The following is a 71,857-nucleotide window of genomic DNA, read 5'->3' on the forward strand; positions in this document are numbered from 1 at the left end:
CCAACCGGGGGAACGGCGGAAGGCCGGCAGCCTGTCTGCACTCCAGGACGGGAGGGATTTGGGCACGTGGAGGTGGGCCAGGACCTTCCAGTTAAGGCGGCAATGTGATACAAAGCTCGGAGGTGGGAAGGCACGGCCCGAGGTTCAGGCGCCTGATACTCCATTTTAATTGCACCGCGTTAGCAGCTGACCCCTCCCACCCAACATAACTGCATACTTAACCACGTACGGTCACCCAACAAGAAGGCTACCGTTTCACCATCCTTCCCCTCGTGCCTTCTGCCTGTCCAGGATCCAGTCCAGAATCCCGCATCTCGTTGTTACGTCCCCTTGGCATCCTCCAGGCTGTGATTTCCTTTGCTTCCTTGTTCTGTTTTATTTATTTTTATCACCTTGGTGCTTCTGAGGTACACTGGTAAGTTTGTAGACCGTAGTTAGGGTTTGTCTTTGTTTCCTCCTGGTTAGGCTGAGTTATGAATTCTGGGCACGAACGCCACGGAAGGGGTCCTTCCTTCTGGGCGCCCATTCAGGGGTGCAAGGCGCTGTGTCTTTTCCTGGAGACATCAACTTGGATCACCTGTTTAAGGTGGCACCTGCTAGGCTTCTCGACCGTCAGCTGCTCTGCTTTTCTCTCCGTAATTGGTGACACCTTCAGGAAGACACTTGGAGACGGTGCTTGTACCCTGCTTCTCCTCGAATGTTCCCCCACTGACTTTGACATCACTAAGCGGAAGTTGCCTGCAGCAGTTTTGCTGTGTTTGCATAGAGATGATTTTGTATTTGTCACTTCTTCTACATTTACTGATTGGAACTAACCTGTGAGGAAGAGCTGTCCTTTCTCCGTTTATGTATTTGTGCGATTATTTATATCAGTACGTATGCATAGATTTGTTTTATTCTGTGGGTTATGAGCCAAGACTGCTGTTATTTATTTTGTTGCTCAGGTTGCTCCAGCTTTGGCTGTGTCCCTGTTTTGAGCAGAAGTGGATCCTTACTTCTTAGTCTTATTTTACAAAACGAGGAGCGGGAGTCGAGAGAGGTGGGGTGATTTTCTCGTTCTCTCATGGCTGGAGAAGGTTGGATTTGCTTCAAGCAGGGTCCGGGTGTGGGGACAGCTGCCCGTTTTCTTGGCTTATTCTCACTTGTGTTCTGTATCTTGATCTCTGTTTCTGTATCATATACACATAAATCTACAAACACGTGTGTATCTATGTACACAATACAGATCTTAACGTAATGGTGATACTAATTATTAGATTTTCTCACAAACAGGAGACTAGGTAGGGTTCCCAGTAATGAAAAGTGTGTGGGCTTTGGCATCCGACTGACTTCTGCGGAAATCTTGGTCCATTTCCTTGGACAGGTTACTTTTTTCTCTGGCCTTTTTCCTGATCTTAATGTAGTCTAGCTGCACCTATTTTGTTTGGTTTTTATAGGAATCGAACATAACGAATGTTGAAAAGTGACTCTCAGAGCTTTATACATAGTAGACTCCCCATAATGTTGCTGTTTTTATTAAAATAGTTCATCACATTATTTCATGGAAAATCTTCCAGCCCGCAAATAGTTTTGTTTTTTTTCCTAGAAGGCAAGCTAATTTTACCTCTGAGTTTCTGGCTTGTTGCCTTTAGTATGAGCTTTCATAGACTTCGAGGAAGTCAGAGGGGGAGGCATGCAAATTCTTAAACACTGATGCGTCTGACAGCAACTATCGGGCAAGAAGTTCTCGGTATTTGTACTATAAAAAACACAGACTGAAATGATCACTTGTGTTTCTTGTTCATGCAAAACTGTTTAAAGAAATCAAGTGGGGGGGTCGAGCTTTACAATCTTGAACCTCTCGTGGGTGTCCGTAGAGCCTTGGGAGTGGATTTGGCAAAGCACTGCTGCCATCAGGGCTGCTAGCTCTGCGAGGTCCTTTCAGAACTCCCTCCTGAGCATGGCGGGTCTAGTATTAGAGCCCAATCCCTTCTCTGCCGTTCCGGGTTCCTGCGTGGAGGACTGAAGGTTGGTACCACCACCACCCAGAAGGGGTGCTTCTGAACGAGGGTTGTTGGCCGGTGTGGCGGGGCCTGGCGACCGTCCTTCCTGGCGTGAGCTCCAGGTTGCACGCACTGGGGCTGTGGGAGTCCACCTGGTGTGGAGAACTAAGCGCCATCTCCGTCGGGGTGCCCTGGACTTCCTGCGCCGCTCCGGAGCGGGTCGACCGCCCTGAGCTTTCCCTACGTCGAGTTTAGGTGTCTAGACTTGATAAGAATTTGAGAAGGCAGTAGGTGATGAGTAGATAAGGTCGTTATTTACCTGTTTTATAAGTATCAAAATTAGTCACTTGGTTTGTTTCATCTATTTTCTTTGTTTAAAGGAAATATTTTAACCTTTTAACAAAAAAGGCCAAAATAGAAGGCCTCTGATTTTTACTTAAAATTTTTAATGTAAAAATTGGAAAAGCAAAACTAGTTTCATTTAAAAGAGATATACTAATGCACCAACACAAAGCAATCCATAAGCTCAGTAGAATTTATGACTTGGGGGTATGACTTTAACTGACATAAGAATTTATATGACTCTTAAATGTTTAAAAATAGAATAATTCACTTGAAATAGTTCCTTTTAAAAAGCTACCCAGTCATTCAGAGATGAAAACATTATTTCATGTCATTTCTTAAAATAGGAATATGTTCTGCCATTTTATTCTTATTCATGTCAATCTGCCTCAGCAGGAAGAAACACAACTCTAAAAGAATTTGAAAAAGAAATAGCCCCTAAACCCAGGGTTGCTCATTCATGTATCAGAAATAAATGTCATGAATACTGCATGGCATTCTGTAATAACTAGTTAGAAATTAGATTTTCCTATTTTGCTAACTTCTAAGAGCAGGATGTGGCCTACTATTTGCCCCTTTTTCATGCAGTCCATTACAGCGAACTTCCAAAATTCGAAGGGAAAGCCTTCACGTTCTCCAGTGGGATGAGGATGTCCTCTCCTACCCCCGGCCAGTGTCACATATTGGTGCTCTGCTATGTGATGTCTTAGGCTTTTAAAAATATGTCATAAAATGATCCGTACTCAACCTTGCCTTCCCAAGTACATCTTTTGCCTTTTAACTTGTTCAACTTATTGGGCAAAGTGTTTTCGCGGATGGGCTAGCTAGTAAGTATGTGCCCATCAGGGTCGTTGTGCCCGAGGCACCCAGGAGCCTCAGCCCCCGCCCCGGGCTCCACCTCATTTAGGATTCTTGCTAAGGCACGGATTTCTCGGGCCGTCCAGAGTCACCGAGTCAGCCTCTTGGAGAGAGCCCTGGGCGGTTGTGCACCTGCTAACGTTTGGGGTCCCCTGGGAAGGAGGTGCTGGGCAGCTGCGTTTTAGGATGGAGCCCAGGAAGCCGACAAGGGCAGCCTTCTCGTTTGAAAGTGAAGAACCAAGGCGCACACTTTTCAAAGGCCTCCCAGCCTGAAATCCCAGGATAATCCTGGCCTTTGCATGAGCTCATAACGCTCGTTGGCCTCAGGCGTCTTCTGAGAATGTTCCCCTCTGGTCTTTTAAACTGGTTTTAGTGCTTCTATTGATAACAACAACAACAAAAAAAAAACCCAAAAAAACATGGATTAATTTCTTCATCAAATCCTTTTAGGATTTAGAACGTTTAACAGATATCAAAGATGTGTTCGGGTTGTCCTTCGTTTCTCCATGGTCTCAGAATTTCAAAGTCAATCTGATGTTGGCCAGTGTGGATGCTGGGGAGAGGGGGATAATCCATCAAATGGTAAAGTTTGGGCTGCAGAATTTCAAAACCTTAGAAGTTAGCATCAAGGCTTTTATTGCAACTTTGGGGGTGATATTAGTGAAGGAAAGCATTTTCTATCAAAATATAGACTTAAGGCAACATTAGTATTGGTTCAAGTTAAAGTCAATGTGCTTTTCATTAAGATAATTATTTTAGCAATAAAGTCACCATTAAAATTTCTCAAAGACAAAGTTTAGAAAAAGAATGAGCTTACAGATATTCTAATGATGACTTCCAAAACCAAGATATGACATTCCATCCCAAAATTTGTGTCTTTCTTGGAAAATAGCTTAGGGAAAGTAGTGAGTGTTTTTCATATTGCTGAATTAAAATCAAACTGCCTTACAAAAATTATATTTCTTTCTTTGTTATATTAAATCATAGTTTTTCGTCATAATCTGTGAGTGACTTGTGTACCTTAACTAAATCCTAACAAAATAATCCACAGAATGTTTATCAAAGAACAAAGTCAATGCCAAGCAAACAGTTTTTCGTGGAGATAAACATACTTATGAAAAATGTAGGGAAGTGGTTTGCAGCGTGTGAGATGCCGCTCTCTGCTAATCTCTCAGTGCCCCCTTCCTTTGAGAGCACGTACTCCTTGCTAATACCAAGGAGCTGGCAATTTCCTCCTCTTGCTGATTTACTCAGGCAGCAAGGGGGATTCACTCTAAGCCTCTCTTGAAGACCCTGTTTTTGTTTGTTTGTTTTCTGCAATAGTTAAATACAATTTAGTCAGAGGAAATTGTGCACTTAATTTTAATGCAGGAAGCAGACACCAAATTCTACTCACTAGAACAGGCGCGATTCTGGAGATGACTGTCAGATTAACAGTAATTGTCACCTAGGACGCGCTCCCTTTGTGGCGAAATGACTCAAGAAAACACAATTCTGTTCACTCACAAAGAGAATAATACAAAAGCTGATGCAAATTGTGTGGAAATTCATATTCTTCCACTGACACAGATTAAAAATGACAATAGGAAATGAAAAGCAGAATTGCAGTTTGGGCATAAATCTCTGAAAGGAATATGATGATTTTACTGCACAAATTTCTCCAAATTTCAGTATTATTTAATGCTACATATTAAATACTAAATATTTTGGTTACTATTTAGTAATACAGTATTACTATATTATTTCAGTACAATTAGGGCAGACAATTCAAATTATATACATGAAGGCCCTATTTGTTAAGCTAACTCTGCTTTTGCCTGACCCTTCAAAATTCAGAAACATCATGTTGATGCAAGAAACTAGCAGACAGCTTTGTTGATATTTATTTGAGGCATGTTTTTTCTTTACTTTCAAAAAAATCAGTCATCATCCAAAGCTGTTAAGGAAGGAGATGATAACATATAGATGATTATACTTCTGCAACTGGAAATGTTTGAACATATTCAGAGAATCTAAGTGGGATATTAAAAGAATATCTTGTTTTCTGTAACTCTTTTTTTTTTTGTCTGAGAGAAAGCTTTGCTGAAAAATGTATATGTATTTCTAGCTCACCTTTCATCTGAAGGTTTCATACCTCTAAATCACAGGATGTTATAAAGATGTATAATCAAAAAATGTTTTGTGCTACTGGGCACATTATGGATCTACAGCTTGTCTGCTCCAACAGGATTCTGGGAAACTCTGGGATTAAAAAATGGGCTATAAGGGAAGGTTTGGGAATGAGAAGGAGTCAAATATGCAACTCACTATATTTTTGAATTCCAACAAGGTTTTGATCTCCTTGACCCTGAAAAGCCCGCAGGAAATTGAGCCTGTAATAGGCTCTAAGTTGAATGTTTGATATATCACTTTTAACTTGTGGCCCTTTGTGGAAAGAGACAAAACACTAAGCAAACATTAGCACAGTGCTCCAAAAGGAAGTTAAAAATGGACCACAGATGAGCTAATCAGCTGACCTCGTGTGATTTGATTACGTGTAGTTTCCCTTTGGTTGTTTCGCTGCCTGTAAATGCTTCTCCTTTGTATGTAATAATGGCTTGGCCCGGAATCGGTCAGGAGCTTAGTGTTTGGCTCTTAAGCTCCACATGGATGTGGCAAGTCCAGCTACTGCCCCTGTGGCTCTCTAGGGCCTGTGGTGTGGGCACCCCCAGACACCACCCCCAGTTGTGTTTAACCCATCCTTTCCTTCAGGAAACTTCTCAGGTTGTCTTTCAATTTCTCAGTGTTTTAAGGTAAAAAGGAGTGGTTATGGGGATTTTGTAAAAGAGTATTAATATGTGTTTTCATTTCTGTGATAGCAGAAAGACTTGAACATGTACTAGCTAGAAAGGGTTTTACATCAGACACTGACAATTTTAGCTGTCATTTGTGATCATGAGGAGTTTTTGGCATTTTTAAGTAGTATTACTTAATTATCACCAGTGAGTGACAAAAGGACAAAAACTGAGTGTCTAATTTGCTAGACTTCCAAAAGCAATATACCAGAAATGGGCTGGCTTTGAACAGTGGGACTATGTTAGCTTTCTAGCTTTCAGTTCTGAGGCCACGAGAATGTCCAAATCGAGGCATCATCAAGACAGCTCCTTCTTCCTGGAGGCCGGCGCCGGCGATCCTGGACTCTTTCCTCACATGGCCGGGCACGAGGAGGTCCGCTGGCTCTCCTTCCCTTCTGGGCTCCCTGGCTTCCACCTTCCTGTTCCGTGGCTTCTCTCTTTGTCTGAATTTCATTCTTATAATGGACTCTAGTAAGAGGATTAGGACCCACCCCAAAAGAGGTGGGCCACATTTAACTTAAAACCCTATCACTGAAAGCACCCACTTACCAGCAGTCCACACCACAGGAGTGGATTAACTCTGTCTTCTCAAAGAACCAACTTTTAGTTTTGTTGATTCTATTGTTTTTTTTTTCTCAATTCCATTTATTTATGCTTTGATCTGTATTATCTCTTTCCTTTGGCTTGGATTGAGATTAGTGTGCTGTTTTTTTCCCCCAGTTCCTCAGGTGTTCAGTTAGGTCTTCGAGTTTAGCTTTCTTCCTTTTTAATGTGAGCATTGAGGGCTATAAATTTACCTCTCAACAATGCCTTTGCTGTGTCCCATAGGTTTTGATGTGTTGTGTTCTTGTTCTCGTTTGTCTCAAGATATTTACTGAATTCCCAGCAATTTCTTCTTTGACCCACAGATTGTTTAAGAGTGTGTTGTTTAATCTCTATGTATTTGTGAATTTTCACTTTTTCTGGCTGTTTTTGATTTCTTGCTTTATTCCATTATGATCAGAGAAAGTATTTTGTATAATTTCAATTTTTAAAAATTTATTGAGGCCTGTCTTATAATTCAAAATGTAGTCTATCCTGGAGAAGGATCAATGAGAGCTCAAAAAGAATGTATTAATATGTCCTGCTGTTCATGGGTATAATGCTCTATAAATGCCTGTTAGGTCTAGTTCATTTATCATATTATTCAAGCTGTTTCATTATTGATATTCTGTCCAGATGTTCTATCCAATGATGAGAGTGGTGTATTGAACTATCCAACAGTTATTGTAGAGACATCTATTTCCCCCTTCAGTTTTTTCACAACAATCCATGAGCTTTGTTTTATTTTTTTATACTTCTTATGCCATGAGTTCACAGGAAGTAGATTCCAGTAGCTCACCGTCCTTTCCATTGCTTCTCTCGGTAGAGTAAGCTGGTGCTTCAGTTGGACCCAGGTACCTTTCTCTTTAGCTTACTTCTTTTTCTGATCCTTTTCTTTCACACATTTTAGGAAGATAACTCAGCTCTTAGAGTGCTTAATTTGCTCAATACGTACATTAATTCCCTTGGCAAGGCTCTTGCCTTTAACTTGATACCGATGGCACGCTGGGTAACATCGAAGACTCTTCCGGTTTTGCCGTGATAACACCGACAGCAGAGTGGGGACACTGTAGACCCCTTCAGTTTTACTGTGGTAACACTGACAGCAGCCTGGGGGCACTGTAGAATCTTCTGTTTTGCCGTGGTAATACCAACAGCATGGTGGGGACACTGTAGACTCTTCTGTTTTGCCATGGTAACACAGCATACTGGGTAAACTGTAGACTCTTCTGGTTTTGCCATGGTAACACCGACAGCAGGCTGGGGACACTGTAGACTCTTCCAGTTTTTCTGTGGTAACACAGCATGCTGGGAACACTGTAGACTCCTCAGTTTTGCCGTGGTAACATTTGTGCGTCTTCCTTTTTGAACAGCGCCCGTTCCCTTGATGCCCACGCCGTCACCATTCCTAAGGTTTCACATGCATGTGGTCAAAGGAACGGCTCCGTGTTTTCTAAAAGGCCTAGAAACATACAGTGGGTGCCTCTTCTCTTTCCCTTTGAGCTCGTCATTTTGGTGAATTACCGAAACGCCTCTCCCCAGTGACTCAGTCCTGTCTTATTTCTCGACTGTCCCCCCCAGGGCCACGGCATCGCAAGCTGATCCTCGGCCTCTGCCCCAGGCCTGGCCAGGCACACGCCATCCTGACCTGGCAGGCGGTGGCCCCTCTTGCACTTGCCAGTGGACTGCACATAGGACGCTCTCTCTAGGGCCCAGGGCACACCCTAGCGGTCAGAGTCGGGGCTCAAATCTCTTGGGCCAGGGGCACCAGGGGCACAAACAATGCCTGCCTGCAAGATCTCTCCCTTCAGTTTTGTCATTGTGGGCCTCAGGTTCCTTAGGCACTCAGGTCAGGTACATAAATGTTCATTATACTTATTCCTTCTTGGTCAATTGCCCCTTCTATTAATATATAATGACCATCTTCATCCTTTATAACAGTTTGGTATTTAAAATCCATTTTATCCGATATTAGTACCACTGCTCCAGATCTTTTTCTCGTTACTGTTTGTGTGGAATATCTTCTTCCAATCTTTCACATTTTTTTTTTCCTTTATTTTAAAGCTTTAGTATACGTAACTTACATAAAAAAGATAGGAGATTGCCTTATACCCCACCCTCTCACCCTCCCACACTTTCTCCCATTACCAACATCCTTCGTTAGAGTGGTACATTTGTTGCTCTTGATGAATACATATTGAAGCATTGCTACCAAATATGGTCTATACTTTACATTATAGTTTTATGGGTTTTGACAAAATGTATAATGGCTTGTATCCGTCATTGCAAGTTATTGCAATATCATGCAGAACAATTCCAATGTCCCCCAAATTGCCCCATGTTACACCTATTTGTCCTTCTCTCTCCCATCAAACCCCTGGTGACCACTCTCTTCATATCAATGTCCAAGTTCCTCCATTACTACTTTAGTCCATAGTTGCATTCCCCCCTTATGTTTGTTCATTCCTGTATCTTGAGGATTTTGGTGATGCCCACTCTGTTTCCAGTTGAGAGGGAGCTTAGATCCCATGGGGCAGATGGATGGAACTGTCTTGCGTACAGTTGTAGATGCTCTATTTTTGGGGATGGGTATTGTCCATCATCATCCTTTTGTTAATTGTCCTGGGTGAGTCCAATGAACTGGAGAGTAGGTGTTGACTGCAACTCTGCTGAGATTCACGTCTCCCCTGGCATATGAACAGCTGGAAGACTTAAGTCTCTGGGACATATATTTATAGGTGTAGTGCTAATTATAGGTTCAAATAAATGATATAGAAGAACCATATGTAGGAAACGATAAATGAGTATAGCTCTCATACACTGGGGGAGATGGGTTATCATAGATTCCAAGGTAAGGCCTACTGATGGGGTGCCGATTTTTCTTGGGTTGTCTGCCCTTCCTATATTGTCTGGAAGTCTCTAGAGCCCTCAGGAGCACCTCTGCTTGTGGCGTTGTTGACTGTGGAAATTAGTGAGATCCTCCTGTGATGTGCATTCATGGAATGACTTCCTGACTGACTTTGAAATCTCTAAGCTATAAGAACTCATTTGTATTCAATATTTTCCCCTTTTGGTCTAGATCTTTTTCCAAATGCATCACTAGTTGGCACTTGGTAATAATTCCTTAGTGCCAGGGAGGCCTGTCCCTGGGAGTCATGTCCACACTGGTGGGAAGGTAGTGCCTTTATATGCTGTTTGACTTACAGAGAGGCCACATTTGAGCAACAAGGAGGCTCTCAGGAGGCAACTCTTAGGCATTGTATAATATGAGGCTAAGTTTCAATTTCACATGAACAAGGTTCATAACAAACATCAGTATCAAGGGCCTGGTGTATTGGTCAGTCCTCTTTCACTAGGCACTGCCCATGTGCTGTAGGGATTCTTGCCACTCTAATAGAGAATGCAGCAGGCCTCCCCAGGATGCGAATTCAGTATCTTGGTTATTCTGTGAGGTTTCCAGCCACTGAGACAACACCCCATGATCACATGAACACATACATACTCCACAGAGGCATGCCCCAGGTGTACCCCTCCCCACACAGTCCCCCACCACTGATAACTCACAGCAGTGATCCTCCCCTGTCACAGTCCAACCTTTCACTTTCAACCTGGTTGTGTCCTTATGGCTGAGATGAGTCTCTTGTCGACAGCATATAGACAACTCACATTTTTTTGTTCCTTCTGTCAGTTAGTGTCTTTTGATTGGGGAATTCAATCCATTAACATTCAGATTTATTACTGTAAAAGAGTTACTTACTTTGTCCATTTTTTCCTTTGACTTTCCATTGTCATATCTTACTATGATCTGGCTTTTTGCCCTTTAATTTACCCTTCCTAATAATCATCATTTTAACCTCTTCTCCAAGTCTCTCACCCTTGTTTCTTCCTTTCAGGCTGCACACTCCCTTTAGCATCCCTTGTAATTCCAGTCTTTTGGTAACATTTTATCAATATTTGTTTATCTGTGAAGACTTTGAACTCACCCTCATTTTTGAAAGACTGTTTTGCTGAATACAGAATTCTTGGGTGGCAGTTTTTTTCTCTTTCATTACCTTAAATACATCATACCACTTTCTTCTTGCCTCCAAGGTTTCTGATAAGAAGTGAGCACTTAATCTGACTGAGTTTCCCTTCTATGTGATGCTTTGTTTTTCTCTTGCTTTTTCAGAATCCTCTCTTTATCCATGACATTTGTTATTCTGAATAATAGGTGTCTCAGAGTAGGTTTGTTTGCATTTATTCTGTTTGGTATGTAAGGTCATTCTAGGATATTTATATTTCTGTCTTTCATAAGGGTGGGGAAATTTTCAGCCATTATTTCCTCAGATAGTCTTTCTGCCCCTTTTCTGTTCTCTTCTCCTTCTGGGTCAACAATAATGTATGTTTGTACATTTTGCATTGTCCTTCAATCCTCTGAGTCCCTGTCCCATTTTTACTGTTGTTTTTTCTGTCCTCCTGTATTTCAAGTTCAGATGTTCTGTCCTCAGTATTATTGCTCTGTCATTCATTTTGCTGATTTGCTCTTTGGCCAATTCAAATCTCCAGTTATAGTTCTCTAATGTATTTTTACTCTCATCCATTGTGTCTTTCATTCCCATAAGCTCTGTTACTTTTCTTTGCAGGCTTTCAAATTGTTCTTTACATTCACAGTGTCTTCTTTCTATCCATTATCTCTTTAGTTATATTTTCCTTCAAATCTTTGAACTGATTCAGGAGATTTGTGTGATTATCACTGATTAGTTGTCTTATAGTCTGTATCTCACCAGGATATTTGGTTTGCTCCTTTGGCTGAACCATCTCTTCCTGTTTCTTTGTATGGCTTGTAAATTTTTGCTGGTGTCTAGGCATCTGAATATGTTGACTCTGATGGCCAGTTTCTCTCTCGGCTAGTGGTTTGTTTGTTTGTTTGTTTCATGGTTCTTCTTTGATTTTTGGTCCAACTTATTCTGAGTCTTTAAAATTGCCCAACTTAAGTTATCAAAATCCAGACAGTGACTCACTATGGAGCACAGATTTTCTCCCAAGGATTCAGGACAAGAGAAACTTAAAAGCAGTTTTTCTCCTTGCAGTTTCCTGGCCTGCCAGCAGATGGTGCTTGTTGGTGAACCTTTCCATGGAGGTGACTCTTCCAACTTTCGCTTGCCTGTTTCTGCCCTGGCCAGAGCCGAGATTCAAAGTGGGTTCTCCTGGCCAAACTCACTGAAGAGAAACCCCTCTGCCCTCTGCCACACCCTCCCTCCTCCCAAGGAGGAAGACGTCTGTTCCCCTCTAGGCTGGCTGCAGCGAGCCATGGGGTTTATCCAGGCTGTTTGCTTTGGGGGTGGGGGTAGGTGCTCTTCCCAGTTGCTGTGGGGGTTTAGTAACTCACACTTGTCATTTTGGATTCTGGGTCTCTCTGCTCTCGCCCTCCTGGGAGTTGTGCAGCACTGTCCTGGTCTGCTGACCCCAAAGCAGTTCCCTTAGACAGCTTTGTGCCCTTCTCTGTTACTTTTGTGAGAGAACTGAGTCTTGCCTACTCCAATGTCATCTTCCCAGAAGCCTCAGGAATGGATTAACCTTAAGAATATGCTTTTCTGGGGCACATACAGCTTCAGACCTTCACACTCCACCCTCTGGACCCCAAAAAGACATGTTCTTTCTATCTGCAAAATGCATTCATTCCATCACTGTATTTCAAAAGCCTTCAACCATTTCAGTAGCAATACTAAGTACAAAGTCTCACCAAAATTGGTTATGGGAATATTATTTGACTCCAGGATACAATGAAGCTAGTCGTAGGATAAACATTTCTATCCCCATACGGAGAAATTGGAAGGAAAACAGGGTCATGAGTCCCAAGCAATTCTGAAACCCTGCAGGGCACACTCCATTGGATTTCGAGATCTGAAAGTCATATGTAGCATGATGCCTTGTCCTTAAGGCCTGATGGAGCAGCAACCCTGCTCTTCCCAAGTGCTTGCACTGTGGTCCTGCTCTCCCCATACGCTGGGGTGAAGGCCCCAAAATCTTCAGGCTGGACCCTAGGCTCCACCCTCACCAACACTGGGGTCTCGCCCAGCCCCTCTGCAGTCCCCCGGGCATCTGAGAAACCTGGGGTGGCAGCACTTTTCCCAAATAATAGGGCAGAAGGCCCGCCCTCTCAAGCTCTGGGGCAGGCTTTTTCACGCACAGGTGGCCTTGCTCCCTTGGCTCGGGAGGATGTCTTCAGTTCAGGCCTCAGCTTCCATGGTGCTGCCCTCGAAGTCATCTTTCCTTCCGTCTGTCCCTATTCTGTCCTTTTCAGCCCAGGTTGGCAGTGGTGCAGTTCATACAGATCTCACAAAAAAACATGTTGGTTTTGCACGTAGTACATGGGGGTCCAAACCATCAGACAGGAGGACTTTGCACAGATCCTTTCTGGGTGATGCAGTTCCAGTCCTGACTGGTCCTGAAATGGCTGACTGCCACCGTGCTCAGTTAAATCCTTATCAAGCACTATTCTCTGGGCACACATTTTCTGGAAGCTCAGAATTTTCCAAACCATCAACTTCTGGTTTCCTTTGCCCAGGGATTCAGTCCTCAGCTTCTCCCTTTCCTCTCACATTTTACTTTAAACTGCAAGGAGAGACCAGGCTGCACTGTTGACATTTAGTTTAGAAATCTCAGCTAACAGTCCAAGCTCGTCCCTTTCAAATTCTACCTTCCACATGACATCAGAACACAGTTTTTCCAAGTTCTCTTTAAACAAGGGTCACCTTTCCTCCAGTTTGCAGTGGCGCAGTCATCATTTCTAAGGCCTCCTCAGAAGGGCCTTGAGTGTCCACGTTTCTACCAGCAGTCTCTTCAAAGCAGTCGAGGCCTTTCCGTCAAGTGTTTCACAGTTCTTCCCATCTCTCCTCGTTACCCACTTTAAAATTTTTTAAAAAACATTTTTGGTATTTACAGCAGCAGCACCCCACTCTCCTGGTACTAAAATCTGTTCTGGTTTTCTAGGCTCTTCAAAGCAGTATACCAGACATGGGTTGGCCTTTCATGGTGGGAATATATTCGCTTATAAGCTTATAGTTCCGAGGCTGTGAAAATGTTCACATCAAGGCATCATCAAGACAATTCCTTCTTCCTGAAGACGAGCGGCTGGCGATCCTGGACTCCTCTGTCATGTGACAAGGCACATGGTGGCGTCTGCTGGTCTCCCTCTTCTCTTTAGGGTTTCCCCGCTTCTTGCTTCATGGCGTTCTCTCTCTTTTTTGCCTGAATGTCGTTCTCTTGTGAAGCAATCCACCTCCTGAGTGAGGTGGGTCACATCTTAAGATCCTGCTCACCAGAAGATCCTACTTACCATGGTGAGTAGGATCTTAAGATGGATTAAATTTAAGAACATACTTTTCTGGGGGTACACACAGCCTCAAACCATTACACTGAGTAAATGCATAAATGATGGGTTTGGGACCCCACATACCTTAACAGTTGTTGCATTCCTGCCCATGGGTCTGGGCTTGCCAAACTTAAAGAATCTGCACTGTAGCAGCCAGCACCATGTATCCAACATGAGCAGTGGTTAAGGTTCACCAAACATCGCTACCTTTTTATTAAATTAATATCGTTAACTGGAATTTTACTGGCTTTGTTATTTTTAACCTGTCTATCTACCAGGGTTCCATAATCATATTTAACTCTGAGCATAAGGAAAGTTATTCCTACTTTTATGTGTATACATATCTAGATAATGTAATGGAATAATTTAGATTGGAAGTGGCACGATAACTTTCTCCTTGGGAAGGGTTTTGTCCTGGAGTGATAGTTACTGAATGGTGCTGTGCCCTCACTTTCTTATGATAAGCAGTAATGGCTCTGTATTATCTGTAGTTAAGAGAAACCACACTAAGAGAATGTGGTTTTAAAATCTTAACTGAAAAAAAAAATAGAAAGTGTGCTATTTTTGTTTCAGCATCGAGATTTGGACTGTAAAATTCAAGAATATAAAGAAGCTGGGAAAACCTTTCCACAAAATCCAATAATAGAATGGTTTATCCAGCTGTTACTGGGAGTGGACTATATGCATGAGAGGTATGTTCATTTGCAAATGGAATACAGGATAGTTTTAACAGTCAGGTTTGAACATGAAAATTGTGTCTGTGTGTGGAATAGAAAAAAAACAAGTCCAAAGGGTAAATGGCTATAGTTAAGCATTGCAATTTGTTTTCCATGAAGAAACTGTTGAATGACTGTACCCAGAGGATTTAGTATGCATAGCTTTTTTTTGTTGTTCTAGAAATCAAGTTGGCCTTGAATACAAGACAGAAACTTGTATTAAACACATTCCCTTATATCTGATCACATCCTGTGAATTATGAGTGATTTTCAGATAAACACATGCTATGAGTTTATTGTATCTTATAGCCTTTTGAGCAGTAAATACCTTAGCATGCTACAAATAAACTGCACAGTACCTTGACATGTTTCAGGTAAATTGAGTAATTGAGGCAGGAGATACTTTGGCCTCAGAGCTATTAAGTATTCAGACTAAAAGTCAATTTTGACATGAAATATCTGATAAAGTCAAAGCATGTTTTATGAGTTTCAATTGTCTGTACTTTGGATTTACAACCCCTGCCTGAAAGATGTATTTTAAAACTTTAAATTATTTTTCTATAGGTCAAAAGTAGGAAGTTTTAGATGTCAAATGTTTTACAGACCCTTAAAATGAGAGGAACATAATTGAAAAGATGAACATGCATTGACAAATCACAGCGAATATTATGAGGTGTCTGTGTTAACTTTCCCCTTGCGATGGGTGGAACACCTGGTCACATTCATGAACAAAAATGGTAATTTCTAGGGAAAATCAAGGTCTGAATGGCCATGCATGCCGGTTGGCCTAGATGTGTCATCTGTGGTTTCTGATATCATAAAAAGTAATTGGATTATTCTGTGCTTCACCGTGTATCTTCTAAAACACATGCTCGATGATACAGATAGCCACTGGTTTATTGACAGCTCAGAACAATCTTCTGAATGATGTCAAACTATTGGAAGAGATAATGATAAGAGAATATAATCTTTTAATAAGCTACCTAAAGCTGCAGAGTGTGAGAGTTCGATGTACACATAGTTATCTGGTATTTCCTTTCTTTTCTTTATTCCCTGGCATGTTGTTAGCTTATACACAAGGAAAACAGTACAAACAAGAATACATATAAAGAGGACAACTTTGGTCTTCTATGTGCAAAATATAAAACTGAAATCCAGTGGATTTAAGAGCCCAGATATTTTTGATACATTTGGTTCTGCTTAGTAATACCTAAAGGAAATGAGCTTAAAATAATTCTTCAAAGGGACAATTACCAGTAGATGGTTTAGAGGTTTGTGATTCTGTCTGAAATGCATTTTATTTAGAATAGCAGTCAAAACTTGGGTAATTTTTTTGCACTATCTTAATATTCAAAGGAAAGTCATTAAAAGGGGCTAACTTTGAATATTTGTGATATGTAAATCTGAAATACCATAATACTGTAGACACAGAAATTTCAGTACAGGCGGCGGACTTGGCCCAGTGGTTAGGGCGTCCGTCTACCATATGGGAGGTCCGCGGTTCAAACCCCAGGCCTCCTTGACCCGTGTGGAGCTGGCCCATGTGCAGTGCTGATGAGCGCAAGGAGTGCTGTGCCACGCGGGGGTGTCCCCCGCATAGGGGAGCCCCACACGCAAGGAGTGTGCCTGGTAAGGAGAGCCGCCTAGCGCGAAAGAAAGTGCAGCCTGCCGAGGAATGGTGCCGCACACACAGAGAGATGACGCAGCAAGATGACGCAACAAAAAGAAACACAGATTCCCATGCCGCTGACAAGAACAGAAGCGGACCAAAAAAAAAAAGACCCAGCAAATAGACACAGAGAACAGACAACCGGGGTCGGGGGGAAGGGGAGAGAAATAAACAAATAAATTTTAAAAACCTTTAAAAAAAAAAAAAAGAAATTTCAGTACAGTGTTCAAGTTCATTCATTCTTTGTGATAAATTAAAAATAAGTCCTAACCTCAAAGGACCATTAGTTAACCAGCACATATAAAACATGTACCCAAGTAATGATGAGCAGTGTAGCATGGTGGATGCATTGAATTCGGAGTCTACTTCAGCAGGCATTACTTACTAGTTTTATGATATTGGGCAAGTCGCTTGACCTTTCTGAGCCTTCTTCGTCTACAAGATAAGGATAATAATGGATTATTTCTGCTTACATTATAGGGCTGTAGAGAATATGAATTATAATAGTGAACTTGGAAGAAGTTAACAGTCTATGAAGTCCAATGCAAATGTTGGTGTTGATTATAATTCAGTGTAGAAATGAGGGCACAGCCACTGGAAAGAGCTAACAAAACGCTGACAATACCAAGTGTTAGCAGGAATGTAACACATTGCTGGTGGAGTGTAAATTGGTATGACCACTTTGGAAAAATGCTTGATAGTACCTCCTATACTAGGTGTGCAAATGCCCCAAGACCCCATAATTCCACTCCTAAGAGAAGAAATAAGTACTTGTGTCCACCAAAAGACCTACACAAAAATGTTCTAGGAGCCTTATTTGTAGTAGCCAAAAAACTGGACACTATCCATCTACAGTGGAAGGTTAAGTAAACTGTGTAGAGCTGTACAGTGGAATACCACTCTGGAACTTAAAAGGGCACACTGCTGTCAGCACAACCCAGACAGATCTCAGAGACATGATGCTAGGTGAAAGAAGCCAGACACACAAGACTGTATGCTAGATTATTCCGTTTAATCAAGTTCAAAACTGGGCAAAACGAGTCTATTGTGGTAGAAGTCAGAGGAGACTTTGAATGGAAGGGACAAAAGAAAGCTGGATGCTGGAAATGTTCTGTATCTTGATCTGGTGGAGATTTACAAAGTTAATATACATGTAAGACTTCATCAAGCTTGAATTTATGTACCTTACTCTATGTAAGTTAAACTTTTTAAAACAAGTGATAAATGTGCCAAGAGAAGTACAATTTAAGTATTATAGGTGAGCAGAAGAGGGATAATGTTCCCATTTTGGAGAATCAATGAAAACTTCTTGGAAGAAGTGATGTTTGATAAAAGGCAGGTTTTGAACATGGTAAAATGTAGGCCAGAGCTTTCCAGATCTAAGAAGCAGAGTAAGGAGAGAAAACGTGGCACTTTCAGCATGAGTGGTGAGTAGTCCAGTTGGGAAGGCTCTTGGAGTAGAGACCAAAGATGTGGGATTGGACCGTGGAGGGCTTTGTCTTGTAGATCAGACATTGGCACCAGGGGAGTTTGGGAGAAGAGCTATGATGTGACTAGAGCTTGCTTCAGAAGACTGTGAGATGACTTTCAGAGGGGAGAGGGGGCCTGTTGTCATGTCTGTGCTTGAGGTTGTGAGACCTGAGCCCAAGGAGCACGTGAGGAATCGTGGGAAGCTGAAATGACTGGACTTTGCAGGTCAGTGGAGCTGTGAGGCGCGGTAGGCAAGCGTGTCAGGGAAGTCTAGTGTGGCTGGCTGCCCCTCCTCGGGAGCCTCAAGTGCATCCTGTGCTAGACCTGGGTTTTCAGCCTGGGTGGACTGAACAGTCCTCTCGCAGATGAGAGACTTCTTCCACTTCCTCCTTGCTGTTCTGTGTGTACGTGGATATTCACTGGAGACCGTCTGACTCTGTAAGGCATGTTTTATGACATCCACCTCACACCCCCGGAGTTTAACTGTCCCTGGCAGGGAGGGAGCAAGTGCCTCCCCTGCAGCACCCAAGCACAAGAGGGGTGCTGCGTGGAGAACATCTCCCCGTGTTGACCACGGATTGAGACTCTTGGTTATGGGGAACCCACACCCCAAATGGAGCTGACCCTGCTCCGTCTCCTCTCTGTGTGATGAAAACGTCTTCCCATCAGAAGCCTGGGTGGGTCATGCTGTGGCTGGCAACCCCAATACCTGTGTCGGGGTTGGTTGACGTTTCTTTAAGTGTCTCTCTTTCTAACTGAAAATGTCAGACATGAGCCCACGACTGGGCGAGTGAACAGTTGGCAAGGCAGTTGAAATAGGGATGCTGAGTTTAATTGTGAATATGCTGGGTCTGAGAATCCAGTGGAGAACGTAAAGAGAGTCCCACAGGGAGTTAGAAATGAAGCTCCAAGGTTGGAAGCAGCAGGGCCTTCAAAATCAGAGCCTGACCCCAGGACTGGGGTACCAGTGATTTGTTTGAGAGGTGATCTCAGGAGGCAGGGGGTGAGGGGATTGAGTCGAGCGACCCGGGATGGATACTGGGCCAGTTGGTGGAGGCATGCGGAGGCAGCTTCTTCTCCAGTGATGTTTTAGGTTTGGGACACCTTTTTCTGTAGTCTTTTCAGGCCTTTTGAAAAATCCTTGTCCATATATTATTATTATTTTCTTACACTACTACAGCTTTTCTCTTGAAAGTTTTTCTTATATTTTGGGGGAATTTGGAGGGGAGAGAAGCAAGTGATCTCCATTTTCACCCAATCTCCAATGTAGGTTTAAGTGGAGAAATACTGTGTCTTCTTCCTGATCATAAATATATTTTTCACTCCTGTTGGTGTTCAGTTTTTAATTTAGTATAGGTCTTAAGACATGCTTCCTTCAGATAATAAGCTGATTTTAATTACCTGTTTACAATTTAAATCCAAAGGAATGTTGTATTGGCAAACAGCCTAAACACTCATAAATGATGATGTTAAAAGCTGAGGATCTTCACAATTAACTAAATATGACACTAAAACTTATTCCTGCTGAAGAGGATTATGCTGTGTTAAACGCCAATCTCAGTGTAGTAATCAGGATTCTCCAGGGAGCAGAGTCAACAGGAGGTATCTGTAAATAGTGTGATATTTGTAAGCGTCTCTCCCGTGACCGTGGGGACGCACCAGTCCAGGTTCCGCGGGCAGCCGCAGCCAGGGTCCCGATGAAAGTCCAGTGAAGGTCCTTGAAGAGTGTCCAAGGATGGGCTGGGAAATTCTGAGTGCTGGAATCACTTCCCTTTTAAGATTAAACTGATTGGATAACCGTCACTCATTGCTGACAGCACTCTCCCTGGTAGAGCGTAGCTGCAACCAGCCATCTGTGCAGTAAACTCACCGATGGCGAAAGCCCATGGATGTCTCTGTATTATAGTTAGCCCAGTGCTTGCTCGACCAACGACTGGGCCCCACGACCTGGCCGAGTCGACGCATCAGCCTACCCTCACGCTCAGCGTCTTACAACAGCGATCACTTCCTGCTCTGGTTGCACGCTGGCCGCTGTGGGCCTCCCGTAGACCTGCTCTGCGTGTCCACTCCTTCTGAAGCGGACAAGGAAGGAGCAGCTCTTATCTGGGGGAGGGAAAAGCAGGTGAGTTAGAAACATTCAACGGTTCTTACGGCTTCTGCTCAGACACAGCTGTCATCCTGTCTTACGTGCCGAGGCTGGGAGCGCCAGCAGGCTGCCCATCAGGGCAGGCACTGCCGGACAGGGGTAGGAAACTGGCCACAAGAACGCGGCCCGTCACAGAGTGCCACCAAGCTCCAAATTTAAACCTTTCTGACTATTGCCTGTAAAGACAGGGAGATAGGGCATTACTCCAGTTTTCTCCCTGCATGTGTACAGCAAGGGTTCTTAACCGCTTTGGTTTGCCCGTCAGGCGAAAACCACAGGCCCTTACGCAGTCCACCCTGTACTACTGCCTGCTATTTGATGAGCACGCCACACCCGCACCAACACGTCCGCACAAGAATAGTGTTTTGAATTTCAGTTCAAGCTCATGGACCCCTTGTTAAGAACCCCTGGTCTATGGTATATATTAAAATGTGTTTTGAAAATAACACAGATTGTGCTCACATAAGATAGGAAGACGATTATGTTGGAAACCACATATCTGAAGAGGTTGGGTTTGGCTTCTCCACTGCAAATACCTTTCAAATTATTTGAGGGCAGCAGCAGAGGAAATAAAGGTGACCAGGGAAGAACTACAAAGAATGAGGTTACAGAAGAAATGATTATTTTGCATACCCCTTGGAAACTTTCCTGTACTTATTTTAATTTGGGTGTATTTATATGTTTGTAATATTCTAAATCTACGGCATATGGCATAAGCACTTCTAAATAATGCGGCTAAAAGCTGAGAATATTCGCAGTTCTCTAGATGCCGCCTTAGAGGTAACACTCAAAGCCGTTCTGGTTGGGTGAGGGAGGAGCTCAGTTAGGCTAGAATTCTTCTCTGCCCAGAGCCCGCCTGCTCGTGCTCCGAGGCCTTTCTGGCTGTGAAGCTTTCACAGTGGAGAAGAGCACAGGCCGGGCACTGTCCCTAAGATGGCAACCCAGTCACCCGGTAGCTCGCACAGCTTCCCGGCCCGTGGTGAACGGTGTGGCGGAGTGGCTAAGTCAGACCCTGGAAGGTGGCGCGTGGAATTAATTTTTGACGTAGGAGGCTTTAGGTCAGAACGTGGGAGCCCAGGTCAGTGAATATGACGGGGGAGGAGGCACCCTACCAGGTTGGAAGGTAGCGCCCGTGGTGGTGCTGGACACTCTTGCTTTCTCCCATTCTCGCTTCTTGATTATATCCTGAGCATCTCTTTATGCAAGGAAGCCCCCACCAGGTCTTGTGGTCCTGAGGGCCCGTGACCCACATGGCAGAGAACAGCACTGAGGGCTGCCCGGCCCACACAGCACAAAGGGGGCAGCAGCTGTGCCAGCACCTTCCACAGGAAGAGTCTGATGTCCACCCCGGGACCCTGACCGATGAAGCGTGGACCTGTGGTGGGGAAGGGCGCTGAGGTTGCAGAAGCCGTCAGGATAAGGCCTGAAGGGGAAATGAGGATTAAATTGTCCATAACTTCTCTGCAGTATTTTGTCTGGTAGAGACCCGAGGTACAGCTGCTCTGTATTCAGATTGTCCTCCACCCACTGTGGGTCCTGGAGGCTGCAGAGAATGGCCTGAGGAAGATCTTAACCAGGTCTCCTAGCACTCTTGTAGGTCACGAAACAGAAAGGAGAGGGGTCCATCACTCCTACAGACGTGATGTGGAACATTGAAATAATAGATGGAGGTCTACTCTGAGATTCTTAGAAAAAGATTCTATGTAACTTACTCAGTTGCAAGCCATCTTGTTATTTCTCAGATTTTATTTTTATATACTTGAAAAGAATGGATATTTGCCAAGTATATGATTTAAGAGTGTTCTTTATAACAGTTTTGTTTCTTAAAAATATCATCTGACAATCTCTGTATTTTGATGACTATTCAGTTGGGATTAACAATATATTGAAGATATTTCTACCATCTTATTTTGTGCTTTCTATTTACTTTGCATTTTTTATACTTCTTTTTACCCTTTAATGACTTTTTTTTTGGATTGGTCTGGTTTTATGTTATTCCACTTTTTCTTCTATTAGTTTGCAAATGATACATTTCATTTCTGTTGACAGTGCTTACTCTTAAATTATTAAATGCATACTTGAGTTAATTTTCAAGTTAATATCTTTATCCTTCTCTTAAAATTACCTCCCTCCTCCTTTTATATGTTTGCTGTTCAGCATTTTAATGCTATCTTCTTGTTATACCCCTACAAATTAGTAATTATCTTTACTGCTATTGGTTTGTTAAGCCAGCACTTGTTCAGATTTCCTCACATTTACCTGTTTCTATAGTCACCGCTACTTTTTGCACCTCAGGCCTTCCTTTTGTGGCTATGTTCACTCTTCCTAAAATATATCCTTTTGAAGTTCCCTTGGTGAAGTTTTGTGAATGGTAAATGCTCTCATTTTTTGTGTGTGTTTGAAAAGTCTTTATTTTGTGCTCATTCTATAATAATTTAGCTGGGTATAAAATTCCTGTTGACAGACATCTGATCTAACACGTTGAAAATGTTATCCTGCTGCCTTCTGGACTCTTACTGAGAAGCCTGTTCTCCACCCCATCATCACGCTTCGTAAGGCAATCTCTTTTCTTTATGCTAGTTCTTAATACCTCATCTTTGTCCTTGTTTTTCTCCGGTATTAGAGAATTGTGTCAATTGTGGACTTTTCATTTATTCTTCCTGTGATTTATTTTGCTTCTGGATTTAAGAATTCCTGTCTTTCTAAATTCTGGAGATTCTCAGTCATTATCTTTTTGAATTTTGCCTCTTCCCTATTATCTTTTATCCTTTCAAAATGTCTATAGCTGTACATTTGGGTTTCTCATTCCATTCTCCATTTCTATGAACTCCTTCTAGTACTCCATTTTCACATATATTAGAACTTTTAAGCCATAATTCAGATCTTTTTCCAACTCTTTTCTATATTTTTGCACTTTTGTCCTTTTTGTGCTTTAGTGTATTTCCCACTAACCAACATTCCAGTTTCTAAGTCCTCTTTTCTGCTGTGTCGAATCTGCTTTCAAAAATATCTACTGAATTCTTAATTTTAGTAATTATTTTTTCATATCTAGAAATTTCATTTGATTCTTTTTTTTAATGTGTGTGCCCATGTGTAACCCCCATTGAAATTATCCATTGTGTCATTTATTTTTTATAACAATTACTTTTAATTCTTGTTCAATAATTCCAGTAGGTGCATTACCTGTGGATTTGCTTCTAAGTCTGTTTTTTACCTCTTGATTTTTAATGATTTTATCTTGCTTCTTCACATGCCTGGTAGTTTTTTATTACATGCTGGGCATTATATATAAAGAAGACAGAGACTTCGGATGATATTATCTTCCTCTGGAGAGGATTTAATTTTTTGTAGCTGACAAATACAGTAGGGGAAGGTCACCTTGATCCAGTCATGGACTGAAATAATTTAAGGCTGTGTTTCACACTTTGTGAAGATTGGTCTGTTTCCAGTTTGCCTTTATTTTTAAGGTTTTCAGGCTTTTCAGCTAGGCTTTAGTCCTTTACCAAGATTCCTCCTTCTTGGCGGGCCTTGAAAACCCAAGATTAACACCCCCTCTCCACCGCCCGCCCCCCCGGTTCTTTGAATGTACCGAAAACTCTACTTAGTATTTTTTTAGCTTCTTTTTTTTTAAATTAATTTTTAAATTTATTTCTTTCCCCTTCCTCCCCATCCCAGTTGTCTGTTCTCTGTGTCCATTTGTTGTGTGTTCGGTGTCCATTTGCTGTGTATTCTTTTTGTCCACTTCTGTTGTTGTCAGTGGCATGGGAATCTGTGTCTCTTTCTCTCCATATGTGCAGCACCGTTCCTGGGCAGGCTGCACTTTCTTTTGCACTGGGTGGCTCTCTGTACAGGGCACGCTCTTTGCACGTGGGGCTCCCCTACGCGGGGGACACCCCTGCGTGGCAGGGCACTCCTTGCACACATCAGCACTGCACATGGGCCAGCTCCACATGGGTCAAGGAGGCCTAGGGTTTGAACTGCGGACCTCCCATGTGGTAGACGGATGCCCTAACCACTGGGCCAAGTCCGCTTCCCCTATTTTTTAACTTCTTAATAGCTGCTTTCTACTTGGTTTCTTGCCCCACACCTTAGGTTCAGCAGGTGCCTCCAGGGCAAAAGCCATGCAGAATGTCAACCTCTTCCCTTTGGTTGTCTCTTCAGTGGGAAATGCCCCCCAGTTCCTGGCTGCACTAGTGGCCCTGACCTATCATTTTAGCCAATCCAAGCCCTGCAGAGCTGCGACAGAACTGCAGAGTAATCTGCATGGCCTTTATGACAGATGCCCCAGAGGAACTGGCACGGCTCAACTCCTGCATTCCCTTCTCTCCAGGATCCAGCCCTCAAGTCCTGACTGTCTTGGTTTGTCTTGGTGCAGCTCTGATATCTTCAAAGAGCTGTTTATAAAAAAATATTTTATCCTGGTTTTACACTGTTTAGACTTTACTGTGCTCTCTATAGAAGGTGCGAGAATTGGTATGATGTAATTTTACTCTGTCATAGTTGGAAGCTGAGGTCCTAACCTCAAGTTTTTAGTTGCAATAATCACATTCTCCCCATTAGAAGTACTGTTTTTTTGTTTCTCAAATCAGCATTGTTTTATTTTGGATAATATCCTGTTTACATCTCATGCTTTCTATTCCTTTCTTTATGATTTTAATAATTTAAAATATACTTAGTTTATAGTTTGACTCCTATTATAATTATCTGAAATTCTTGGGGGTCTAATTTCACTGTCTGTTATCTGCTGATTCTTAGTTTGCATCTACTACTGCCAGATACCCAGGGAGGGTATTACCAATTGAGGCCAGAATTTTATGTTAATTCCTTGGTTTGAGCTTCATGGAACCATAAAGCTCCTGTACATTTGAATCCCAAATGTGAGTGAGCACAGGGGTATGACTGCAAATTATGAAGGGAGGTTTTTTTTCCCTACTTGGTGATCAGAGCTATAAGAGGCTCATTCTTGCAGTTCTGCTTACTCCTGAGTGAATATTTCCTAGGCCATCGTTTCACTTAAGGTAAGACTCAAGTGTAGGATTTTGTGTGTGCGTATTATTCATTCCAGCTCTCCATACTGCACTTTCTCAGGGTTGCAGCCCTTGTTTCTGTGAGACCATTAAATCCAGCCCATGAGTTACTGAGACCAACAAAATTCCCCAGAGTAATTGAGAAATCGGCACCTTCTACCCACTCAGATTCTCAGCTTAATTTTTCTCTTTTTCTATAATCCTCAGGGAATTGACTCATTTTTTTGAGGGCCCAGTCTTAAAGATATTTGTATACTTTCTTCAGCATTTTTAGGTGTTTTTTAGGTAACAGTTTTCAAGTTGTCTAGTTTTCCATAATTCCTGAAATAGAAACCTTGACCCACATAATTTCTGTGCAAGGCTAGAGTAAGACTCAAAACATGTTATCTATTATTAAATATCACCACCAACATTATTATTTTCACCTGGACGATACAAGTAAATTATAAAGCTTTATGGAAACTAAAGCTACTGGATATGGTGTCATGCTACAGAAGCACAGTAAAGTCTGTCTACTGAAATACTAAAGACTCATCACCCTTCTTCCAAGTGCATGCTGCTCTCCCTTTAAAACCCTTATATGATTCCTTGTTCCCTCAGGAAAACTAGAAAACACTGTCACTTTGTAGTTTTTAAACATTGGAAGGTCTCTCTATGGGTATGTGTATTTATGTGTGAATCTCTTTATATATAATCATACCCATGAAATATATTTGAATTTAAAATTTTTATGTTTTTCAAGAAGTGGTAGATCCTTTTTTACCTTTTATAGGAGAATACTTCATCAAGACTTGAAATCAAAGAATATATTTCTGAAAAACAACCTACTTAAAATTGGTAAGATATTTTTTATAACTGACTCCAAAAACACGGCAGAGTGTATTCTAAATGTTACCAAAATAATGAACTGAATTACTTGGTATCTGGAAGTGTTAGAGTAGTCACTGACTGATTTGCAATTCTTATATTTTTGTTCTTACCAATTTGGACCCAACAAAAAATAATAATTTTGTTTCTGATGACCCAATATAATTGGAGGGATAAGATATTTACTGTATTGCTTGGTAGGTTCAATGACCATTTTTTGAGATCCTACTGTATCCAGGCACTTTCCAAGTGGTTAGCCTTGTTTACTGTTTTGATTAATTTCTACAGGTTTCCTGCTTATTTTATCACAAGCAATACTTCATTATCATAGATAATTAAAATACTTAATGACTTTACTGACTTTTAGTTCATCTTCACAACTGTACTTCCAGTCATAATGGTTAGTTACTAGATTGATTAATCTTTAAGTAGGATGTTTTTAGAGAGGGAAGGCATAAAAGCAACTTATTAGGCAAAAATAGAGACACTGATGGATTCAGATTTTTCTAGTGTGTCTTGAAAAGTCACAGGTCTTTATTTAAAACTTTTCTCTATTGTGCATTAAGAACAAACTCTCCCCCCTCAGGCAAAATTGAACATTATCATATTCAGCCCTTCCAGAATTGTTTTGTTTGCTGTTATTCAGACTTGAAATTGCTTTTTATTTCAGTTCACCTAGTTCTCATAATTCCAGAAATAAGAAGGTCTTAGTTTACATAATTCACTTAAATGACTCACAGCCTTCTTTTCCCTATAAGCCTTATAACTATTAAAAATGAAACTCTTCACCAGCATTGAGTAATTAAAATACATCACTTTTCTTTTGTTTCCCTTTAAAATGGTGGAGTCATGGCATATTAAAATGCTCAAATTAGACACTCACTCGGTTAATTGCTACTGCCTTTTCATTGTTTGAAAGTGCTCATTGGGAAGCAGATTTAGCTCAATGGATAGAGCATGTGCCTACCACATGGGAGATCCAGAGTTCAAACCCAGGGCCTCCTGACCCGTGTGGAACTGGCCCACCGCTGTGCTGATGTGCACAAGGAGTGCTGTGCCACGCAGGGGTGTCCCCGTGTAGGGGAGCCCCATGCACAAGGAGTGCACCCTGTAAGGAGAGCCACCCAGTGCACCCTGTAAGGAGAGCCCCCCAGTGTGAAAAAAAGCACAGCCTGCCCAGGAGTGCTGCACACACGGAGAGCTGACGCAGCAAGATGACACAACAAAAAGAGACAAAGATTCTGGTTGCCGTTGACAAGAATACAAGCGGACACAGAAGAACACACAGTGAATGGACAGAGAGAGCAGACAACAGGAGGAGGGGGGAAAGGGGAGAGGAATAAAAAAAAAATCTAAAAAAAAATAAAAAGAAAGTGCTCATTAAGCTCGTTATTATTTCCAGGGGATTTTGGAGTATCTTGACTCCTGATGGGACCCTGTGCCCTGGCCACAACGTTAACTGGAACGCCCCATTACATGAGCCCAGAGGCCCTGCAGCACCAGGGCTACGACACCAAGTTGGACATCTGGTAAGTGGGTGGTGGGCTAGTCCATGTGAGGAGGTACCTTTGGTCAGCGGGCAGTGCCCAGTTCATGTGACTTAGTCACCTCTGGTCAGCGGGCAGGGCTAGTCCATGTGAGTTAGTCACCTCTGGTAAGAGGGCAATGGCTAGTCTGTGCGACTTAGTCATCACCGGTAAGTGGGCAGTGACTAGTCCATGTGAGTTAGTCACCTCTGGTAAGAGGGCAGTGGCTAGTCCGTGTGACAATCATCTGCTGCCTTGAGACAATGATGTCTTGTGATTTTAGGCTCATTTACTTACTATCTTCACTTTATCCCTCTGACATCTGAGTGATTATGTAGCCATAGTAAATAAGTATTGGAAATTTGTCATATTCATGAAGTTGACAGAAATTCCCTTTATTCATAAATTAATCGATTGATTTAGATTTTTCTTCCTGAACCACAAGGGATAGTTCTTTATGTACCTTAAGCATTAAATTTTAATATGTTTCTACTAACCTTTGAAATAAAGCATTTTTAATCCTTAATACTATGCTTTATTTTATTTTAAAATTTATTTTTATCTTGTGGGAAATATACAGCTTTTTGGATTTCTTCTTTAAGAATTTTACTAAAGATATTGGCTTTAAGGATAAATTTAAATAAAATTTCTGGGCTTTCAGTGATAGATGCATCTGAGGTTTCTCGATTTCTGATCTTAGGCGCTAAATGCATTTCTCCTTCCTTATCACATAGAGCAGTGCCAAGCCTGTGCTCTTTTAACAGCAGTGGATCCTATTTGGGGAAAATTCATTTTCCTTTGAAGAGGAGTCTTGTGTAATTTTTGACTTATTAAGGGTTGAAAAGATAATGTAGCTGAGAGTTTGTTAATTAACTAAGTAATATTATATGCAAATCCACTTAAAGTGCTGAGCTTTCAAAGACAGGCAGAGCGGGAGGTATGCACGCCTCCTCCTCCTAAGAGGGCGCCTAGAAAGGACCTTCGCTGGGTCAGAGGGGCGAGCCCCGCAGGTCTGCGCTTGGCCCTGGGTCTCCACGAGGCGGGCCGTTGGCGTCGGTGCTGGCAGCTCCTCGCCTGTCCTCGGCCACTTGATTGTAACTCCCCATCCTCTCTGGTCTCTCAGCCTTGGGGCTTGTGCCCTGGGGCCTTTTCCAAGTCGTCTATCCAGCTCTCCTCTTCCCTCTATCGCTTCCCTCCTCCGAACACGCCCCGAAAAATAAGCAAGCAGTGGCACAGACCAAACAGAGAGCACCCACGTGTCTGCCCGCGTGAGCACCTGCTGTTTGCCCAGGACTGTGCAGGGTCCTTAGGATACGAAAGCCCCGTCTCCCCTTGAGACCAGTGCAGGGCTTTGTATTGAATTTTTTATGCATCTACCTTGGTTCACACGTGTATTTTTTTATCATGGACATTTAAAAACAGATTCAAATATATATTTCTTCGTTTTGAGATTACCTGGTTTCTCAAGGAGATGTTACATCATGTCATTTGAATTAAGAGTATGTTGAATTACGAAGCCCGTCTTTTACATTTCACAGAGCAAATGTCTCTGCTTGCCAAGTCAGATGGCTGTCTCCTAAACTGAGGCAGGAGAACCCCAGAGAAAGGAGAAAAGCACTGAGTCTTTGTCTCAGTTGTATTGATGTTCTTTCTTTCTTTTGAAAAAATTATTTCTAGAATTGCATAAAGAATTTTAGGAGAATCACTTTCTATAATGTTCTAGAATTACAAACGTGATGTCTGGCTAAGGCAAAACTTAAAACAACCCCAACCCCCAAATATAAAGATGTAGGAGAGTTTTAATATATCTCTCCAAGCATTAGGTCAGTTTCCCTTGCAAAGATTATTAACTATGCAGCAAGTACAAACTGAGCATTCATTATTATCCTGACTCCAAATAACTACTTTATTATGAATTTTGTAATTACCTTGGTTGTGTCTGAATTAATATGGCCTTATCTGGTAATGAAATTTTTATTGCCAAACCTAAAGTGGAAAGAATAACAAAGAACTATTAATTACAGTGAGAGATACATGTGTGTGATGAGTAATCTTTGGGAGACACTTAGGAAATTTAGATTGAACGGGGTTGAGGACCCTGCTCTGAATCTCAGCGTGTAGCATCTGTTTATTGTGGAATATTTTCTGAGGATTGAAACACTTACGAATAATTGACAGGTGTTTTGCTATTTATAATGCTTGAAGAAGAATCGGTCCCAGTTACTAATTATATTTTCATCTGTTCATGTTTGCCCATCTATAACCTTATCTTCCTTTCGCAATCTGTTAAGCCTTTCTGGATTCATTTATAGCAATCGAGAACAGGAAGTCCCTCTCCTTAAATGGGTTAGGTTCTAAAAGTATATTAATGGTTATTTCAAAAGTTATGATAAGTAGGTTCACTGAGAACAATGCCTTGAACAAAGGTGATTTGTATAAGCAATTGCTGAAAACTTTCTACCCCACAGGAAAACTATAATGAATTGGGTTCCTAGGCCAGCTCTTCAAACTGATTTAATCTATGAATAGTTAGAATTCGTTACTCTGGTAGGAGAAACAAATAAAGGACAATACAACTGGAATAATGTATAATTAAACAGAAAAGAGCCAGACTATATCCTGTCCTTATTTAGCTCGATGTGAGAGACAACCAGATGGCTTGGAACTGCTGGCCTCTCTTCCGTGGATGGTTTAGGGGAGGGGCTGGCAGTGGGACAGGGTCTCGTGGACCGCTTGGCCTCAGGGTTCTGTTCAAAGCTCTGGTGTGGAGGTGGGAGGGGTGCCTGGAAATGGAGCTCCCCCCCGACCTGGCATCCGGCTTCGTGGTGATTTGGGAGAAGTATCGGGCATGACCTAGCCATGGGCAGAGGAAAGCAGAGGACCAGCACCGCCTGGCTCCCGGCACCCAGGAGGAGTCCCCAGGGAGCCCCATGGTCAGAGGGGTGGGGGCACAGCCTGTTTGCTGTGGGAGGGAGCCCTGGCTGTTCTCCCCCCAGAGGTGAGCCAGGTGCAGTAGTCAGTGATAACAAGGTTTCCCATGACCAACGTGAAGTGCTTTATACACCTATCTAGATGTATTTATTGCAAAAAGTCATCTCACTACATACGACTTTATAACTTGCTTTTTCTTTCACTTAGGACAATGGAGCATTGTTCTGCAACAATAAATATACATCACGTATCACTTAAGCATTTGCATAATATTCCGTACCTGGTCACAATTTATTCAACCAAGCCCTTATTGTTTTGTTTGTTTTTGAAGATTCTCTGCCTTTCTCTGTCTTTTAGCACTTTCACTACCGATGTGTGTTTATCCTCTTGGAGTTAGTTGAGCTTCTTGGATGTGTAGATTAATGTAGTTCACTAAATTCGGGAAGTTTTCTGTCATTATTTCTTGGAGCATTTTTCCTCTGTATCTGTTTCTCCTCTCCTTCTGGAACTCTCATTACATATGTGTCAGTGTGCTTAATGGTGTTCCACGTTTCTCTGAGGCTCTGTTCATTTATCTTCATTTTTCTCTTCTTTCATCAGATTGTATAATCACTATTGATCTATCTTCAAATTTACTGATTCTTTCTTCTGCCGGCTTAGATCTGCTATTGAGCCCCTCTAGTGAATTTTTCATTTGTTAATGTCTTTTTCCACTCCAGACTTTCTATTTGGTGCTTTAAAGAAACAATTCCCATCTCTTTATTGGTAGTCTCTCTCTGATGAGACAGTTTCATCAAACCTTCCTTTCCTTCCGCAAGTGTGATTCCCTTTAGCTCTTTGCCATATTCACGGCGCTGCTCTGAAGTCTGTGAAATCCAAGGCCTGGTCCTCTCAGGGAGTTCTGCTGTCCACTCTTTTCCTGTGCGTGGGTCACGCTTTCCAGCGACTTTGCACAATGGAGCGGGCACAGTTTAGACAGTGCAGGGTGCAGCCCCGGGCCCCTTCCGCTGCCTTCCCGAGCCCTTGCTGTTCACTTCTCTTTTCATTTAGTGACTTGCTGGGCTCCTGCCGTGAACCCTTCACCTCCACCGAGGACGGCTCTGCCGCTGCTCCTCCGGTGTAGCTTTGGGCGAGTGGTCACCCACGCGCTGGTGGGGCAGGGCTCTCTGACCTTGTCCTCTGAGGCGGCCACAGCAGGCTTTTGCTCCCACAAGTGCCAGCGGGCCGCTGCACCGCTCCCAGCAGCACCCTGCGGCACGATGCCCCCGAGTCTCTCCTGATCAAACCAGAGCCCCTAGGAGACCAGTGTTGAGGACTGCTCTGACCCTGGGGGCGCCTCTCGGTGTGTCCTTCGCTGCATCTTTCTGGTAAACCAGCTGGTCTGGGGGTTCGCCCGTGGCTCTCTGGGAGCCCCAGTCTCCTCTGGGAGCCTGAATCGGTGGCACTTGGTCTGGACCCCTCCGCGCTGCTCTTTGCACAGGACTTCAGGGCTCTCTTCCTGTGGCCTCTTCCAGGGCAAACTCTGTGAGCTGCCGAGACTTTGGAGGCAGGGCTTCCCAGCGACGCTCCTGCTTCCTGCGCAGAGCGCTGGAGCGCATGGCAGCCTGAGGCCCCTCGGCCGCCTCTTCTGGCCTGGAGCCTCCGCCCTGCGCGTGAGCTGGGGCCTGGGAGCCCGGCCGGCATTCTCCTGCTGCGCCTGGGCAGACCTCCACCTGGCCACCCCCCCAGCACCTGGCATCGGTGTGGAGCGCTTGTTACAGGTTCTGAAAGCACACGGTCCGCCCATGACCACTGGCTGGTCCACAGCGTGTGCATGGTACATTTTCCCATACGCCCCCAATTATTAACTCTGTTGGCATTGTCCATTTGTTATCGTTCCTGAGAGAACGTTCTCATATTTGTCATGAGTCTCTCTCCCACCACGTGGCTCACTGCTGTACAGTCCCCTGCCTTGTACGGTCCATCCGAAGTGGACACTCAGGGGCTCTCTTTCATCAGAGTTGTGCAGTCATCACCTCGGTTCATTTTTGCATGTTTTTCTTAGTCCAAAAGAAAAAATCCCATACCCTGTATTATTGACCCTTAGCATTGACATAGCATTGACAGTGCACCCTTGGTGACATTGATGCAAGAATATACAATAGTCCTGTTAGCTCTAGCCCATCAGTTACATTAGGTACGTCTTTCCCATTCATCACCATATTCTTACCACCTTGTAATAGTGACATACATCTGTTCTAGCTCGTGGAAGTAGAGTCTTATATTCTTGTATTTGTATTATCAACCACAATCGCCATCCACAACCGAGGTCGCTGTGTTATACAGCCCCTAGGTTGTCTTCTAACTTCCTTTTTATTTTTTTTGAGGTACAGGGTCTGAGGATTGAACGAGGACCTTCAATGTGGGAAGCCAGCGCTCAACCACCGAGCTATTGTTTTTTGTTTTGTTTTGTTTTCAGGAGGCCCTGGAACCAAACCTGGGACCTCCCATGTGGGAAGCAGGTGCTCAAAGCTTGAGCCACATCTGCTCCCTCTAGCTTTCTTTTAATTGACATTTACCTCCCTAGACTATCCCTTTCAGCCCCAAGCATATAAATCAGCAGTTTTAGTTGTACTCCCTATAATGTGTTACCACCAACTCTATCCATTTCCACACATTAATAATCAACCTTATTAAAAATTCTACCTAGATTAAGTATCAGCTCCCCAGTCTCAACTCACATTCTATCTCCTAATAACCTCTACTCTAGAGTTTACCTCCATGAATTTACTCACTGTCTTTAGTTCATATTAGTGAGACCATACAGTATTTGTCCTTTTGTGTCTGGCTTGCTTCACCCGACATAATGTCCTCCAGGTTCATCCATGTTGTCGTACGCTGCACAACTTCATTTCTTCTTACAGCTGCGTAATATTCCATCGTATATATACACCACATTTTGTTCATTCATTGGTTGATGCACACTTGGGTTGTTTCATCTTTTAGGAATTGTGAATAACACTGATAGGAACATCAGTGTGCAAATGTCAACTCACGCCCCTGCTTTAGGTTCTTCTGAGTATATTTCTAGCAGAGGAATTGCTGGATCATACGGCAGTTCTGTATGTAGCTTCCTGAGGAACTGCCAAACTGTCTTCCACAGAGGCTGCACCGTTCTCCATTCCCACCAGCAGTGAAGGAGGGTTCCTGTTTCTCCACATCCTCTCCAGCACCTGCTGTTTTCTGATTTATTTTTTTAGGTACCAGGCACTGGGGATTGACCCAGGACCTCATATGTGGGAAGCTAGCGCTCAACCACTGAGCCACACTGGCACCCCTGAGCTGTTTTATTCGTTTGTTTGTTAGTTGTTTGTTCTGTTTTTAGGAGGTACTGGGGATTGAACCCAGGACCTTGTATGAGGGAAGCAGGTGCTCAACTGCTTGAGCTACATCTGCTCCTTCTGATTTTTTAAAATAATGGCCATTCTATAAGGTGTGAAATGATATCTCATTGTAGTTTTGTTTTGCATGTCCCTAATAGCTAGTGATGTTGAACATCTTTTCATGTGCTTTTTAACCATTTGTATTTCCTCTTTGGAAAAATGTCTCTTCAAGGTTTTGCCCATTTTTAAAATAGGGTTTCTTGTCCTTTTATTTTTGAGTTGCATGATCTCTTATATAACATGAAAATCAAACCCTTATTGGATATGTGGTTTCCAAACATTTTCTCCCATTGAGTAGGCTATCTTTTCACCTTCTTGACAAAGTCATTTGAAGTATAATATAAAAGCATTTAACTCTGAGGAGGTCCCATTTATCTATTTTTTCCTTATGTTGCTCATGCTTTAGGTATAAGGTTTAAGAAACCACCACCTACCACAAGGTCTTGAAGATGTTTCCCTACATTTTCTTCTAGGCGTTTTATGGTTCTAGCTTTTATGTTTAGGTCTTTGATTCATTTTGAGTTAACTTTTGTATAAGGAGTGCAATAGGGGTCCTCATTTTTTCTTTTTTATATGGATATCCAGTTCTTCCAGCAACAGTTGTTGAACAGACTGTTCTGACCTGCATGGGTGAGTTTGACATCCTTGTCAAAAATTATTTGACCATAGTGTATACTTTGGATGGATTGTACAAGGAATGGGACTGTATAACACAGTGACCTATGTGGTAGAAGATGGACTGTGGTTAAAATACAAATGTGAGAGTGTTCTCTCAGAAACTGTAGCAAATGTACAACACTAATACATGGTGTTAATAATAGGGGGTGTATGGAAAAAATATATCAGGTGCACGCTGTGGACCACAGATAGTGGCAAGAGTCTGATGATGTTCTTTCATAATCTGTTACAAATGTTCCACAACCAAGTAAGGTGTTGGTGGAGGGGAGGGGGGGCGTATGGGAATTCTGCATGTTATGCATGACTGTTTTGTAAGCTTGCAATTTCTCAAATAAAAAGCATATGCTTTAAAAAATCACTTGACCATAGATGTGAGGGTCTATTTCTGAACCCTCAATTTGACTTCATTGGTCAATATCTCTATCCTGATGCTAGTAACATGCTGTTATGACCACTGTAACTTTGTTCAACTTTGTTCTTAAGCTACTATTTCTCCCGGAATTCTCAGAATCAGCATTTTTACAAAATCCCTAGGTATGCACATCAAAGTTTAGGAAGCACTGCTACAGGTTCTGGGACATGGTAAACCTTGATAAATGACTGTTATATAATATTGCTTCTTAAGTATTGGTTTGCTTAGCGCAATGTCTCTTATTATATTTGGACTGAATTTATATTGATATTCAGTTCCACCAAAGGAAATACTTTTTTTAACTTAGGGTAAAATACACTAAAGCAAAATCCATTCTCTTGTATTAAGTTCCTACTACTCTCTATACGTATTCAACTGCTTAAATTACATGTACTCTTTTCCTAGGTAGGTTTATCAGGATGCTCCTCAATTGTGTCGAGTAAAAATATTATCTAGAAGATCAGTAAAACTTCTCCAAATAACCAGTGTCATGCATTGCTTTAGGGCAGGTCTCTTTGCAGGGTATGGACAGATTTCAAAGGGTCAGTTTAGCTGCCTTGAGACAAGACACAATGCCAGTTCCGTTTATCAGTCCTCTAGGCGGTTTGGGAGACGGCAAGTTATGGAGTTCCCATGCACCTGACCCCGTCTTTCCTCTCACAGTTCACGTTCACTCCCTCGGGGATGTGTTTGCTTACCTCTCCACAGCTGGCAGATTTTGGAAAGATAGGAATGCAAATCACAGACTCCTAAGGAGAACACCCCCTCCCCCTTTTCCTCTCATTGCTTTCATCTTGCCAGATTTAAGACCTGGGAGTCAAAAAAGAACATTCTTCAAAAAGAATGGAAGTTATCATCTTGAGGTGATGTAATTATTTCTGTGTAGAAATGTTTAGTTGGAAATTAGAGAAAATAAAAACCATAGGTACAGAGATAGTTACTATAATTAGATAGATAGATAGATAGGTAGATAGGTAGGTAGGTAGATAGGTAGATAGGTAGGTAGATAAAGATGGGAGTGATTTTTGAAACTTGTACCAGGATAACCAAAAGGGTCACGTTGTTGCCAGATTGCCTCATGTTTCAGTCACTGCAGATGTTGCACACAGGTGCCCTGGACCTCACTCAGCGGTTTGAACACTTAGGTCTCCTTGAGCTCAAGTGCAAGTGAGTATCAGTTGGCCACTGGGAAACAAATGGAAAGCAGCCTTGCTCTCAGGGGCTGAGAGGATCTCCAAAAGAGAGAGTAGTCCTGTGTCAAAATCAATTCATTATGGAGCCAGCCTCAAGATCTAGCTCTCCCATCATATGTTTAACCAGATAATTGCACATCCTTTTCAAAATTTAGAAAATGTATTGAATGTGGCTTAGGTGGAGTTATGTCTCCTTAAAACTAGGGTTTAACTTCATGATGGATTTACTGTGCTTAATAGACCTGTAGCCCCTTTCCTCTCCCAACAACAGAAAAACAAAATGGATGTTGTAAAAGGCAAACAAAGCAAAATTATGAAAAATAAAAAGCTTCTACCGAGCCAAACTTGCCCACGTTCCTTTCCTTTTGCCACAGAAGTTCTCGTTGTTCACGTGCCCTGTGTTTGCCGCGCCGGCTGCTCTGCACAGCTCATTGTCAGATGCCCCGGGGGTCTCTGGAGCAGATTATGTTCCGGTGGGATCTGAGTGGGCATGGGAAGCCAGGCTGCCCGAGAGCGCCTGTCCTTTGGGGGTAGCCAGGACTGCCAGCTCTCAGGGCCCTGAGCCAAAATGCTCATTGCTGGAGTGCTGAGAGGGGATGCCATGGAATTAGCATCTCTAAAGGAAGACAGCTGCAGGATCGCTCAATTAGGAACCTTGAACAATTTACCCAATCTTACGGTTTTCTCATCTGAAGTATGGGAATGACAGTAATAGTTCCTACCTCATTAGGAGTATTAGGAAGATGATTCAATGGATTAAAATGTCGGGCTCATAGTAAACATTATTAAACTTTTGCTACCATTATTATCATTTTTATTATTGGTGCAGATTAATCATCTGCTTCCAAGACGGCTCAGAACGTCCTGGAGCAGGGATTGTTGCCTCCACCCAGCCGGGCAGTCCTGTCCAGCCAGCAGAGGTTTCCTGACCTGGTTCTGCACTGGGCGCCCGGCAGGAGTCCTTTGAAGAGGGGGTGTGTGCTGCGCGGCTGAAGCCTCCACACCGGGGCTGTGAGGTCCGGCTCCTTTCCAGTGTCCAGATTACTACCCCAACAGGAGTTATGCATAAACAGGGCGAGGCCAGTGGGCCTTTTTAGCATTTTTATTTTTTTACATTTTTAAGAACATTGGTAGAGAACCGATGGCCAAACTCGAGCTGACCTAACATGGTACCTTTCCGGGCAAATCATTTCCCCTTGCTGAGTTTTGCTTTTCTCATTGATCAAATGAGAATTTGTAACAACTAACAAACCTTTACGGTCCCTAGAAGCTCTGTTATTCTGGGATTCCAATTAGGTTGCCCTTTGGAGAAATAAGTAAGTACGTGGGAAAAATCATAACACAGATATTTATGTGCATCCACATAGATAAAAATATTTAGTTCAATACAATGACTCAACTTTACTAGTAACATATAGCCCATCTCTTTCTTTTCCTTCATTCCTCCCTCCCTCCTTCCCTCTCTCTCTCTCTTTCTTTAAAGAAAACTTCTCAGTATCTCTTGATATTGTCTGTCTTTTTCATTTTGGTCAGTCTGCTGATTTGTACTGACACTGTGATGCGGTTTTATATTGCATTTCTCTGATGACTGGTAATGTTGAGTATCTTTTCATATGATTCCTGGCAATTTAGTATCTGTTCATTTTTGGGTTTCTCTGCTTTTTTTTTTTTGTTAATTTGTGGTAGTTTTTTTTTTTTTAACATATTCTGGATTTGAATGTCTAATATAGTCTCCCATTTTGTGTCTTCCTTTTTCATTCTCCTCGTAGTGTTTTTCATGAAAATAAGTTCATAATTTCAATGAAGCCCATCACTTTATTGTAATACCTTGTTTAAGAAATCTTTGCCTACCTCAAGATCAGGAAGTTAGTCTCCTGTTCTCTTTAAAAAGTTTTAGGGTTTTATCTTTCACAACCGTATACATCCACAATTGATTTTTTGTGTATGTGAGCTAGAAGTCCCAGTACACTGTATTCCACGTGACTATTCCAGTTGTCCAGCGTAAGTCCCTGGAGAGACCTCCTTCTCCCTGCTGCAGCGCAGCTTCCCTTTGCTTTAATCCATCATTGAACACGTGGGGCTCTGTCTTGGAGCCCCTATTCTGGTCTGTTGGTCTATTTTTTTCTTCTTTGCCAGTAACACACTGTCATATTACATAAGTAGTAAAACTTTATAATAAGTCTTGATATCTGGCAATACAGGACCTTCAGTTTTGCTTATCAACTAGCCTTGGCTATTCCTGTCCCTTTGCATTTTCATGTAAATTTTAGAATCAGCTTATCAATTACTACAAAAAAAAACCAGTCTGCTAGGATTTTGATAGGATTCTATTGGGTCATTCTGGGAAGAATTAACATCTTTATAATATTGACTCTTTCAATCCATGAACATGACTCCATCCTTCCCTTGTTTTCTAAATAGGTCTTCCTTAATTTTCCTAGCAATATATTATAATTTATAGTATAGAGTTTTGTACATCTTTCATTAAATTTATTCCTAGATATTTTGTGATATTAATGTAAATGACATTTCTTATTTCATTTTTTAATGTGTTGTTGCGGGCTTATGAAATGACCTCGGTATTCAGCAGTTAATACTTCTTAATTCTAATAGTTTGTAGATTCTTTTGGACTTTTTATGGGCACAATCATGTTACTGTGTTTAATGACAGTTTAATATCTTCTTTTCTAATCCAATCTTTTTTTTCTTTTTGCTTTTTCGGGCTTTCTTGCTCTGGGAAGCACCTTAAGTGCAGTGTAAAAAAGAAGTGGTGGAAGTATTTCTGATATGTTCCCAATTTCAGAAAAGAAAGTATAAACTTCCAATATTTCATCAATAAACATAATGTTTCTATGCATTTTTATAGATTTTTAAACAATCAGATCAAAGATTCCTTGCCTTTCCCATTCTCTCTCTCTTTTAATACAAATCGATTTTGAATTTTATCAAATGCCTTTTTTACATCTATCAAGATGAGATAACTTTTCTCTTTTTTAATATAATGGAGTATATCCCATTGATTTTCAAATATTAAATCAACCCTATATTCTTGAGATAAATTCTTTTTGGTCATAATGCCTTATCTTTTTAAAATATATCTTTAGATTCTGTTTGCTAATATGTGTGTATGCATGTGTATATTTGGATTGTTTAAATCTATGGCTTATGAAAATATTTGCCTATAATTAATATCCTTGTTATGTTTTAGTATTAAGGTTGTGATGGCTTTATAAAAAGAAAAATGATTAAGAATGTTATTGCTTATTCCTTATATTTGGCAGAATTGTCCAGTAAAACCTTTGGCCCTGGAGTGTTTTTTTGTGGGAAGCTTTATATAGAGAGATGTTTTTAAAATAACAGAATATCCCTGTTTAATGGTTAAAAACCATGTAGATTTTCTACATAGTTGTGTTTTTGGTCAGTTGTGTTTTTTATTTCATCCAAATTGTCAAATATATTGTAATAAAATGTTTATAATGTCATCTTAATACTTTCTAATATATGTGAAATCTGTAGTGTTTTACCCTTTTCCATTCCTGATATTGTTCATCTGTGTTTTTGTTTTTGCTTTTGTTTTCCCTCGGTCAGTCCTGCTAGAGATCCATTAAATATATTAGTCTTTACTGGTCTGATTTTTATTGTATATTTGCTTTCTATTTCATTAATTTCTTCTCCTTTTTATTTCCTATACTTTCTTTGTTTTGATTTGATGCTTCTTTTCTAGCTTCTCAAGATGACTTTGATCACTGATTTGTAGACTTCTCTTTTTTCTAATATATTAATTTAATGCTATCAGTTTCTCTATAAGTGCTATTTTAGCTGCATCCCATAAATGTTGATATTTGTAATTTTATTAGCATTCTTTTAATATCTGAATGTTTTTAATTTCTGTTGTGATTTCTTGTTTGACCCAGTTATTATGTAGATGTGTATTGTTTAATTTCCAAGCAGTTGGAAATTTTATAGATTTTTTTTCTCTCTTCTGTTAATGTTTAACTTAATTTTACTGTGGTCAGAGAATATGCTCTGAAGATTTGATCCTTGAAATCTGTTGAGGCTTGCTTTATGACACAGTATATGTCAATTTGGGTAAATGTTCCATGTGCACTCAAAATGAATTTGAATTCTATCATGGTTGGGTGCATTTAGGTCAATTTTTCAGTTATATCCATTTTTGTAATTGTGCAGTTTAGATTTTTCCTAGCCTTATCAATTTTTTGTCTGTTTCTTCAATCAGCAGACATTACTGAATGAGGTGTGTTAAACTTTCACTATGATTGTGAATTTGTCTGTTTTTCCTTTTACTTCTGTCAATTTTTTGCCTCATATATATATATTGAAACCATGTTATTCGGTATAAGCAGATTTAGAATTGTTATACATTCCTAATAGTTTTATTTCTTTATCAACCCACAGTCTTCATCATTTTTTAAAGTCTACTTTATCTGAGTATAGCTACACTCGCACTCTTCTCATAAGTGGTTGCATGGATATCTCTATCAACTTTTCTGTGTTCTTATATTTAAGGCTTGTTTTGAGAGCAGTGTATAATTTTTATCCTGTTTGTTACTCTTAATTAGAATATTGTCCATTTATATTTAATGTAATTAATCTATCTATCTCTCTATATATTTTTACTCATCATCTTATTCTTTGCTTTCTATGTGACCTACTTATTTTATATTCCTTTTTCTCTCCTTGTTTCCTTTGGACTAAATTTTTGTTATTTAAATTCTTCCCTCTATTGACTTTCAGTTATACATTATTTTGCTATTCTTTTGGTGATAATTCTAACAATTATAACACGCATCTTTAAATTATGTCTAATTCAAGTTATTACTTTAAGCACTTTCTCTGTAACTGCTATGACCTTAAAACACTTTAGCTCCAATTACTACCTTTATCTTTGGAAGTGTCATGAATTTTAATTCCATAAAATTTTTAAACTACACAAATATTTTTGTAGAGTCAATTTTTTTTTTTTTTTTTACATATTCACAAATTTATCCTTTCCAATACTCTCCATTCCTTCCTACATTCTCTCTTTCTGTCTGGGATTATATTTGAAAGTTATCCCTTTTAGGAATTTTTTTTTTTTTTAGTGCTTTCCTGCTGACAAATTCTCACAGATTTTATGTCTTTATTTCACCTTTATTTGAAGGAAATTTTTTCTGGGTATAATATTCTGAATATATACTACTGTACTAGATATCACTTAATAATCTTATAGATAAATGCAAAATTTCTTGAGCCTCAAGTAATTTTCTTAAGTCAAAATATTTACATTGATCTTGGTTTTCTAGTCAATATCGTCTAATTTCTTTTACTATTCCCCTTCTTTCTAGTATGCTATAATGAAAATAGTCCAAGATTTCAGGGAAAATGCCTTAATTCCAGAGTCAGTCCTGACATCTACCATCTGTGTGACCTTGTTCAAGTCATTTAACTTCTCTGAATCAGTTTCCTCATCTACATCATGGGGAGAATAGAGTATCAGCTCTATTTCATGGGGGAGTCATAAGACTAAGTTGAGATATAGGTGAAGATGCTTTGTAAAATGTAAAATACCAACCAATTGGAAAATTTTAGTTATTAGTATTAGCATTATTTGCTAGAACAGGAGCAATTTCTATGTAAATATTTAGCGTTCTCTTACAAATGCATCTTTTCATGAACACGTATAAAAGTTTAAAAAGATACTATTCGTGTATGTATTTATTTATATATACCTCTCCTTCACCAGAAGGCATTCAGGGCAGTGTTAAAAGTTAACACAACTTGTGCGAGGTGATCATACATGTATTTCTAAGCTTTCAAGCGGCGTGTGTGGAAAGGGAGACCTGGTTAGTGATGTAATTTATAGTGCCCATGAGATAAAAATAAACCCTTTTTTTTGGGAGTGTGGTTATTTCCTAATAATAAGATCAGGCAGGGATTTCCCCCTAGTTTTCTTTATGATGCAGACTTATCTAAAATATTTTTCTGCTGGTTTAGGGGTTACTGATTTGCACGGTTAATCCAAATCAGTGTTGAACCGATCTACAATTTTAATATTCTGTTTCATACTCCAGAGGAAAATTATACATTTTAATGTGAGCTGAAAGTAGCTGCTTTTCCACCATGCTTGAAAATATATTATATTCGAAAACTAATAAAGAATGTCAGTTTGTTTTTCAAAATGCTTGCATACTTATTAGAAGGAAGACTAGGCTGATAAATTAAAATTTTATTTTGCATTTATAACATTAACAAACCTGGCTTAGGGTGACAAGATTTATCTGCATTTTATTTTTCCTTCATAGAATTTCGTTGAAAAATTCCTTCCTACGTTGATCACATATTTAGAGTTCCTACTAAGTAAGGCATATTGCTAGCTACTGCTCTGTTTGACAAATGTGGTCATTCACATGTCCCTTTTGTGCTTTCTCCTTTCACTTTTAAAAAAATAAACATGCATGTAAGTGGAAAAAAACCAGTATAGAACTGAGGATTTAGGCAGCCCACTGAAGGGTCAGTTTGTGCCTCATAGCCAGTGCCCTACCACACCTGAGATTTTTTTTTGTCTTTATTTTTTTAATGTTACATTAAAAAAAATACGAGGTCCCCATATACCTCCCACCCCCCTCACCCCACTCCTCCCCCCATAGCAACAATCTCCTCCATCATCATGAGACATTCATTGCACTTGGTGAATACATCTCTGAGCACCGCTGCACCTCATGGTCAATGGTCCACACCTGAGATTTTGTGTGATGAACAAATTTAAAATAGGACCCTGATTCTTACTTAAATTCTTAACTTTGTCTTCAGGTCGCTGGCATGCATTTTATACGAGATGTGCTGCATGAAGCACGCATTCACCGGCTCTAGTTTCTTGTCCATTGTTTTAAAAATCGTTGAGGGCAGCACGCCCTCTCTCCCTGAGCCACACCTGAGAGAGCTGAGCGCTATCGTGGAAAAGTATGGGAAGAGCGTGCCGCACAGCAGTTTAGAGCCTCCTCCTGTTTCATCCATTTTAAAAATAACGTTCTCTTTAAACATTACAGCACGTTGAACAAGACTCCTTCACTGAGACCATCTGCTATAGAAATTTAAAAAATCCCCTACATCGACGAACGGCTACAGGCACTTAAAACCAGCAGGCTGACACATGTCAGCATTTACACACATTCTTGGACTTGAAGATTTGTTGTGGGAATAAGATGCATTAAGGAAGGAGAAACAAGACTAAAAAGAATCTGGGGGAAACATTAATCACGATAACGCTTTTTGCAAAGGAAGGTGGATGGATTCTGGTTCAATGGTGACACGAGATGTGAGATTTTGTGCCTAAATTCGACATCTATTCTTAGGGATCTTGATTTTCAGATCTTATCCTTCAACATTCTGTAAATGTGTCCCTGCTAGGACAAGAAGTGCCAGCAAGAATACTAAAATCGGGATTTGTTTTCCCACTCCTTTATTATATATCTCAGTAATACTTTTTACCGGTAAATGAGTTTATTTTGTTTTCTTGTCCATTAGAAATTTTTTTTTTACATTTTTAATTGTCTTTTTTAAAAAAATACATAGATCACAAAAAATGTTACATTAAAGAATATAAGAGGTTCCCATTTTATATAGAGAATCTGCCTTGGGTGGTTAGAAAGAAGCAAAAGGCCTTTCTTAAAGGGTTTTATTGTATTTCTTTAATTTTTTTTAACTCCTTAGCCCCATATGAGACAAATTCCTCAGGCAAATTTCCTGTAATGTTCTGAGCAGCTTTCAGCGGCACCACAAAGCGGTCGTTCACCCTCAGGAGTGCACCTGCGTGTTCCCGGGCGGGTCAGGAGGAAATCGGGGGAAACCAGGAGGACGCCCTCAAGTGCCAGGCCCAGCTCTGGGGTGTGACCGCGGAAGGACAGACGTGGTTCCTGCCCCACTGAGGCGTGAACGCTAGTGAGAGAGCTCAGGAACCGGAAAGAGTAAACGAGTAAAGCAATTACGAATTATCACAGCTCCAGAAAGTCAGCGGGGGGAGGGCGGGGTCCAGGCGTGGGTGACCGTCGACACAAGCGGGGGGCGCAGCGAGATGTGGAGGGGCCGTGAAGGGGCTGCCGGCCCAGCAGGGGCCGGCTTGAGGGGCCTGGGCCCAGCCGTGCCCCCCAGAGGTGGCCATGCAAGAGCCTTCTCCTGGGGGCCTGAGAGGAAGAGGGGAGACGCAGGGCGCGGCTGGGGCCGCAGGATGCCAGCTCCCCGGCAGGTGCAGCGGGCCCCAGCGCCCGAGCGCAGCCCTCGAAGGACCCCAGGTGCTGAGCGCAGGGGCCGTGGGCCGCTGGAGGCCTGGGTGCATCCAGAAGCACCGATGAGGCCCAGGGGTCCTCCCGGAGGCGGTGAGCCTGCGAGGCGAAGCTGTGCGCCCAGGGCTGGAGCCGCCCGTGTGCGGCCTTCGACTGTTGTTCATCGTGGCTTGGAGAATTAAGTTTTATTTTAAAAGTGATTTTGCATCACATTATGTGTCGTGGAGTGGGTGTAGCTCAGTGGCTGAGCATGCGCCTCACACGTACGAGGTCCTGGGTTCAATCCCGGCGGGTGTAGCTTGGCCACTGAGCTTTCCGGTGCCCCTCTAAGCTTGGAGCCTGAGGCTCTGGGGCCCTGGACACTGCCCGCCACAGACCCAGGGGTGGGAAAGGACTTGTGTGTTCCAGAGGGGACGGTAAAGGTGTGAGAGAGCAGGAGGGCGCGCTGCGGCCGGAGAAGGGCAGCAGGTGCCCTGGCATTGTCCAGGAGGCCGGGCGAGGGCAGCCGCCACGGCCCCGGGGTCAGCACCCTGGATCAAGAGGCACCTGGTAGCGTTAAGCCCCCCACCCTGGAGGGGCCCAGAAGGTCTGTCGTGATGCTTCTTTTCTCAGTCCCTGGTATGTAGGGATTCAGAAATGGCTCTGGAAGACAAGAATTTGAACTGACAGAAGGAGGCTGTTCACATAATTGATGCCGTGTAAGTAATTGCTTTGTTTTTAAAAAGCCTGTCGGGCCTAAACGTTAAATGCATTTGTCTTTAAAAATCTATTAGGGCTAAGCTGACTGCATGAGGTTTCCTAGAATTCACTTAGGCTTTACCGAGAAATTAAGGAACTTGAGTAATTTGGTGTTCCAGAGTCTTTGCCCCAGGCGGTAGCAAATTAAAGTCATAAAAGTTTAAACCAACGCGCCGCTTCCAGATCTGCAGGGTAGCGCTGCCGTTGCCGTGTAAGAACAGAGCGAAATTAATGTCCCAAACGTTTAGGGATATTTATGCTAATGAGCCTTCCATATTAAGCCTAAATGGTGTTCGAGTGTTGTTTGTTTAGTGTGTACCTGCAGAGGGTCTATTCAAAAGAGAACCCCTGGAGTCCTGGGACAAGCGAAAATAAGCCACACTTCTCTTTTTTGAGATATACGTCCTCTCACGTAAGAACTAGAGAATGTGTTTCACAAGGAACTATTATTATCATTTCTCTCCTACCTTATTCAGATGCCAGTGGTGTAATTTGCAAGAGCCCTTAGCGAACAGCGTGCCTCAGTAGTTAGGTTACTTCGGAACAGCCGTGTGTATCTGTGAAGGTCGCACATTGCACAAAGCCAAGGGCGCGATTTTGAAGACCGAGTCTGACTTTGCTGAAGAAACTCTGTTCTACAGAAGCCTGAGGAGCACGGCAGTTCCTCCACGAGCTCTGCAAGGCAGCAGGGTGGGAGCAGGAGTCCTCGGTGGGCTGAGGCCAAGGCCACACAGCCCCAGCGTGCTCCTCCCTTAGCACCTGTCCAGGGGGCTCTCAGCTATGCCGTATTTACTTCCCATCTTTGAGTTTAATAGAGGAAACCAGCCAGTTTGTCTCCTGGGAGATTTCTGCTTGCTCTTTAAAGTCAGCATAGTGGGAGGATGGCTCTGAATTTATATCACGAAACCTGGGGCAACATGTTAGAAATGGGTGCCAGCTGCAGCCTGCAGCAGCTCCGACCACCCACGGCATCTGTCTCCCCGTGGAAGCAGGGCCGCGTCGTTCACTTCTGGGTGGGTGATGCAGTCTCGGGGTGGAGCCTGCCTGGGGTCTCCTTTAGAGAGAATACGTGACCCTTGCCGCTTGGCTATGTGACTCTCCATCTTGCTTGCATATACTATACTTCTGTCTCTTTTAAGCTAATGGTTTGTTGCAGTTTAGAGAAACAAAATACACATCCCTGTCTTCCTTTGACTTAATTTGTTGCAAGCACAGTTGTTGGTTTCCCTTATAATTGGGTCAGTGACTGTCACCCAGGCATAGAATTGTTAATGCAACGCCAAGGCCCATATTTCAGTTCTAACATGGTGGCACTGGTCTTAGTCTCTTATGGCCATTTCACTTCTACAATATATACTCTTAATTTCCTAGAAATTATCTCTGTTTCTCTGTACTTCTGGAGGAAAAAGGTTACATGAATCAACAAAATGGAATGGTAAATTTTGTCCTCCTTCTTTTCATGCCCACCCAAGCCCTTTAGCCAAGTTTAGGAAAACAGTGCAGTGGCTTTTGGATGTCACTACCTGGATGTCACTACCACCCCTGCATACATGAGGTCGCTTGGTTGGAAGCAACCGACCTCCACCTCCAGGAAAGGCTTTTTCCCTGGCTGTGCTACTACATCCCCCTTATTTCCAATCCTTTTGTGAATGATGCCGCCGGCCCACAGCCCCACGCAAGCCCTCCACGGGCAGCTGGACCTCCGGCCACCTTCGATGGCCCAGGGCCTGGTGGAAGTCAGCCTCGAGGTGCCGGGAACTCCCCGCAGGCCAGGCCTGCGCCGACGGCCCTCAGATGCTGAGGACCCGCAGGAGACACCGGGGGCCAGGGAACCCGGGACTGCTGTGACATGGCCGTGGCCACTGCCGGAAGAGCTCGGGGGCTCAGGGCGGGCGTCTGGACCAGCCCAGGGCGCGAGCCCCCGACACACAGGCCTGCGTGGTGCTGGATCGCCGTTAAAACACTGGCCCCGCGAGGGGCAGACGTCCAGGTGTGCCGCCCATCTTTTCTGTAGGTTTCTATTCTCTCAAGAAAGACTAGAATTCCTTATTTTATTTTAAAACAGATGTGAAAGTAGTAAATTTCTTATTTTAAAAATAAGGGATTAATTCTAGCTATCATTTTGCACTGCAATTTTTTCACTGTTTACAAGTAATAGGGTACAAGAATCCAGTTGTTTGGAGGCTATTTCATATTATGAAATACTGATTTTGTGACGTTATTTTCAAGATCGATAACTTTGTCTTGATGGGATGTCACTGTCCTATAAAATAAGGGTGTCTCTACCTGAAAGTTGCATGTCCTTTGGAGGTGAGGCCAGGCCAGTGCTCTAGAGGGGAAAGCGGCCGTCGTGGAGGTGACAATATCCTCGTGGTGCTTCTTCAGGAGGACGCTGACGAGGGAGGCAACCTGCGCCACTGGCCCTAACCACAAGCTGACCTTCAGTGCATGGCTGATGGAACCACATTTCTTTAGCTGAAGAAGGAGCTTCTTAAAGAATGGTAAGGGCTGACATACTTTTGGTGAACACCACTATCCTGGTTTACGATAAGCTCGTTGCAGGGATGGATTCATGTGAACTCATGGCAGCTCTAGGGAGTAGGTGCTATTATCATTTATTGCCACAGAGAGTTTATATGCCCTAAAAGGGCACTCACTTGAAACCTGGGAGTGAGGATTTGAGCCCAGAGAGTGCTACAATCCTGTGTGGTTAATTACTGTGGCGTGTTGCTATAAAAATACCAACCGTTCTAAGTTGAGAATTTAAGACACACTCAATACAATTTAGCTGTAATAACACGATCGTTTCTCTAAAGTGCCACACAATGTGCATCCATTATCTCGGGTGATTTTCATGGATTCCAATTCTTAGCAGATGAGAAAACTGAGCTCCCAGGAGAGTCCCTAAACCTAACCCTGACCCTAGCCCTAACCCTAACCCTAGCCCTAACCCTAGCCCTAGCCCTAAACCTAACCCTAACCCTAGCCCTAGCCCTAAACCTAACCCTAACCCTAGCCCTAGCCCTAACCCTAACCCTAACCCTAGCCCTAGCCCTAGCCCTAGCCCTAACCCTAACCCTAACCCTAGCCCTAACCCTAACCCTAACCCTAACCCTAACCCTAGCCCTAGCCCTAACCCTAGCCCTAACCCTAACCCTAGCCCTTCCGAGGCTATGGTGCTGATGAGTGTGGAGGTGGGATTCCAAGCCTGCCTGGGGGGCTTCAGGCTTTGTGCTTATCCACATGGTGGAGTTATGCTGCCTGTCTATTTACTTATTGCCAAGTGCTCATTTCTCTTACATGATGAAAACCAGCAACAGGCAGTGAAATGAGCAGAAATTTGGAAAGTACATAATTTGTTTTTACAAAAATTTTAATTTGAAAAATATTGCCAATTAACTACAGTCCTGGTTGGCTCATTAGCCACCCAGAGTTTATTAGTTTTTGCCTGGCCTGTCTCGAGATGTTTTTCCTCTCTCATTAGTATAATGATACACTGTAAAATCTGTAAAATATCTATTTAATTTTTCTGAGCATGTTTGGGATGGGATATGTGTGGGGAATGTTTATTATTTATAGGCAAAAAAAGATCCACCTCCAGACCCTGCGGGCACTATCAGAGGTGCAGAAAATGACGCCAAGAGAGAGGACGCGGCTGCGGAAGCTCCAGGCGGCTGATGAGAAAGCGCGCAAACTCTAGTAGGCTGCCCCCTCTGCGCGCCCACCCAGGCTACTTCCCAGGGAGCCGAGAAACGCACAGCCCGACCCAACAGCCCCCATGAATGCGGCGTTGGCGCGTTCACCGTTGAGCCCCGTGGTCTGGCGTCAGCGCTGTGACCAGGCTTCAGTCCCGCGTGGGGGGAGGCTTGGCTGCTGGGGGTTCGTGGTGAGCCTCGTGGCTGCTGGTCCTTCTCTCCCCACCCTGGAGGGAGACGGACAGGGGCTTTGCGATTCCACTCTCACCTCAGCCAGGAGAACTGGCCCGTCCCAAAGGAGAATGTATTGGCAGGAAATTGTTGACTGGAAGGGGACTGGAAACAGCTCCGGTCTGTCCAGCCAGACCTTTTTGAAAAGTCTGTGCTCAGGCAATGCTGCTTCTGAGGGAGATCACTAGCAGAGCATTTATGTGGAAAAGGGGAATTCCAGAGAGCCGTAGTCTCTCAATTTCCCAAAATCTGATTTTTCACTTGGTAATTTTTCTAGTTTCCTCATTTTTCTTCTTCTCCCTTCCTCTGCCAACTTTTTGGTGTCTTAGAATCCCCAAAGAACTTGAGAGACAGAAAAGACCTAAAACTCAGATCTGCTCATTTTGTGACCTCGTTGCTGCATGAGCAGTGACTTAGAAGCAGATTGGGAATCATGATGAAGCAAGTGACACTGGAAGCCATTTCCCCTAACACAGGCTTTCTTTGATAAAGGTGGACAGAGTTTTCCTTCCAAGTGCCTCATGGGCAGTGGTGCTGGTCAACGTTTAACTACTGGCTCTGGGGTGGGGGAGCTGATTTGTTTGCTGGTTTCTGAGCTATCAGTGCTCTCACTGTGGCTGGTTTCAAGCTACCAGTGTGATTTCGTAGAATATGCATTGGACAGAGATGCGCACGGTCCCCTCTTGGGAGCCAGGGTTAGGCGATTTCAACTCCAACGAGTGTGGTTTTACTCAGAAAAAAGGCATTAATTCCTTGAGCCATTGCATCAATTTATGGTCTCCATTTTGTTCCATTCCTAAATCTGTTTCTAACATTTCTGAATCATTAAGATTTCCACGGTACCGTGATTCTTGTCATTGGTTGAGGGTAAAAGGAAAATTAAATCTTTGAAGTAAACAGATTAAAAAGACAATTTAATAACTTACATGTGCATAAATTATTGATCTGATTAAAACTATTTTCTTCTTTACACACAAAAGAAAGTCTTCCACATGACACTAATATTTTTCTTCTTAAAAGGCAATGGTTTTAAAATAAAGTTTGGTCCTGAGTTTATGAATGAATTGCTTTGGAATCAATTGTTTTTTATTGTTATTTTTAGGATTTGAGAGAGAGCATGTGTCTTACTCTAGAAAATGAATTGTGACAAGGATTTAATGTACACATTTTATAGAAAAGTAAAACTGACTACAGGGATGTTCAGTGACTTTAAAACTCTAAGATATGCACACAAGTTATCTCAATGCAGCTCTTTCTGTAGTTTAGTAGCAGGTCTGTTAAACTTAACTCTTGTAGTTAGGAAACAATCCTTTTAGAGCAAAACTCCCGTTCACAGCCACTCCCGTGTTCTCTTCCATGAGGTCTTCGCCATGTAGCTCTGTTTTCCCTGTTTGTGGCTTTGCTTATTCAGAAAACAGCTATTGCATTACTGTGTCAGGCATGGAGGCCGGACCCCTGTCATTACACTCACAGAACACACAAGGATTAGGAGTGCCTTCTGCTGCTGCATTTTAGGAGTTCAAGGACAAATGAGGAGCTAGAGCATCCGTGTGTGTGTGCTGTAAAAGAGTTAAGCAGGTCCTGCCCTGCAGGTACCTCGATGAGGGAGAGCCCCATCGGCATGGCTTGCCAACATTCCAGTCTGCCTGCTGAATGTGCATTACTTAACTGTGTAATATCGATATGGTTTTAGAAAATGGGAGTTAATTTTGTGTTCGCCTTGAATTTGCAGAAAGCTGGAAGAAGAAAAATATGAAGAGAACAACAAAGAATGCAAGAACTGCGATCTCAGAACTTTCAGCATCTAAGCGTGGATGTCCTCCATGTATGTACCCTCGTACTGTAAATTTTACATAAAACTTTTCTAGAACATTCTTCGGATTCTTGGGGCTAGATTTAGGGACAGGGATAGGATGGGGGGAAAATCATCCTGACCAACTTTGCCCAATTCCAGAGAGGATCTACTGAGGTTCATTCTAGACTTCAGGTCAACAAGAGTGAAGCTCTGATTCAAAGCACCTGTGCCTGGGGATGGATTAACTGATTCATCCAACAAACAGGGATTCCCTCCTGTGTGCAGTTGGCACTGAATGAATGACTGATGGGTTAATAGGACTACTTTGAGAACACTGTATGTATATCTAATTTTGAATTCCATTTGTAATATTGTTGCTTTACCTCTTTAGTCCATTGTCCTCTTTTTAACTGCCTGATTTTTTATTCTTTTTCTTTTCTGCCTTTCATCCATAACACCTGTGTACTGTATTAAACACTCCATTCAAACATTGAAGAACTACCGTCATCATCTAGTAACTTATAAATAGAGCTGCAGAGTCATATGAAATGGAACCCAAATTTATGTCCTTTGCATCCCAGATCCTTGAGTAGCAAATACCATTTTCTCTAATGGTTAAAAAATACCTCCTTGGGCCTTGGGGTGGGCTCTGGCATCTAAGTAGACTTTATCCCAGGGTCACATTCAGATAACATAGCTCGGCGCCTACCTCAGAGGTCTGGTAAAAGTCACTTTTATGGAGAACTCCTATCATCTCAAAATCTGGCGGATCATCCCTGGAGGTCCTGGCGTCTGAGCAAGAGCCCTTCCTTTAGCAGGAAGAACCGGGGCCCAGCAGCTGCGGGGATTATGCCCTGAAGCTTGGGGAGCCACTTCTTGTGTTGCTCAGTCATCAAGAGGGCTCCAAACCCTGGGGTGTGCGGGAGCCCCCCAAGCTGTCTTCAGCCAGCAGAGCTTAGGCACTCTTGTTTCCTGCCACCCTCTGAGAGTGGGAGAGCTGCCAGGAATCCGCCTTTCTCAATGTGATGGGCAGTGGGTGCTTTAGGATTCTGGAAATCCAAGGTTGGACTAGGTGGCCTGGTCCCCTCTCACCTGCAGAACCTCTCTCTGCCCGACTCTTAGCAGACAGTGTGGGGACGCTGGCTGCACGTGCTCAATCCCACCCCCCTTTCCACCCACCTGCCGCCCCTGTCAAGGGAAGCCTGAGGTGAACTGTGCTCCAGCCCTCGCCCCTTGAGGGGTGGGCTCTCTCCTGCCCAGGACCTTGGTGCTGAAAGGGCACACGATCAGACGCCGTCGGACCCCTGTCCTGAGGAGAGTCCCCATGCCGCCCAGGTAGAAGGCCCAGGTCTCCTGTAGGGTTGACGTACGTGCCCCGGTTTGGACGTGCTCTTCGTCTTGATTTCGTCCTGCTGGGTGTGGACCCATGGTAAATACGGCCCCGGCGACCTTACGTCAGCTGAAGTGCGGCCCAACTAAACCAGGCTGGACTGCAGCCCAGATGACGGGAGTCCTTTATAAACAGAGAACGTCAGAGAGAAGCCATGGGGAGCAGACGCGGGAAGTCAGCGGGGCCCCGAAGAGAAGGGAGAAGGCGCCGCCATGTGCGCTGCCATGGGACGGAAAAGCCAAGGACCGAGAGTTGTCGAGTCGGCCCCAGAGAGCCCCAGTCTCAGGGAGGAGGCATCGCCTTGCTGACGCCTTGACTTTGAGCTTTCCCAGCCTCGAATCCTGAGCCGTGAATTCCCATTGGTTAATCCAACCCATTGCATGTGTAGTATTTGTTTTGGCAGCTTGGAAATTAGAACAGTTTTTGGTACCAGAAGTGGGGTGCTGCTATGACAAATACCTAAAAATGTGGAAACAACTTTCAAATTGGGTAACGCATAAAGCCTGGAAGAACTGTGAGGCACAGGGCAGGAAAACCCCAGCTTGTTTTGAAGAGACTGCTGGTAGAAATACGGGCATTAAAGGTACTTCTGAGGAGGCCTTAGAAGGAAACGATAAATGTGCTGTTGGAAATTGGAGCAAAGGTGACCCTTGTTACGGAAAGGCAGATTCCTTGGAGAAATTGTGTTTTGATGTCAGATGGAAGGAGGAACTTCGAAGTGAGGGACTTGGATACTTAGCCGAGGAGATTTCCATGCTAAGTGTGGGAGGTGATTTCTCCTTGCAGTTTATGGTGAAATGCAAGAGGAAAGGGATACACTGAGAGCTGAACTTGTAAGCACAAAGAAACCAGCAATTGACCATTTGAAAAATTCTCAGCTTATCCAGATAGTGTTCCCTGAGACTAGGGCCAGAAGTGGCCCTTTGAGGCACTTCCCCGAGCTCCTGAAAGTTGGTCCCTGGAGGACAGGGCTCCTGGGGGACAGGGCTCCTAGGGGACAGGGCTCCTGGGGGACAGGGCTCCTGGAGGACAGGGCTCCTGGGGGACAGGGCTCCTGGAGGACAGGGCTCCTGGAGGACAGGGCTCCTGGGGGACAGGGCTCCTGGAGGACAGGGCTCCTGGAGGACAGGGCTCCTAGGGGACAGGGCTCCTGGAGGACAGGGCTCCTGGGGGACAGGGCTCCTGGAGGACAGGGCTCCTGGAGGACAGGGCTCCTAGGGGACAGGGCTCCTGGGGGACAGGGCTCCTAGGGGACAGGGCTCCTGGAGGACAGGGCTCCTGGGGGACAGGGCTCCTGGAGGACAGGGCTCCTGGGGGACAGGGCTCCTGGAGGACAGGGCTCCTGGGGGACAGGGCTCCTGGGGGACAGGGCTCCTGGGGGACAGGGCTCCTGGAGGACAGGGCTCCTGGGGGACAGGGCTCCTGGGGGACAGGGCTCCTGGAGGACAGGGCTCCTGGGGGACAGGGCTCCTGGGGGACAGGGCTCCTGGAGGACAGGGCTCCTGGGGGACAGGGCTCCTGGGGGACAGGGCTCCTGGAGGACAGGGCTCCTGGGGGACAGGGCTCCGTGCGAGGGTTTAGCTGAGCAGTGCACCGCTGCAGTGGGAGCGACGCATGGACGCAGTGGAAGTCGGCACTGGAAGTGCAGGTCTCCAGGAAGGATCTGAGAATGCTCTTTAGTGTCATGATTTGACCCCTTGAAATTGCACTCTAAGCCGACAAGGTTTTTGTAAAATTTGTATGAGCAGAGCCACTGCCAGCCTGGACAGAAAGGGACAGAAAGGGACAGACTGAATGAAGAACACCTGCAGGGGCAGAACCGTGGAGCCGAGGTCTGGACCAGAGAGCTCTCCTGGCCCGTGCAAAGGGCAGGTCTGCCCACGCTCTCTCAGGGGCAGGACTTGTGCCCTTTTATTCAGGGACGGTGCCACTGCCCAGTGCTCAGAGATGGTGGAGCCTGTGCCCCAGCATTTGCGGAGAGCCTGGCTGCTGCTCTGCTGCTCCAAGAAGCTGGGGCTGCATGGTGTGTTGGGGAGAGCCTGGCTGCTGCATGTGCACTTGGAAGCCTGGGCTGCACGGTGTGTTGGGGAGAGCCTGGCTGCTGCATGTGCACTTGGAAGCCTGGGCTGCACGGCGTGTTGGGGAGAGCCTGGTGGCTCCCCGCGCACTTGGAGCCTGAGCTGCCACTCCTCAGGCCCGAGGACGAGGACCAAGCCACAGCTGGCTCTGAGGCCTGGAGGTCTAAGGACCTTGCCCTGCTGGCTTTGGCTCCTCTGGGACCTGTGGCCCTTGTTTTCCTTCCACCCCTCCCTTCTAGAGAGGGAATGTTAATCCCATGTCTATCTCACCATTGTGTACTGGAAACAGACCACTTGTTCTCCGGGGTTTCATAGGTCCATTAGACAAAGGAATTTTGCCCCAGGATGGACCATATCCATAACTGATTTTGATGAGATATTGTACTTAGCATTGTTCAAAAGTGGCTTAGGCCTGGGGGATGTTTTGATGGAATAAATGTATTTTGCATGTGAGAAACGCATGACTTACAGGGTCGGAAGCGTGCACCATGATGGGCTGAAGGATGTACCCATCTGGACAGGTCTTGGTCCTGCTCTGCCTTCTGGTGGGTGGGGACCTCTGTAACAGCAGCTCCTGTAGATCGACTTCGGTTTCGGTGAGGCCCCTGCCCTGGGGGGGCTTTCCTGAGGACCACTGGGTGCTGCATCAGCAGAGGAGAGCCAGCAGAGGGGAGCAGGTGGAGCGCAGGGGCCGAGCGCCTGCTTCCCACGCGTGAGGCCCTGGGCTCAACCCCGGCCCCTCCTTAAAAGGCGCATCCAGACGGAAGGGAGAAGCCACAGGGGAGCAGTCAGAAGCCGGGAATCAGAGGAACTGGGAGGAGAAAGGCACCGCCTTGCCGGTGCCTCGGTGTCCGACTTCTCCTAACCTCAAAACCGCCGTCCAGTAAATTCCCCCGTTCCAGCCAACCCATTGTACCGTGCTTGATTAAGCAGCTGGGAAATGAAAATACATCTGAAAACTAAGCCCCCCCCCCGGCCACTTTCTAAGCCCCGGTTACCATTTGTGGAGGGCTCTCCTCGCCCAGTCCAGGCTGTTCTCCCGCTCAGGACTGAGAGCTGAAAATCCCCAGAGCTCCCTGAGCTGCCAAGGACAGGCCGTTTTCTCTGGGACACTCGGGGTCTTAGGAACTCTCTCTCCCCTGTAAGTCTGGAAACTGAGAAGGGCCGATATGGTAACGTTTTGCTTTATGAAACCTACATGACAGTCTTTATTTTTGAAATTGCCATATGGCAAATAAAAATGTAGTTTCAAGTTCAATCTTTGATATTAGTGTCTTATAATTTACTTAACTTCTTGGTTTTCTTTGACTCTCTATAGTAATCATTTTTCTGGGTTTTTAAAATTTCTTATATAACTATTGTAAGAGTGCTATAATGACAGCAAACAAAGCACGGGGCCCTTCTGTCCAGGCCCTTCCTTAGCTGATTCCCGACCCCGGGTTTCACAGAGAGTTTATTTGCTAGAGCAGCGAAGGAGGCCAGCGCCTCCCTGCACTGCAGGCCCCCGGATAGGTCTAGAGCAGCAAACAGACAGGGGCTTAGGCTCGGGGGTGGGGGACTGGCGCGGGTCCCTCACCAGTGAGCATCAGGGGCTGGACAGGGGTGTGGGCACACGACGGGTCAGTTATGAGGCTTTTTACAGATCTCAAACCCAGAGGGTTTCTGTTTGAACATAGACATGTCCAGGCACGAGGGCAAGGGCAACTTGAAATAATCATCCCAATAGCAGGTTTTCGTTAGAGATGACCTATTCGAAGGGTGAGGTCAGTCAAGCCAGTTTCAGTAATTTCAGACTTTAACCTTTGGCCAATTTAGAAAGTACTGGCGAGTAAAAAGGCATCTGTACAAGATTCAGTAATCATAACTGTTTAATTCTTAACCCTCGGTTACAATGTCTACTCGGCATGAGGCCTCGCAAGTCAGGACTTCGGGGCACCCTGAGGTGGCCCACGACCAGTCCACGCGCAGGCAGACCCTTAGAGATTTCCTAGCCACGTTTTCCCACAATGCAGGGGCAGGACAAAAAGTCCCGGTCTCTCCTCAGCTCAGCGGAAGAAAGAGGAGTCCACAGAGATACCCCGAATCCAAACCTCGCCATGCGTGCCTCGGTCTCCCCCATTCTCCGGCATTTCGTGCCCTTTCCACCGGCGAGAGGGAGGGAGCTGAGGGGCGAGGGCTCGAGGCCCGGCTCGGGAAGTCCAGCCCTGGGCCTGGCAGCAGGAGCGCGTTTCCCGGGCCTGCGCAGGCAAGGGGTGCGCAGGGCTCCCGAGACCCCGGGCGCGGCCCTGCGGCCCGCGTGGAGAGCGTCCCCTTCCCAGCTGCCCGCCCCTGCCTGGGCCCACCTGCCCTGGGCCCACCTGCCCCGGCCGGCGGTCGTCAGGTCGTCAGCCCCCACCTCGCCTCGCAGACGTCCCTCCTCCCCGGGGAAGCCTCTGGCCTCGCCATCCTCCGTTGCCTGGCCGCTCCCGGTCCTCAGCCCGCACCGTGCATCTGCCTCATGGGAGGGTCTCGTGGAAACAGACCCCGGGTCCTCGGGCCCGGGCTGGGCCTGGGATGCCGCATTCCTAGCCAGCGCCGGGCGATGCCACGTGCTGGCCGGGGAGCAACTCCGATTGTAAGGGACAGACACCGGCTCTTGAGAGCGGCCGTGCACCTCCGGGAGGAAGGCCAGGAAAAGCCGCCACAGAGGCTACTTGCTTACAATGCGCAGAAACAGCCCTTCCTGGAGCGGCCGGGAGAGGGCCGCGGGGCAGGGGCGCTGGTTAAATGGTCTGCAGAGGACGAAGAAGAGGAAACACTTTGCAGAGGGCTAGAGGGGTTGAAACGTCTCGGGGGCAGGTGTCGCTGAACTGAAAAGAAGAAAGAGACGGTAAGCATCAGGCTGGTCACAGAGAAGAGGCTGAAGAAAATCATGATGAAGAAGAGGAGGAGGAGGCGTGCTTCCCACCCCCTCCCCTCAGGATTTAATCCCCCCGTCTCTTTCGCCTCGTTCTCTCTCCCTCCCCCTTTCCCTCCTGCCCAGCTGAAGCACACCCTTTTATAATAAACTCCAAAAGCAGCGGCAGGCCATGGACTCGGAGTTGGGGAAGATGCAGGGCTCGCTCCGCCAACCCTGCAGCGTGTTCTGAAAATTCTCTGGGACATCTTAGAGGCGAACGACTTGCTTTGTTTCTTTCAGGCTCTACCAGGCAGGGTCTTCTCCTTTGGCAGGCATTGTCTGCTTGGCTGATCTGGGGCTCTGAAATCTTGAAGCACCCATGTGGAATCATATTTGGCTCCATTTCTGTAAAGGGTGGTAGCTTAAAAACAACTGGATTCTGTAATAAACCCATCTTTTTTTTTGTCTTGTGGCATATACAGATATACTGGTGGCAAAATTGGATTTCTCTGAGAAATGCATAGCATATCATGTCTCCATCTAGGAAATGGTAACAGGGATCAAAGACAATTAAGTCCTTCTCTTTCTCAGAGAAGCAATTACAATTCTATCTGTTCTCTTCAACAAGAAGCACAGCAAATGAAAATCAATTGAGAGTCCAAATACTTATTTTCAAATATTTTCTGAAATACTTGGAAAGGCATTTCTTATAGTCTCTGTTCTTTATCTTAAAAATCTCCATGTTCCATCCACGATCCTTTGAAATTTGGAACCAATTTCATCTCCTGAAACAATTATTACACAAGACAGAAAACACAATTCTTAAACACATCATCTGAACGTATTCTCCCAAATGCCTCATAAGGTGTGGCATAGCTTCATTTACATATTCATTTAAGGTTAATTTGACCTTTCTATTCTGTTTTTTTTAAGATTTTTTTTACAATGTATTCTTTTTTTAAAAAAGATTTATTTATTTATTTCTCTCTCCTTCCCCCCATCCCACTGCCCCAGTTGTCTGTTCTCTGTGTCTATTTGCTGTGTCTTCTTTGTCTGCTTCTGTTGTCAGCGGCACAGGAATCTGAATCTGTGTTTCTTTTTGCTGTGTCATCTTGTTGTGTCAGCTCTCTGTGTGTGGCGCCACTCCTGGGCAGGCTGCACTTTCTTTCGCGCTGGGTGGCTCTCCTTATGGGTGCACTCCTTGCGCGTGGGGCTCCCCTATGCGGGGACACCCCTGCGTGGCAGGGCACTCCTTGCACGCATCAGCACTGCGCATGGGCCAGCTCCACACGGGTCAAGGAGGCCCGGGGTTTGAACCGCGGACCTCCCATGTGGTAGACGGACGCCCTAACCACTGGGCCAAGTCCGCCACCATCTGTTCTGTTTTTAATAAGACACTCTTGAAATAGTTCCCCATGAAAGCCATTTATTAAAGAAAATAAGTCAATTCAGCATCAGCTCCAGGTTAGAAACACACAAAACCAGCTGGGGCGCCAAGAGGTTTTTCTTGAAAAACCTCTTGATGTTTAGCTCTTTTAAAGTGTGAATTCTTTCTTCATTAGGCCTCCTACGTTCTCTTTCTTTTAGGAAGCTGGAGTTCATAGACTCCCAGAACTTTAAAGCTCGACGAGAACCTGGAAGTGGATGCCTTGAGCGCTGAGCTGAGGAAGCTGAGTGGGGCCTGCGCAGGTTGCAGCCGTCTGGGGGGCACAGCCCGAGGGGTACTACAGGGGCACAGTCCAGGGGCACAGCCCGAGGGGGCACAGCCCGAGGGACACAGCCCGAGGGGGCACAGACCTAGGGGTGCAGCCCGAGGGGTGCAGCCCAGGGGCACAGTCCAGGGGCACAGCCTGAGGGGTGCAGCCCAGGGGCACAGCCCAAGGGGCACAGTGGGAGGGGGCACAGCCCAAGGCGGCACAGCCTGAGGGGCATAGCCTGAGGGGCACAGCCCAGGGGCACAGCGGGAGGGGACACACCCTGAGGGGCACAGCCTGAGGGGCACAGCCCGAGGGGCACAGCCTGAGGGGCACAATCCAGTGGCACAGCCCAGGGGCACAGTCCAGGGGCACAGCCTGAGGGGCACTGTCCAGGGGCGCAGCCCAGGGGCGCAGTGGGAGGGGCGCAGTCCAGGGGCACAGCCCGAGAGGCACAGCCCAGGGGCACAGCCCAGGGGCACAGTCCAGGGGCACAGTCCAGGGGCCCAGCCCAGGGGCGCAGTGGGAGGGGCGTAGTCCAGGGGCACAGCCTGAGGGTCACAGCCCGAGAGGCACAGCCCAGGGGTACAGCCCAGGGGCACAGCCCGAGGGGCACAGCCTAGGGGCACAGCCCGGGGGCACAGCGGGAGGGGGCACACCCTCAGGGGCACAGTCGAGGGGAGCCTTTGCACTCTCCGTCCCGCCCTGTCTGCTTGGCCCACGCGCACCAAGGCCGCCTGGCGCCTCCGCCCGCGCTGCCTCCTGAAACCTGGAAGCGCTGCCGCGTGGACGGGAGAGATTAGTGTTTCCCAGGGGTTTTCTGAACAAGGGTGAGGTTTGATTGTAAAACGCTGTTTCCTCCTACCGGCCGCTCACGAGTCTCTGTGTCCACCAGGAGTTTGGGGAGCCGACTGCACAGGGCGCACCCCAGCCTCTGCCCGCTCCCACCCCGGGCCTCCGCGACCGCGAGTCCAGTCCAGAGGCCACCACGGCTGACCTCGGGGACCCCGGGGCCGGCGGCCGGCGTTGGCGGCTCTCCTAGGAGGGTGCGTCCGGCCGGGCCGTGGGTTGGCGTTGGGGGTCTCGCGTGCGGCCGGCCTGCGTGGCCCCTGAGGACGAGTGTGGACCTGCCACCGCTGTCCAGGGCAGGCGGCACCAGCAGGGCAGGGGCGCCGGGGGCCGTGTGTCCTGCCGCCGCTGTCGTGGCGCGGCTGAGCCGGAGCGCCCGGGCAAGGCGCCGCTCCTCTGGGGGCCGAGGCGACACATGCGGCTGTGGCTGGTGGAGAGTGGCGGCTGCTCTGGAGCCCACCCTCTTCTCCCTCTTCCGGTAATGGTCCCCCAAACTCCTAAAAGTTGAAGAATTGGAGCCAGGCCTGGAAAAGCAAGCTGGGCGTGCGGCCGTCGCCAGGGAACAGTGCCAGAGCTGCCACCCGGACGGGGGAGGCATGCCGAGCCCGAGGGCTGCAGGCAGGGCTGCTGGAGTTGAAAAGCTGGCCTGCCCCTGGCACTGAATCTCCCCAGACCTCAGTTTCCTTATCCTTCAAGCAAGAGTGAAAGTACCTGCTCTCAGGGCAGTGGTGAAGAATGAAGCGAGGAGGTGGGGGAGGTGAGGGGACGGCTCCTAGGTCCGTGGAGCCCCAGGGACCCGAGGAGGGGGCGGGCGTGACGGTGAGCCTCGGGCTCTGAGCGCGAGGTCTTCCCAGGCCCACCACCACCTCCCCAGAGTGCTCTGAGCTTGGGGTCTTCCCAGGCCCACCACCACCTCCCCCCAGCACTCTGAGCGCAGGGTCTTCTCAGGCCCACGTACCACCTCCTCCAAGAGTTCTGAGTGCGGGGTCTTCCCAGGCCCACCACCACCTCACCTAAGAGTTCTGAGTGCGGGGTCTTCCCAGGCCCACCACCACCTCCCCTAAGAGTTCTGAGCACAGGTCTTCTCAGGCCCACCTACCACCTCCCCGGAGTGCTCTGAGCACGGGGTCTTCCCAAGCCCATCACCTCCCCCAGCCTCGGCACTCTGTGAATGTTTCTTGAAGGAACAGGTGAGTGGATACAGGAATGAGTGATACCTTCGTCTGGACCTCTGAGAAGCAGAGGCCAAGACTGGATTAAAAGTGCAAGAATAATAGCAGGGGAAATGCCTGGGGAAAGGATGGGAGGAGGGAGAAAAAGCAACCAGGGAGGGTCAGACCACCGCCAGCACCAGGCCCCCCGCGTGGAGTGAGTCGTGGAAGGGCCGCGCCGGCTGCACAGCCAGGGCAGGTCCAACCAGGCGCTGAAGGCCTCGGCCGGCCCTCGGGCTGTCAGTCTCCCTGCCGTGGCCGTGGCCGTGGCCGTGGGGAGCTGGGGTGGGCTGCAGAGCTCGGCGCTGGCCTGGCCAGCTCCACTCCCGGGGGAGGCCGCGCCGTCCTCAGCGGGCTCGTTCTCTTCTCCCACGGGAGTCGAGGGGCCGGGCTGGATTGGGCCGTCGCCTCCTTCCGATGGGGCTGCCAGGCCCGTGCCCCCTTCAGCTGTGAGCTGGCGAGGCCTGCGGCCCGTGCGGCCTGTCCGGCGGCTCCTGAGCTGGCGCTGCAGAAGCCTTCTTCTGTGGAACTTCCTCCGCTGACACAGCACGTGTTGTACGTGGAGTTGCAGCTTGGCCCCTTTTCAGCGATTCCCGGAACGTTTGTTATTTGGCAAAAGTAAAACGAGTATAGAGATGTCCCATGGGCCTTTCTGACCAAGCATAGAAAACCGAGAGAACTGGGGAGTTGTGTGGCCCTCGGCTCTGCTTGGGGGAGAGCGCGCTCGCCTAGGGGGCCCAGGACAGGCTCTGCTGCCGCCCCGGCCTCAGGCGTCACCGTCAGGCTGGAGAAGGGTCTGTTCCTGCATGTCAGGGCTGAGAGCTGCCTTCAGGACCACCCGCCCGCCCTCCAGGACAGCAGCCTCTCCGTTTGCCCTGGGGCGGTGCACTTGGAGGTGGTGGGTAGGCTCGGGCCTTGCCGTGGGCAGAGGCCGGGTCTCTGAGCTCATTTCTGTGAACTGTAGCAGCAGGTCGCTGCCACGCCAGCCTGCGCCACTGGTTCCTGCCGCGCAGGAGACTCCAGCCGGCGTCCGCGCCTCTCGACTTGTCTTTGTAGTGTGGGTTTCAGTATGGTGGGTGCTGTGATGATTTACCGCAGTGGAATCGTCAGATCTGCTCCTTCAGCTGCCTGGTTCTTGCTACAAGGAAATACTCAGGCCTCCACAGTAACCTGCAAGAGCCACAAAACACCTGGCGTCTTAGCTGGGCCAAACGCCTCGCAAAGTGCTATGAACAGTTCCCCTATTTTTTTCCTCTCTGTACATTCATTTTTTCCCCAGATGCTATTGTTTCTTAAATATTAAATTGAAAAAGGAAACTTAGAACTATGAAAACGCAAATGTCGGGTTTGATAATTCATTACAATGATGGGAGCTGCAAGAGGATTTGTGGTCACATAGCGTCATCATGAAAAGAGTGTTGAGCAAACTCCAAAGTGGTTATTTTCCCAATACTCTTTGCCTTTTAGAAAATCCAACACCAAACTTTTCAGCACCCAGAAAAAGTTTTTGTTTATTTTTTAATCTAGAATGCATGTAAAAAATACAATTACACAGTCATATTTCACTCCCACACCAAATGTTTAATCAGTCTGGGATGTTTAATTAGAAAATTCCCTCAGGCATGTGAGATGTTAGTTATAGGGAAAGAAGAAAGGATAAGACTTAATTATTTATATTTGATATGCATTTAGTTGACTACCTCTGATTTAATCTACCCAACGTCATGGGTAACTGACAATCAAATGAGAAAGTAAATGGCACTTTAAAGAAATTGTCCCCATTTAGCTGTTTATATGTAATACTGAGGATTTCTTGCACGCTGATTTTTGCGACACTCCATTCCACTCAAGCCTAGTTTTAGCAACTCAGCTGCGTTTCTGGGCTTTGTCTCCTGCAAGCCGCTAAGGGGCCTGAGCCCCGCAGGCTGACCAGAGCGGCCCCTTACCCCTGCGTTCAGATGCGGGGGCTGCCCGCTGTCACCTCTTCATTTCCCTACCGTTGACTCCTCCTCGGGCAAGCCCTGACTCCTCCCTGCGCTTTCGCCTAGAAATGCCCTTTCCAGTTGTGAGCGGCTCTACCACCTGTGGTGTCATCGCCTCCTTGAAGTAGAAGAAGGTGGCTTGAACTCTTAAACTGAGAGGTTTTTTGTTTTAATTTAAAAGAAAGAAAACCTCTTCTGACTCAACAATTTCACCTCTAGCTCGTTACCCAAGAGAAATAAAATAAATGTCCACAAGATGATCTGTACACAAATGCCCTTAGCAACTTTACTCGTAAATACACAACATTTGGAAAAGCCAAGTGTCTGTCAATAAGTGAATGGATGGACCAATGTGTGGAATATGTACACAACGTAATACTATAATACGCATCACGAAAAGTGACAAGCTACTCTTCTTAACAGAACATCATGGATGAATCTCAAACATTATGCTGAGTAAAGACAGCTCACAAAAGATTTCATACCGAATGATTGTATTTACATAAAGTTCTAATATCAGCAGCATCAACCTATAGTGATAGAAGTTAGATCATGATGATGGAAAAGTTGTCTAGCATGGTTGTGTTGATGCTTATCTAGATGTGTGCGTTTGTCAAAATTCATCAGACTCTGCACTTTAAATGAGTGAATTCATCATCTATAAATCATGCCTCAGTAAGGCTTATGAAAAATTAAGATGTCCAGATGAAAGGAAGAAGAGAATATCCGATGAATACCCACCAGTCTTTGTTTTAGCTAATGAATGGCTGAGAGACGGGGTGAAGTTGCGGAGATGCAAAGTATCTGGGAAGAAATCTGAACACTGCTTGGGACAGAAAGTCCTTAGTCCCGCAGATTCTCATGGGGCTTCCTTCTGTCAGTTGAACAACACAGTCTTCCACAAGGAGCGTTAACGTTTTGGAGTCTGCTCTTGAGAGGAAAACTGGCTCTTCAGCCATGAGGAGCTGGGGTCCTTCAATGCTCTTGGGCTTTGTCGCTGGAGGGCCCACATTCGGAGGGCAAGGTGCCCACGCCAGCTGGTCTAGGAGGACCCCGTGCCTGCTGAAGCAGCCTGGGCAGAACCGCTCGACCGCCAGCCCCCCGCCAGCGTGGGACAGGGGACCTGGGGGTCGTCTGCTCGTCAGCCTGCGGGAGAGAAGATTAATGCCAGGGTCCACTGCCCTACCTCCCCATCGCGTCCAGAGCTTTAGATGTCTCAAAGATTTGACTCTAAATATAAACTGATGGGGTTTCATTTCACATTTGTCACACGTTTGTGTTTCATGAGCATCTCCACCTGACTTTTACTCTCAGGGATAGAGACCCCTGCGGTTACTCTCTAATTTTCTGAGTTCCTCGGGATAATTAGAATGAATCTAATATTGAATGAAGATGTGTTGATTCTTCACCCTGGGGCATGCTTAATAATTTAGAGTGTCCCTTCTGCATGACAAGTTGGATACTACGTGCCTCTAACTGGAATTTCAGAGATTATATCCAATTTGAAAAGTTAAAGTGCATGCAGAACAGCACTTGCCCCACCAGCCACTTGGCTGTGGTGCCCCAAGCAGGCAGAAGAGAAGTCGGAGGAAGACGGGTCCCCAGAACATGAGTCACTCAGAGAAGATCAGCAACGTCTCTGAAATTGAGAGTGCAGGGGGCACGCACTCCTAACTACTGAGCTTGGAGATGACTTTCTCTCAATTCATTGACTAAGCCTGGTCGTCTTTTCCAAATGAGCAACAGAAGGGTGTGAAGGGCAGCCTTCCCTGATTTGGGAAAAGAGCACAGGGCACGGGCGAGCACTAGGGTATGCACCGCAGCAGCTTTCTTACCTAACTCTGAAACTGGGGTGATTCATAAAACCCAAGTGTACTAGTCAGCCAAAGGGGTGCTGATGCAAAATACCAGAAACGGGTTGGTTTTTACAAAGGGTATTTATTTGGGGTAGGAGCTTACAGATACCAGGCCATAAAGCATGAGTTACTTCCCTCACCAAAGTCTATTTGGAGCAAGATGGCTGCCGACGTCTGCCAAGGCTCAGGCTTCCTGGGTTCCTGCTTTCCTGGGTCTTGCTTTACTCTGGGTTCAAGGTTCCTTCCTTCCTGGGGCTGGCTTCTCTTTCCTCTCGGTCCTGACTTCCTGGGTCTTCAGCATCAAACTCTAACATCAGAGATCCCCAGCTCTGCCCTTCACCATGCCTTTTATCTGTGAGTCCCCACCCACCAAGGGGTGGGGACGCAACGCCCTAATCATAACTCAGTCATGCCCAGGTACAGATCAGATTACCAGCATAATCCAATATTTCTTTTTGGAATTGATCGATTATATCAAACTGCTACACCAAGCATGAACTGAATGGCGTGAGCCCCGCATTCCTCTTCAAGAGCGCTGTGACTTGAACCAAGTACGAACTGTATGTAATAAGCTTCCGATTTCTTCAAAAAATAACTGGAGTTCACAAAGCTGGGTGACAAAACCAGGTATTTTTCCATCTTTAAATTATTTATGATGATGCCTGAAAAGCAAAACTTCCAGTGTGTGTGAAGTGATTCTTTCATTGGCTCTTAGATCTCAATTCTTTCCTTCGTATGTAGAGTCCTGTCTGGGGCTGCCCAGCCTTGCCAGAACTGCTGGTGAGAAGGGAGGTACTGTAAGGGCAGGATCTGTAGCCTCTGAATTTCACTCCTCCTTTCTCCCAGCCCAGAAAGGCTCCTGTGGGAGGCAGGACCCTGGAGGAGCCTGGGTGAGCAGGCCCCACGGCCACGGCCACGCTTCCGCGGAGCCGAGGCTGCTAAGCTGCTGGCTGTAAACTGGGAAGACTGTCTGGGACTCGGATGGGCCAAGGCGCTCCCGGGGTCGTGGAGGTGGAAGTGGGGCCAGGCGGGGAGAGCCGGAGCGAGCAGCCCCTCGAGGCTGGAGCGGGCAGGGAGACGGCCCCCCCAGCCTGCAGAAGGAGCGCCCCTCGGCCCCAGGCTGGCCAGGCCCCTGTGGACACTGGTCGGTGGCCTTGAAAATGCACGCGGCTGCGCTGGACGGCGTCAGCCTCCAGACCGACACGCCATCTCTGACTCCTGGGCTCGTTTTGTGCTGAAGTGACTCAGTTATTTTGCCTTGATGTTCGGGTTGGACTTTAATTTGGGTATTTGCGGTAGGCATTTAAGTGTCTCTCTGGTCTTTGTGAAAGGATTTTCTGTTCTGTTTTGTGGCCGTGAGGGCCCCATCAGTGCCAGCTACTAACCATCTCCTAGATTTGCCTGTCAAACCCTTCCAGTGTTTTGAAGTGAAATAGCCTATCTCCAGAGGCAGAAAAAAAATAGAACTTTCTGTCAGGAAGATGCTTTGTCACTCATGACTAGTGGCATTTCCCACGGACTCTCTTTCTCTCTTCTGAAAATCAAAGCAGAAAAATAGGGAGCCTACAAAAAGCCCCAGATGGTGGTCACGTTTCAGGACTTTGTGTGTGAGCGGAAGGACGGATTTGACTACTGTAAGATCAGCCCAGCTTCCTGCATCTGTCTGCAGGCAGCGTGTCTCCGGGGTGGCAGGACGAGCTCCTCACACACCCGTTCCATCCTTCCGTGCACTGGTGTCTGCGTGGACTCTGTTTATGAACGTGCGTGTCGGCACACGTACCCAGGCTCACGGCGGACCTCGAGGGCCCGCGCCTGCTGGACCATGCTCCTTCTCGTCGTTAGTGGAGTTTCCCCTTACTAGGAAAGATTAGCACTCAGGATGCCTCTGGAGCTGGCTTCAAGGTGACTGGAATCTGTCGCTGCGTTTCGCACTCGGGCGTTTTGGGTTGTAAAGAGCAAAGTGACTCTACACTTTCTATACTAAAATTAATTTTCTCCTTTGAATCTGTGAAAAACGAACTAAACCCAACCCCCTCCCCAGCTTCCTCTATGTGGCCTGTTTTTTGTTCTGTTTCGTTTTGCTTTGTTTTTGGCTTCAAAGAACACTGGAAAAAGTTAACCCCTGCCTTCCCTCCACGCTCCATCTCCCCCCACAACCCTACTTTAAGATATAATAATTTGCCATTTTTCATAATCAGTTCCTTAGAATATATAGTTTCTAGATATGTATTTAGCCTTCTTTTAATTGTAAGATTATACATTTTGAACAAGACCAACCTCTCTGTGTTCATGGCGCCCTGGGTGAGAAATCTTAGTAGTCCACTACAATTAGGGCTAGGAAGAAGGAGGTTTGGGAGTTCTCATGACATGGCCCCCTCGCCCCTTCAGCTCGGGTCCATGCCACAGCTGGGCCGGCCTGCCCAGGGCCACGCTCCCCAGTCCCGGGGCTCACCGCTCTCGGAAGCCGTCTCGATGTCACTCCCTGCCTCGCTACTCGCTTTTCACCTTCAGCAAATCAGACTCTGCACTCGTCGCGTCCATCCCACGAGCATTGCGCTTCAAGCGCCTGCTCTGGTGCCTACAATGCCTGTGGATGCACATTTAGGGCTCCTCTGGGAAGCCCCCCGGGCAGGAGGGCCCGGCCCAGCAGCTGAGAGCCGCACGGCGCCCCTCGTTACTCAGCGCCCTCTCCACCGGTGTTGTGGGGGTCCCTGAGGATTTGCTAGAAGCGCAGAGCCTCTGATCCTGCCCTGCCTGGATCAGAAGCGCATTTTAACAAACTCCTGGCCACTCGTGCGCGCGTGGACGTTTGCAGAGCATTTGCTAGGCGGGGAGCCTGATGCCAGCATGCCCTGTCGGTCCTATTTTATTACCGCTAGCAGCAGGGACTAGCTCGGAGTTGGCGCCTCGTAACTATTTGTTGTATAAATGACTAAACTGAGGGAAAGACTCCTATAAAGAACACTAGTGATTTTTGTCATAAACAGCACTCTTCTCTTAAAGAGATGAATTCAGTTTGGGAACCAGATAACAAGAGGCAGTTGGTGCGCATTGGTGCTCGCCTGTAATTTCTTCCTAAGGGCGAGTGTCGTCTCGCCTCACCTCGAAACCAGAAAGGCAGGAAGTCGAGGAGGCGTTTCAGGCCCGGGCACAGAAGTCCCGTGTGTGCTCTCCTGGTCCCCGTGCAGCTCCGCAGCCCCCACCCAGGCACCCACAGGTCTGCCCGCGCGTAGCCGGGGAGCAGGATCGACAGCACTGCTCCAGTAGAACTGGCCGCCGCCACAAGGCGCCCCTCTGCCTCCTTGGTGAATTTGCTGCTCCCAAATTCATGCGAATCGAAGGGTTTTTGGATGCTGAGTGAAGCATCCCCACGCCGCTCGTTGCTGTCCGCTGGGCCTCCGTGAGCCACCTCAGCCCTCTGCGGGGCAGGGCTCAGCCGCTCATGGTGCTCCAGGTCCTCTCCAGTCTTCACGAGCGTGGAGGAGGCCTCTGTGTGGCTGGGGAGAGGAGTGGGAGGCGAAGGCAAGGCCGCGCGTGCCAGGCCCTGAGGCTGGGGGGCGCGGGGACACTTGCCTCCAAGCTGAGGAACGTGGACAGTCGCTGGAGAAGGTGGGTGGAGGAGCGGCGGGAGTTGTCCCGTGATTTAAAGTGCTGTGAGAGCTGCTGCCCTGAGAACACACCAAGGTGCCCGGCCTGAAGCAGAGACGCTCATTACGTCAGGTGACCAAGGAAACACCATGAGGGTGGTGGGTGGGCGTGGCTGAGTTCAGGACACTGTCATGTAGACAGAGCTGACCGATGCTCGGGCACACTAGATGTGGGGCGAGATCCAAGTGTGGGTCAAGGATGACGCTGAGGTGTTGGGCCTGCGCCCATCATTTACAGCGGTGGGTTTGCCCCTCACAGAGGTGGAGAGGCTGGATGGAGAGGGCAGGATGGAGAGGCTGGATGGAGAGGCTGGATGGAGAGGCTGGATGGAGAGGGATGAGATACAGAGGGCTGGATGGAGGGGCTGGATGGAGAGGGCTGAGATACAGAGGGCTGGATGGAGAGGCAGGGTGGAGAGGGCTGGATGGAGAGGGCTGGATGGAGAGGCTGGATGGAGGGGCTGGATGGAGAGGGCTGGATGGAGAGGCTGGATGGAGAGGCTGGATGGAGAGGCTGGATGGAGGGGCTGGATGGAGAGGGCTGGATGGAGAGGCTGGATGGAGAGGCTGGATGGAGAGGGCTGAGATACAGAGGGCTGGATGGAGAGGCTGGATGGAGGGGCTGGATGGAGAGGGCTGGATGGAGGGGCTGGATGGAGAGGGCTGGATGGAGAGGCTGGATGGAGAGGCTGGATGGAGGGGCTGGATGGAGAGGGCTGGATGGAGAGGCTGGATGGAGAGGGCTGGATGGAGAGGGCTGGATGGAGAGGCTGGATGGAGGGGCTGGATGGAGAGGGCTGAGATACAGAGGGCTGGATGGAGAGGCTGGATGGAGAGGCTGGTTGGAGAGGGCTGGATGGAGAGGCTGGTTGGAGAGGGCTGGATGGAGAGGGCTGGATGGAGAGGCTGGTTGGAGAGGGCTGGATGGAGAGGCTGGTTGGAGAGGGCTGGATGGAGAGGCTGGATGGAAAGGGCTGAGATACAGAGGGCTGGATGGAGAGGCCGGATGGAGAAGCTGGATGCAGGGGCTGGATGGAGAGGGCTGGATGGAGAGGGATGAGATACAGAGGGCTGGATGAAGAGGCTGGATGGAGAGGCTGGATAAGGAGGGCTGAGATGGAGAGGTTGGATGGAGAGGGCTGGATGGAGAGGCTGGATGGAGAGGGCTGCGATACAGAGGGCTGGATGGAGGGGCCGGATGGAGAGGCTGGATGGAGAGGGCTGGATGGAGAGGCTGAATGGAGAGGGCTGAGATACAGAGGGCTGGATGGAGAGGGTTGCGATGGAGAGGCTGGATGGAGAGGTTGGATGCAAAGGCTGTATGGAGAGGGCTGAGATGCAGCTGTTTTATTAAACAGCTAATAAATGATGTAATTAGTCTCTTCATATATTTTTTTAATAGTTGTCATTCTTATTTCTAAAGAGATAGCTTAGTAACTAGCATTTTTTCTGTGGTAAAGAAACATTTATGTAAAGTTCATCAATTAGTCCAGTTTCAATTTTTTCTTTATTTCAAGTAAAATTGCATTTAATACTTAGAAAAATTATCAGTTTCCTATTGCTGCTGTCACAAGAATATACAAACTTCATGGCTTAAATAATCCAAATTATTACCTTACATTTCTGGAGGTCAGAAATCCAAAATGGGTCATGCTGGGTCGAAATCAAGGTTCCAGCCTGACTTGGTTCCTTCCAGAAGATCTGGGGCTCCGGGGCTCCCTCGGGGGCTCTCTCGGGTGCTCTGGGTGTCTTGGGGGGACGTTATTCTACCGTACACAAATACTCTCAATACTAATAAAAAGCACAAAGCTTTTTAAAAAAGAATTAAATCCAAAAAGATAATTTGAAGTCAGGTGGTATATAATTTTGAGTATATAAGCCTATCAAATAGAAACTTTTCTCATTAGATGAAAAGCCATTGGAATTTTTTAGCAGAAAAATGAAAATGGCCACCCTCGGTATGCAGGGTGCCATGGAAAAAGTTTTACTGTGTTTATCTCTAAATCCATATGGGGCTGTCAGGAAGATATTATTGCCTTCATTTAATTAGTTTTTTGATTTTTAACACTTTATTTAGAAATAATTTAGACTTACAGAAACGTTGTAAAGATAGTACAGAGAGTTTCTAGAAACACTTCTCTCAGCTACAGTCATCAGAAACCAGGAAATTAGCCCTGACCGGTGCTTCTAAGGACCTGCCAGCCTTTCTTGAATCCCACCGTTCCCAGCCCGGGCCATCTGCTGGCACCCGCACCGCGGGTGGTTCCTGAGTTCTCTCCACTGCTCCCAGCTCTGCTGTTGCTTCGCTGTTTCTTTGTCTTTCGTGACCTGGGCCGTTTGGAGGGTTACTGGTCAGTTGTTCTGACTGTCTCTCAGCGCGGGTCTCCCAGGGCTCTTTTTCCACCGTGAGGCTGAAGCTCTGTGTTCTGGGCATCACTGCACGCTCCACTGAGTGTCTAAGAGGGGGAGACTGTGACGCTGTCACCTGCTACGTGACGGCTCTGGCCAACTGTGTCTCCATGGAGAGGTGAGCTTGGTGGCTCAGGTGAGGCGGTGTCTGCCTTGCGGGTGGTGGTATCTCCCTGTAAACATACCATCCTCCTGCTTGCCACCCAAGAATCTCTTGGGGAGTTGTTTTGCGTCTGCAGTGCTCCGTGTTGCATGAGGCACACAGAGGCCCCAGGCTGGCAAGCGGAAAGGCCAGCTTTTGATGTTGGTTTTGCCTGCCTCAAAAGTCCCTCTTCTTCCCACTACTTGTTTTAGGAAATGGTCCCGCAGTGGTGGCCAGGAGAGCAGCTTCGTCCTGCACAAGGGGCCCAGCCAGATTCTCGAGTCATCTCTAGCTGTTCTCAGACATTTTGGTCTCAGGACACTTTTTTACTTTCAAATATTGAGATAACCAATGAGCTTTCATTCATGTGATTGTATTTATTGCTATATGCTGTACCAGAAATTGACTGCCGAACAAAAAAATTAATGTTAAAATGACAAAAATAAGTCTACTACTTTTTAACAAAAAAAGTTTTATGAAAATTAAGTATATTTTCCAAAATAAAAAAAATTATTGAGAAGAGCAACATTGCTTCACAAGTTTGCAAATCCGTTTAGTAACTGACGAGAGGGGACACTGAATTCTCATTCCACTTCCCGCTCAATCCGTTGTGATGTCATATGCCATTTAAGTCTCCAGAAAACTCTGCTGTACACTCACGAGAGGAGGAGCGTGAAAAAGGTAAATATCCTTTTAGTGTTGTACGGACATTTAGCTTGTGACCCCGGGGAAGGTCAGGGCCCTCCAGGGGTCCCCGACTGCCCTGAGACGCTGCGCCCGGCACGGAGCAGCTCGCGCGGTCTCAGGATGTCGTGACTGCTCTCTGCATCCGTACTCCCTGCTAACCCGGTTTTAACGAGCCGCGCTAAGCAGCTGGAAGCAGCAGGATTCGTTTTTGAATAGAGTGCTTTAAGGTTAAAGCCTTGCTCTATCTGAATTCCATGGACACGAAATCCTTATTAAACAGAATAATG

The 71,857-nt window shown here is 45.7% G+C and overlaps 1 protein-coding gene across 1 annotated transcript; it reads left to right on the forward strand.

The window, feature by feature from the left end:
* The first annotated feature begins 21,041 nt into the window (after nt 1–21,041).
* NEK11 (NIMA related kinase 11) lies at nt 21,042–51,333 on the forward strand. The gene is given in 9 exon segments (XM_071212848.1): nt 21,042–21,076; nt 25,753–25,817; nt 27,250–27,376; nt 42,820–42,969; nt 43,056–43,134; nt 44,901–44,986; nt 48,606–48,725; nt 50,685–50,713; nt 50,716–51,333. Coding segments are annotated over 9 exon segments (774 nt in total). The 3' UTR covers nt 50,799–51,333.
* The last annotated feature ends 20,524 nt before the right edge of the window (nt 51,334–71,857 follow it).

The sequence above is a fragment of the Dasypus novemcinctus genome, chromosome 31 (assembly GCF_030445035.2).
Source record: "Dasypus novemcinctus isolate mDasNov1 chromosome 31, mDasNov1.1.hap2, whole genome shotgun sequence".
NCBI classification, from domain to species: domain Eukaryota; kingdom Metazoa; phylum Chordata; class Mammalia; order Cingulata; family Dasypodidae; genus Dasypus; species Dasypus novemcinctus.